Raw genomic sequence first — 72,089 nt, forward strand, 5'->3', positions numbered from 1 at the left:
GTTCGTCGACGTCCAGGGGGGGCGGAGTCGTCGGAGCGTCCGGCCAGCGTGCTCTGGGAGCACTAGGGAAAGGGGCGTGGTTACGCCGTTCTCGGCCGCGCTCGGCGAGACGTCGATCGATGGACGTGGCCAGCGTGATTATGCTGTCAAGCGTGGTTCCCCAATCGCGATTCACCATCTCGTCTTTCACCGCCTCGCGGAGGCCTTGGTAGAACGCGACGGGGAGCGCGCCGTCCGTCCACTCACTGTCGCTCGCCAGGGTTCGGAATTCAATCGCGTAATCACTCACGCTCCGATTTCCCTGGCGCAGCGACATGAGCCGCAGCGACGCAGCGCGCCGCCCGGTTTCGCCCTGGAACACAGTCTGGAGGCGGTCCAGGAAGGCGGGGACAGAGAGGCAGACCGGGTCACGTCGTTCTACCAGCGGCGTTACCCATTCCAGCGCGCGTCCTGTCAACCGGGTAATAATATACGCGACCGCCGTCTCGTCATCGGGAAGGTGTGCAGCTTGGAGCCGAAGTATCAGACGGCACTGGGTTATAAAACCGCGACATTTCTTGGGGTTACCGTCGTAAAGCGGTGGCGGTGCGAGGCCCGCCAGTACAGACGTAAGTGGGAGTGGCGGGGGAGCCGCGGCCGCGGAAACTAAATGACCGGGTCCACCAGGTTGAGACTGCAGCGCTTGGATCTGCGCCGACAGATCAGCGAGCGTGGAGCTAACCTGAATAAGCGCGCGCTGCCGCTGCATTTGCATGTTGCGTTGGTCCTGGATCGTGGCTTGCTGCAGCTGCAGGGACATGATCAGCTGGTCCAGTGTCTCCTGCATGGACCCTATGTCCGCTACGTCAGGAAATGGCCCGCTCTTACTGTCACAGGGGGAATTCGATGACGTAGTTGCAGACATACTTTCGGCGTGGGGATAAGCCATCGTACCGGTAGAGGACGCTGGGCGAGCGGGGCAGGAGGACCGGGGGTGCCTGGCCGGCGAGGAATGAGGAAGTAATAGACGCGCTGCAACGCAGCGGGGAGTCAGTTCGGGATCTTTGGGAAGGACTGGGGCAGAGGAGAACCGGAAGACGGCGGGTTTCAGGATGGTTCGGGATCTTGGACAGGACGGGAGTAGGTCTTGGGTGGCAGAAAGGTAGGGGAGCATGGAATCCCGTCTTAACCGAGGGGTCAGGTAGGTTCAAGGTCAGGGGCAGGAAGAGGTTGTAGTCAGGAAGTTCCGGTCGGGGTTCCTTTCGTGGTTTCCAGGGGATCAGGCAATTCTCGAAGTCGTGGGCAGGCGAAGGTCGTATTACGGGAATCTCAATTATCGTAGGTCGTGGGTGAGAGAGCTAGCGTCTCTGGCGAGTAAACTCATACAACTCATTTAACTCATTTAACTCATACAAAGAGCGGGCGTGTCTCCTTGGTGTTACCTCCCTTTTATACTTGCCACCGCCCGCTTCCATTTCCTCTTCCGGGTTGCCATCTCCCAGGCTGGTGAGGTGCCCTCTAGCGGGCTGGAAGCGCGTTGGCCATGACATCAAGTGAAATGAGGGTCTAGGACTTTAGCAAAAAGCCAGAGAAAACAGATAGGTTTTGAGATTGGATTTAAACACTGAGACTGTGTCTGAATCCCGGACACTGACAGGCAAGCTGTTCCACAACTGCGGAGCTCTATAGGAGAAGGATCTGCTCCCAGCTGTGACCTTCTGCACCTTTGGTACCAGTAGTGACCCCGCACCCATTGATCGAAGGGGGCGTGGCGGTTCGTAAGGAACCAAAAGTTCACTCAGGTACTGTGGGGCGAGACCATTTAGAGCTTTATAGGTTATAAGTAGGATTTTGTAGTCAATCCTAAATTTGATGGGTAACCAGTGCAGTGATTGTAAGACTGGGGTGATGTGGTCAAATTTCCTGGTTCTGGTTAGAACTCTGGCTGCAGCATTCTGTACTAGCTGGAGTTTACTCATGCACCTACTAGAGCATCCAGACAATAATGCATTGCAGTAATCTAACCTTGATGTAATAAATGCATGGACCAACTTTTCTGCATCATGCATTGAAATGATATTTCTTATTTTCGCAATATTTCTAAGGTGAAAGAATGCTATTCTAGTGACATTATCTACGTGCGAACTGAATGAGAGACCTGCATCAATGATGACACCTAGATCCTTCACTTCAATACTCGGTGAGATAGAAAGGCTATCCAGGGTTATGGTGTAGTCAGCCAGCTTATGCCTGGCTGCTTGAGACCCGATTACGAGCGCTTCTGTCTTGTCAGGGTTTAGCAGGAGAAAGTTGGTGAGCATCCACTGTCTAATGTCCTTCAGACAATTCTCTATTTTGTTCAGCTGCTGCCTCTGATCTGGCATTGCTGACAGATACAGCTGTGTGTCGTCAGCGTAGCAATGAAAGCTAATACCGTGTTTGCGGATGACGTTGCCTAAAGGTAACATGTATAGAGAAAAAAGTAACGGACCTAGGACAGAGCCTTGTTGAACACCAAACTCTACTTTACTATGTGAAGACAAAACACCATTGATGTCCACAAACTGATATCGGTTGGTCAAATATGATCTGAACCATTCAAGGGCTGTTCCCTTAATCCCGATAACATTCTCTAACCTGGCAAGGAGAATAGCGTGATCAATAGTGTCAAACGCTGCACTCAGATCAAGCAGGACAAGCAGCGAGATGCGTCCCGCGCATCCAACCATCATTCCCAGAGAACATCACATCACAAAACTGATAATTGTCCAATGCCACGAAAGGGTCAGTCATCAAGGAAAAGGCTTCACGATGAATGAGATATGATCCAGTGGGTATTGGATTCCAAGGTTAAGCCAAAAGGTTGCGTCCTATATTCGCCAGTGTGTTTTTTGTCGTAGACAAAGGAGACCTGTGGAAGGACAAAAAATGAGAGATCTACCCGCAGAGAGAATTGAACACTCTCCACCCTTCACATACTGTGGTATGGACGTTTTTGGGCCGTTCCTGACCAAACAAGCATGGAAAGAACACAAAAGGTTCGACCTCCTTTTCACATGCTTCTATTCACATGCAGTCCATGTTGAAAAGTTAGAGGATCTGTCAACAGACACTTTTATAAATGGACTCGTTCATTGCCATAAGAGGCTCAGTCATCCTAAACACACCTCATGCTAGTCACGCAGGTGGAGTATGGGAACGATGGTACCTTCAAAACATTATGATCAGACAAAAATGGAACACCCTTAAAGGGAACATGCAAATAGGCGACATAGTAATGGACAAAGATGAAATGCAACCCTGATCCCAGTGGAAGCTTGGCCGAATCTTGGACACTGTAGAAGATACAGATGGACAGAAGTTAGTTTGGCTGCTGGAAGATAGTGGAATGTAAATTCCTGATGCTTGAGTATATGGACATATCTCAAGTTACAGTGTTAGCATGTTTACTATGTTATTCTTGTTGTGACAAAGTTTTTTTAATTATTTGTGTTTCATATGTTCAACAGAAAATAATTTGATGGGAGTGTAAAGACCAAAAAAGTAAGATTTACATTAATGTAATGTTACCCGCTCATATTTTGATAACCCCTTTGTGAGCGGAAGTACGGTAACGGTACTGAGCTTGATGTAAGACAGAAGGCGTGAAGTAAAGCAGGAAAGGCTCAGTGGCAACGCAGAGAAAAGGACAACCGAAAGAGTTAAAAGCAACAAATCTAGCATCAGTTGATAAGGGAACAAGGTTTGTAACTATGACTAAAGTATATTTGAGCAACCTGTAATGTTTGTGAGAAAAGACTTTATTAGTTATGCTAAGGGAAAGAAATATACTAACTTAAGGTGCTATGCATGACGAGGGATGTGATCGTAATTATTGGTATCTGCTCTTGCTTAGCTCTTACGTTGGTTGATGACATGGACGGCTTCAATAAATCATCATTTGACCATCAGTTCTGGCCTTCTCAATATTGACTGAATGCTACAGTAAGAGCTTGACCGCCGCCTCCCGCTGCACTACGTGGTTTAAGGTAATACCCGCGACGTCCAGCAGTTGGTCAGAAGACAAAATGGATCAAAAGGGGCTCAAATGGAAGACATACAAGCTGCATCACTAAGTCAAATGGTCACAAATGAACAGATTGCAAGTTCACAACAAGACATTAAAGATCCAATCACATGCAAAGAACAAATGTGAAGTGAGCTTCAAGATAAAGCTTAAACCATGTCCGACTTACCAAGATGTTCTGAAAGAGTTAAAGTACAAACTGAAAGGATGATAACATACCGAAAGGAAGAATTAAGCCAAAAAGAAAGGAGACTAACAACAATGAACAATGGAAAATGCAAGTACGAGAAACAAGAGAAAAGCTAAAGACAGATATCACAGACAAAGAGATGTCAGAACTTGCAGACATAATAGAACAAAGGAGAGACAATATATTGATGTTCTTTTCAGAAATAAGAATCCAAACGGCACCACCATCTGACATAAGGAGAAAGATTGATGCATGTGAACAAGTAACTCATGAAGTTTTTAGAATAATTCTGGAGAGAATAAGTAGTGTTGATGGAGATTTTGATGCAGAGTGTGAAAGAACTCGTTTATGTGGACTTTTACAGCATGACTATGCCATGTCCATATATGGCTTGACCGCGGCATCAAACCACAGCCAATGATCCTCAGCTTCACAGCTGACCGCAAAGCGAGCCGAAGCAGCAGCAGAACTATCAGCAAAAGAGGCAGAATATGAGGTTGTATTAGAGGAACAAAGACAAAGAGAAAGGATAAAGGCTATAGAGGAGGAGCACAAAGTACAAATTGCGGCGCAAAATTCAGAGCTGGAACGCTTAAGAGCGCAGAAGGAAGTAAAAGCAGCTCGAGCCAGGTGGGAAGCATATGATAGAGAGTTATCACTAGTGGGGTATAAACAGTCAATAAAAGGTGAACCAGTTAGCCCAAACTTCACCCCCAAACAGCACACACCAGAACTCCCCTTCATTCCTGTGCAAACAGCTCACTCGGATGTCTCTGAGCTAGCACAAGCAGTGCAAGACAGCATAAAAATGAACAAGCTTCCCACACCAGAACCAACAGTGTTTAATGGTGATCCAATAAACTTCATAGAGTAGAAATCCACATTCATGTCCCTGATTGAACGAAAGGGTCTCTCAGTGGTAAAGATAAACTGTAGTATTTAAAAAGATATTTAACTGGGTCGACTCGCAAATGTCTTGAAAGAAGTTTCTTCAGAAACGATGCAGAGGCATACAAAGATGCTTGAGATAAACTAAACCAAAGATACGGTCAACCATTCATGATATAAAAGGCATTTAGAGAGAAGCTAGCGAATTGGCCAAACGGTGCAGTTCAGAGACGCTGATGGATTAAGGAACCTTGCAGATTTCATAAATGCATGCAAGCTTGCTATGCCGCACGTAAAGGGATTACAAATACTCAACGACTTGGAAGAAAATCAAAGATTTTTGCACAAACTACCGGACTGGATAAATGCAAGATGGAATAGACAGGTAACAAAAACTTTAATGGAGGGTGGTGAGTTTCCAAGTTTCTGTGATTTTGCCTCCTTCCTCTCATTAGAAGCGGAAGTTGCTTGCAACCCAGTCACCTCCATTCATGCACTTCGCCGCACTGAAACAAATATTGATATATACTGATAAATATTGAAATATTGAGTACAAGGGTAATCAGTGGGAAAAAAGCAGGTGTATTTAACACAAATGCAAGTGACAAACGGACAATAACAAAAACACCTAACAGTTCTCCATGCATGTTGTGCCAGGACGCACATCAGATTCACAAGTTTCCAGACTTCTTAAAGATGTCTCTAGAAAATAGAAAGAAATATGTGAGAGACAAAAAAACTTTGTTATGGCTGTCTGAAACAAGGACACAGTGGTAAGGACTGCAGATGCCGCCTCACTTGCGAAACCTGCACAAAGAGACATCCTGTGTGTCTTCATGATGAAAACTACAGTAATGCTTTGCAAAGACAAACACGTGTGAGTACGGAGAATGCAAATCAAGGTAACTCACCTGAAACTGCAACAGCCATGTCACTTAATGTTGCCAGATCAGAACAGACCGTCAGCACCTCAATGATAGTCTTTACTTTACTTTACTTTATGTAGCAGACGCTTTTATCCAAAGCGACTTACAAGAGGAAGACACCAGCAATTCTCGTTCGATTTCTATAGAATATTGAGTTTACAAACTAAGAGCCCTGATAAGGCTCAACTTGTCAGCGAAGAACATGCTCAGAGATTGATAAGTGCTAGGGTTATAACATTTTTGTATTGTTTTGTGCAATGTGTACGCATGTGTGTGTGTAAGTGTTAAATTTGACAGTATTACTTTTTGAACAAGAGGGTTTTCACCTGCTTCTTAAAAGTGGTGATAGTCTCGGCTAGTCTTGTGGAGGAGGGAAGGTTGTTCCACCAGCCAGGGACAACATAGTCCCAGTATGGCTGTCAACCACCTAAAATTGGTCTATGCATTATTAGACACTCAGAGCGATGCTGTCTTTGTGGATCAGGAAGTAGAAATTGACTACCATGATGGGTAAAAATGCTGTCGTAAGTAGTGGAAGGGTGTCTGATCTCTTGGTGAGAGGTTATAACTCAGCCACAGTCATAAAGCTCCCCACGGCATATTCCAAGGACGGCTTACCTGCTAACAGGGAACACATACCCACATGTGAAACAGCAAAACAGTGGAGTCATTTACTGCTTTTTGTAGATGAGATCCCTTCACTCCTCAGTTGTGAAGTGGGTCTCCTTATAGGTTATACCTGTCCCAGAGCTTTTGCACCTAAACAAATAATCTTAGGAAAAGATGGTGAGCCCTATGCTATTCGCACGGACTTAGGATGGAGCACAGTAGGCAACTCAGCACTGTGCAATGAAACGGATATAGACAGCATTCTCTGCCACAGAGTCACAGTTAAAGAAATCCCTCACTCCACTCCAACAGATGCAATACTTGCTCTGGAAAGAGATTTCAAAGAGACGGACAGGAACGAAAAGACTGTATCACAAGAGGATTTAATATTCCTCCAGAAGTTTGAGCAAGGCATAACACAGACGGAAAAGGGACATTTGGAGATGCCATTGCCATTTAGAGAAAAGCCACAAATGCCAGATAACAGACAACTTGCTGAAAACAGACTAAACCAGCTCAAACACAAACTCATGAAAGACGAAAAATACAAGGAGGATTACATGAAATATATGAATGACATCATCGAAAGAGGTGATGCAGATGAGACTGATGATATCGGACTCCCTGGCAAGACATGGTACATACCACACCATGGCATCTATCATCCAGAGAAACCTGACAGGGTACCTGTCTTAATGAACATTTACTGATTGGCCCCGACATGATCAACAGTCTTACGAGTGTTCTTGTGCGCTTCAGACAGCACCAAATAGCGCTGATGTGTGACTTCGAGAAAATGTTCCACCAATTTCAGGTCAAAGAAAGCGATCGCAACTACTTGCGCTTCTTATGGTGGAAAGATGGTGACATAAACAGCCAACCGCAAGCGTACAGGATGACAGTTCATCTCTTTGGCGCTGTTTCGTCACCCGGTTGTGCGAACTATGGACTGAAACATTTAGCCAAAGAGAACAGCCTTGCATATCCTGCGGGCTCACGGTTCATAGCCAGAGACTTCTACGTAGATGGCGCCGTCACCAGTGCAGAGACAGTCAAGGATGCTGTACAACTGGCAAAGGAAGCATGTGAATTGTGCGCAAAGGGTGGATTAAGGTTACACAAGTTTGTGTCCAACAACATCAATGTTCTGTATAGTATTCCGACCTCAGAGGTTAGGTCTCTGCTACAGATACAAAAACAAAGGACTTGACATTTAATGAAGCACAGACTGAAAGAGCACTTGGCATTTACTGGAACATGGAGGAAGATTGCTTCACATTCAACATCACACTAACGGACCAACCACCAACCCGGCGTGGCATCCTATCCACAGTTGCAGCAATATACGATCCCCTTGGATTCATAGCTCCTTACGTGCTCAACGACAAAGGAATCCTCCAAGAAATGTGCTGCCAAGGAACGAAGTGGGATGACCCGATACCAGAGCATCTCAGGCCACGGTGGGAGCGCTGGAACGGAGATCTTCACAATCTGAGAAAATTACAAATGTGGTGGAGATGTGGTGAAACGAGAATTACATCACTTTTCTGACGCAAGCACTACAGGATATGGACAATGTTCTTATCTCAGACTCTTAAACAAAAACAAGGAAGTTCATTGTACCTTCATTATGGGCAAAGCACCTGTCTCACCCACAAAAATCACCACAATCCCAAGGCTGGAACTTACCGCAGCCACAGTGTCAGTCACCGTGAGCAACATGCTGAGAGAGGAACTACTTTACGACAATGTCGAAGAGTTCTTTTGGACTGACTCTAAAGTCACTCTAGGATGCCTAAATAATGAGGCGAGGCGTTTTCATACATTTGTTGCTAATAGAGTACAGAAAATCCGCAACAATACCCCACCACAACAATGGTTTTATGTGCCTACTGCCAAAAACCCAGCAGACATGGCTTCCAGGGGCATGTCTGTAAATGAACTACTCTCATCCACTTGGCTTACTGGCCCTAAATTCCTATGGGAAAGAGAAATACAACACCCACCAAAGGAAACTATTGAACTCCTAGTAGGAGACCCAGAAGTGAAAAAGGTGCAGACACTAAGTACACAAACTGCTGAACATGCAAGCCTTAGTGACCACCTCAGAAAGTTCTCATCCTGGTCCCGCGCAGTCAGTGCAGTAGCACGTCTCAGACGATACCTGCTTAAAGACAAATCAAACACGATCACCACTGTGACAGAAAGACAAAATGCAGAAACTGTCATTATCAAAGATTTACAAAGACAAGTATATCAAAATGAAATAGATACACTAAACAAAGGCAAACAACTATCAAAGAACAACAAAATGCACAACTTGGATGTTTTCTTGGACAAAGATATTGTGCTTAAGGTGGGAGGAAGACTACGGCATTCATCCCTCCCAAATTCATTCGAACATCCAACCATCATTCCCAGAGAACATCACATCACAAAACTGATAATTGCCCAATGCCACGAAAGGGTCAGTCATCAAGGAAAAGGCTTCACGATGAATGAGATACGATCCAGTGGGTATTGGATTCCAAGGTTAAGCCAAAAGGTTGCATCCTATATTCGCCAGTGTGTTTTTTTGTCGTAGACAAAGGAGACCTGTGGAAGGACAAAAAATGAGAGATCTACCCGCAGAGAGAATTGAACACTCTCCACCCTTCACATACTGTGGTATGGACGTTTTCGGGCCGTTCCTGACCAAACAAGCATGGAAAGAACACAAAAGGTCCGACCTCCTTTTCACATGCTTCTATTCACATGAAAAGTTAGAGGATCTGTCAACAGACACTTTTATAAATGGACTCGTTCATTGCCATAAGAGGCTCAGTCAGACAAATAAAATGTGATCAGGGTACCAACTTCATGGGTTCCAAAAATGAGCTGAACACAGTACAAAGTGAAATGGACACTGACAGACTGACAACCTTCCTTGCAGAAAAACAATGTGACTTCATCCTAAACACACCTCATGCTAGTCACGCAGGTGGAGTATGGGAACGATGGTACCTTCAAAACATTATGATCAGACAAAAATGGAACACCCCTAAAGGGAACATGCAAATAGGCGACATAGTAATGGACAAATATGAAATGCAACCTTGATCCCAGTGGAAGCTTGGCCGAATCTTGGACACTGTAGAAGATACAGATGGACAGAAGTTAGTTCGGCTGCTGGAAGATAGTGGAATGTAAATTCCTGATGCTTGAGTATATGGACATATCTCAAGTTACAGTGTTAGCATGTTTACTATGTTATTCTTGTTGTGACAAAGTTTTTTTAATTATTTGTGTTTCATATGTTCAACAGAAAATAATTTGATGGGAGTGTAAAGACCAAAAAAGTAAGATTTACATTAATGCAATGTTACCCGCTCATATTGTGATAACCCCTTTGTGAGCGGAAGTACGGTAACGGTACTGAGCTTGATGTAAGACAGAAAGCGCGAAGTAAAGCAGGAAAGGCTCAGTGGCAACACAGAGAAAAGGACAACCGAAAGAGTTAAAAGCAACAAATCTAGCATCAGTTGATAAGGGAACAAGGTTTGTAACTATGACTAAAGTATATTTGAGCAATGTTTGTAAGAAAAGACTTGATTAGTTATGCTAAGGGAAAGAAATATACTAACGTAAGGTGCTGTGCATGACGGGGATGTGATCGTAATTATTGGTATCTGCTCTTGCTTAGCTCTTACATTGGTTGATGACACGGATGGCTTCAATAAATCATCATTTTGACCATCAGTTCTGGCCTTCTCAATATGGACTTATTTATTTATTTATTTATTTTAAACACCAAAAGTTTGCTCAAAACTAGGTGGCAATTTGATTATTGTACATGGCTCAGTCACTGCACTTTCTTACCTCAGAGACATCATAGAACCCATCATCATACATTATTAGTAATATCAAAGGGTAATATCAAACTTTTAATTATTTCATTAAAATTCAGAGCAAATAGGAAAAGCATTTATGTAAATAACAATGTCCCTAACTTATTGTGCGTAGTGTATATATTTCCGTCATGACCTCAGCGCCTGGTTTTTCTAATTTAAAAGTTCTACCTCCGGGAGGTGGAGGAGGTCGCGGGGCCGAGGAGGAGGAGGAGGACCTCGTTCCAGCTGCGCTTCAGGCTGCAGGACACGCTGGACGAGTGCAGCCTCTGGCTCCGCAGGCAGGGGAAGGCGGTGAAGAGCAGGGAGCGTCCGGTGGAGGGAACGCGGCTGTGCGCCATGGATGGAGAGCAGGAGTCGGTGTGCAGGCCGGTAAAGGCGCGTCTGGGCCCCAGAACAGCGCCACTCTGTGTTTAAACACTTTCAATTTATTATTTCCAATTGGCACTGACCAAAATTCTAGAAGAGAATTACATTAGTCTATTTATTTCAATCATTTAAATATTTGAAGTTTTTAAATAGGTAACTAGTAATTAACAGAGATGCGACGTGGCCAGTCGTAGAATAAAACAAGCCCAACACGCAGAGCTATAATTATACAAATTAGAATAGTATTAGTAGTAGTAATCCTATCGAATCCTATAGTTTTAGCAGTTAATAGTAATAGTATTGTAGAATACACTCGGAGGCAGGTTAACTGGGGAGAAAACTCCCCCAAAACCAAACACATCCGGTTCAACCTCGAAAGCAAACCTCTGGACAGACGGCAGAGTTCCTTTACCACGTTCCACTTCTCCCCCCTTTCTGCTCTCATCCATGGTGCACTCCCTACCTTATTTCCACCGAATGGAGGTGATCCACAGCAACAACATCATGGTTACCGGGCAGGGTGAAGTGAAAATCGGTGAGTATTGCCCTGGTCCTCCAACTCCAATAAATTGGAGTGTAATGTTCTCTCATTTCTTTCTACAGGTGACTTGGGAGCAGCAGTCAGCTTCAGCGACATACACAGAAGAAGCGAGCTCTCTGGTGTTCTCCACCGGTGAGTCCTTTTCCAGACCTCATGTGTATATATGTTTGTGATTTGTATAGGATGGCCCGGAGGTGATTCGTTTTCGGTTAAATCGTTTTCTGCCATCCTTTCTAAGAAAACCAGGCAGACGGTCATTCCCGCGGACCAGGAGGAGGAGGAGGAGAGGCAGATTGGGACTGAGAGCCACTCACCAGAACAACATGGGGTGGCATTTGGCCTGCTGACTTAAACGAACAGGTAATGCCCTGTCATGTCCTGCCCCAAACTCTTTCTGCTGTGATGTTTCTGATCAGGTCTGATTTTGTTTCTGGCTGTGTGTTGCAGGATGTTCACCTCTTCTGTCTACGGTCCTGTTTTCTTTTGCATCAGTTTGCTGAGCGCATACTCGGTGCGTCCCACCACTGGCACAAGAAGAAGAGCCGTAAACAAGGTGAGAGCTGAAACTGTTCTGGATTGTAATTAGCTTCATGTTGAAATATTTTGCCGAGGACATTGAAGCAATAGAAATATGTCGAGATGTTGATGTGAATTTGTCTGTGTTTAGACATCCTGGATAAGCTTTGCTGTCAACGTGGGTTTGCGGAAACAGATGACCTACAATGGGTAATTATATTAAATTTAACATGAATGGTATTTCCAGATATGTTGTTGCTTAAAACACATAATGAAAAAGGAACATGTAAACATTTAAAAAAATGAACATGTTTTTTTGCAAAAGTTGCAACAAGTGGTTCCATCAGGGATGCGTCAACTCTCCAGCAGTGGACAAAGAATAGCAATGTCTTGTGTGCATTGTCTAAAGTGTTTTCATTATTTTATTTTTATTTCATTCTGTTGAAACGCCCCTTTTTACTTTAATTTTTGTTGTATGTTCAATTGATCTTATTAAAACTGTACATAGTTCCATGTTGACGTTTTATTAAATTATTTGAATTAAAGTGCTTTTGCCTAATTAATTACTGTAGCATAAATTGTTTTACTTATTATATGTATGTGCGAATTATATTTGACCCATATTACATGTTTGATTTAAATATTAAAATGTAATAAATCTGACAATTATTTAGCATGTTTTTCATTGTAATAAAACACATAACTTTATCTGGCATAAAATATTTGTATGTGTTTTATTTGAAACTGAAATAAATTGTCCTTCCACTGTTACACACTGACTGGTTATTGTGTTTGAATGTGGCTCTGTTAAAGAGGAGGAGGGGAATTTATTGTTTATTCAGGGGAGTTTCTTCTGCAGTTTTTTTTCAAGTCACCTTGAAGTGATGTTCACAATTACAATTCACAACAGCATATGTGAAGACAATATAATTCATTTTTCATGCTCAAGAGAGTACAATTACACATGGAACGATGTAAACATTCAACTTTAAAAGACCAAGATGAAACAGGAGAATGATCTGTTCCCAGTGTTGATATATACACTACTCACAATAAGTTAGGGATATTGTGAGAGACTTTTATACGGATGTCATTTATACGATGTTTGTTTCACTTTTGGACATTTTTGGGATAGGGAGGCAATTATGTTGATAGACAAACACATTTTGTGTTTTCCATGTAATGGTCTCATTGTGTACAGGTGTGCCTGACAGACCCAGCAGTGGAGCCCCACAAGTGACAGACTGGAATGATGACCATTACCTAAGGACCTACATACTCAGACATCATTATGCAACTGCCACACAGCTGCAGGCCCGTTTATGAGATGCAGGGGTTACTAGGCTTTCCAGACAAACCATTCGCAACCCACTGCACCGCTTTGGCTTGAATGCCAGACGACCGTTGCAGGAGACTCCACTGACACCAAGACGCTGCAGTGAACATTTGCAGTGGACACAAGGCCATGTGGTCTGAACAATGCAGCAGTGGTCCACCGTCCTGTTCACTGATTAGTGTCGTGTCAGCGTTGCTGGAGAATGCGAGGTGAGCGATACACTGAGGTCAAGCGACGAGGAGCAACAATCTGGGCAGGCATCACTAGTCAGCGCAAAACCGATTTGGTTATTGTACATGGCTCAGTCACTGCACATTCTTACCTCAGACACATCATAGAACCCACCATCATCCCCCAATTCTGCCCAACTTTCTATTAATGGATGATAATGCTCCACCACATCGTGGCAGAATTCAGGCAGTTGGAGTACCTCATATGGTATGGCCATCAATGTCACCTGACCTGAACCCCATAGAGCACGTCTGGGACCAGTTGAAGCAGAGACTGAATGATCGTACCCCACCCCCACGTGACCCGGCAGAACTGCGTTTAGCTCTTGTGGAAGAGTGGAACGCATTGCCTCAGAAACACATCATGAGGCTAGTGAGGAGCATGAGACATCGTCATCAAGCTGTCATTGTCTATTTTTCACCAATGGAATCAATGTTGCGTGCAGGCCACTAGTTGTGCACCTTTGTGCATTCTTTGTTTTCTGTTTGTCTGGCAGTCCACTCTGTCCTATGAGGGATGATTTCAGCACTTTATCAGCCACATTGCCTAAAATACTGCAGATGCAAATCTAGCAGGTATGAATTTCTGCTTGTCGTTATATGCATACCCCAATAATTCTGTATTTTTATAATGAAACTGAGTTATAAACTTGTCAATTATTGTACTCTGAATAATAATTCAGGGGGGGATGCATATCTCAGATGGTACCAAATTTTACCCACAGACATTTTGGAGTGTTTGACAGAATGAACTGTGCAGTGTAACACATTCATAATTGTGCATAATACGGCTGGGACATCAGCATGGTTTATTAATAATTTTATTTTTAAATACCAAAAGTTTGTTCAAAACTAGGTGACAATTTGATTATTGTACATGGCTCAGCCACTGCACATTCTTACCTCAGAGAAATCATAGAACCCATCATAATTCATCTCATACATTATTAGTAATATCAAAGGGAACTTTTAATTCTTTCATTAAAATTCAGATCAAATAGGAAAAGCATTCATGTAAATAACAATGTCCCTAATTTATTGTGCGTAGTGTATATATGACCTCAGCGCCTGGTTTTATTAAACTGCTGTCATGACAAAACTGTGTCAGCAGAGGGCGCAAAAGCACAAGTTCTAATTTAAAAGTTGAGTAAAAAGTGGCCTGAGGATGCTAGATGGACAATCATTTGATTAAACGTGTTCAGACGTGTCGGGTTACCATGACAACTGTCAATAAAACACAGCGTCCTGATTGGCCGAGGAGCTCTTGTTTAAAATAGACGTGCTAGAAACAGTTAGTTACTTGCAAACTACTTGACTGCTTGCGGCTGCGTGCTTTCAAGACCCCAAAAGCGATTTTCAGCGATTATCACGACTTTTTCAACTCTACTGCTACTTTCTATATTTAATTGTTGATTTTATTGACCCCGTTAGATTCTCTGAATTTGTTGTTGAGAATTATTGTAGTGTTTTTGTGTATTAACGCTTGGACTTTTTCAGCACCATGAGCGCTCGGCCCCGAGACGAATTCGGGCTCCACCGGGCTGAAGAGCCCTGGAGGCCGAGAAGGATGATGGCGACGCGCGGCCTGGTTAGTGGAACGCGGCGGCTGCTGCTCCACCTCCGCACGGCGCTGAACAAGATCACCGAGCGCAGCTTCCACCGGCAGGTGGAGAAGGTGGCGGCGCTCAACATCTCCACCAAGGAGCACCAAGGTGCTCAACAAGGCCGTCACGGAGCCCGCCTTCTCCGGCCTCTACTGCAGCGGCTCCGCGTCCCTGGAGAGGTCTCGCGTGGAGCGCTACCTCCGGGACGTGGAGGAGGTCGCGGGGCCGAGGAGGAGGAGGAGGAGGAGGAGGAGGAGGACCTCCCGATAAGTTAAGTGTACTCATTGTGTAAAGTGCAACTGAGGTAGGTCTAACAACTTACCAAATGTTTAAACTACATGTTAAACAATAGACACTTGTAAACAACCTTTTAATTAATATTAATAGTAGTAATCCTATCGAATCCTATAGTTTTAGCAGTTAATAGTAATAGTATTGTAGAATACACTCGGAGGCAGGTTAACTGGGGAGAAAACGCCACCAAAGCCAAACACATCCGGTTCAACCTCGAAAGCAAACCTCTCGACAGACAGCAGAATTCCTTTACCACACTGTAAAACCCGATAAGTTAAGAGTACTCAAAACTTTTGTGAAAACTGATTACCTAAGATTTTTTTAAGTAAACATACTTTAAAATTACAATGACACTAAACTTAAATATTTTTCTTTCCTTTTTTATTTATTTTAAGTTCAGTGTACTTAAAACTGTACATATGATACACTAAAGTTATGTTTTCAATACTTATTGTTTTTAATTAATTACCACTTATATAAATAGTTTTATTCAAGAAATAAACTCATTTTGAATAACTCATAGCCTGACACATATTTGAGTTCAAAATACTAAAAAAAAGGTTGGAAAGTGTTAAAACAGTGATTACAATTTTTTGCAAGACGGCAAATCAAAATAAATAAAATAAAATAAATAAAGCTCCTTCAAAAAGAAATGTTAAAATTATAATTTATAGGAAATAAAAACAATAAATGAATAAGTCAAAACACGAAAAATAATACATACCTGATTTCAAAACCAAGTATTTGTTGCATGAAATATGCAACAGAGATAGATTGTAAAAAATGTAAATGTAAACATTTAAATGCTTTAAACTGTACAATGTTTCATTGTGTAAAGTGCAACTGAGGTAGGTCTAACAACTTACCAAATGTTTAAACTACATGTTAAACAATAGACACTTGTAAACAACCTTAAAATAAACTAAATCTGATTACAAATATCAAGTTTCTGTTGTAAGAGTGCAACTGGGGTAGATCTGGTGCAGAAGACAACCTACTAAATGTAAAACTGCTGTAAACTACATGTTTAGCTTATAAAACAAATTGAGATAAACAGAGGAAGTGACAATATTAAAGTAACAACCTACCAAATGTTTAAACCACATGTTTAACAACATACACTTGTAAAAAACCTTAGAATAAAAAAATACAATCTGATTGCAAAAAGTTTTTGTTGTAGAAGTGCAACTGAGGTAGATTTGGTGCAGAAGACAACATACCAAATATAAAAGCTACATTTTCTACAACATACGCTTACAAAACTACTTAGCAGGAACTAGGTGATGTCTGGCTCATCTGAATCCTCCACCTGGAATGCACAAAGAGTGTCCAACTGTAAACATGTCTAGTAATGAATTACATCATCAGAATTTTTTGGTTAACTATCACTTTAATATAGTATCATACTTAACCAGGTAGGCCTTTTCAGTTTACACTGAATTGGCCCAAATTTAAAAACTAGACAAGAACATGCATAGAGAATTTGCAACAGTAGAGAAAAAAAGTTGAATATATGTTGTTATGGTAATTTGATAATGAAGCTAAGATTAAAAAAAACCCTGATAAGCACTAAAACTGATCCTGTTTGGTGAGTGCACCGAGTACTTTACATCCATTGCCATTATTTTGCAAGACGGCAAATCAAAATAAATAAAATAAAATAAATAAAGCTCCTTCAAAAAGAAATGTTAAAATGATAATTTATAGGAAATAAAAACAATAAATGAATAAGTCAAAACACAAAAAATAATACATACCTGATTTCAAAACCAAGTATTTGTTGCATGAAATATGCAACAGAGATAGATTGTAAAAAATGTAAATGTAAAAATTTAAATGCTTTAAACTGTACAATGTTTCATTGTGTAAAGTGCAACTGAGGTAGGTCTAACAACTTACCAAATGTTTAAACTACATGTTAAACAATAGACACTTGTAAACAACCTTAAAATAAACTAAATCTGATTACAAATATCAAGTTTCTGTTGTAAGAGTGCAACTGGGGTAGATCTGGTGCAGAAGACAACCTACTAAATGTAAAACTGCTGTAAACTACATGTTTAGCTTATAAAACAAATTGAGATAAACAGAGGAAGTGACAATATTAAAGTAACAACCTACCAAATGTTTAAACTACATGTTTAACAACATACACTTGTAAAAAAACCTTAGAATAAAAAAATACAATCTGATTGCAAAAAGTTTTTGTTGTAGAAGTGCAACTGAGGTAGATTTGGTGCAGAAGACAACATACCAAATATAAAAGCTACATTTTCTACAACATACACTTACAAAACTACTTAGCAGGAAACTAGGTGATGTCTGGCTCATCTGAATCCTCCACCTGGAATGCACAAAGAGTGTCCAACTGTAAACATGTCTAGTAATGAATTACATCATCAGAATTTTTTGGTTAACTATCACTTTAATATAGTATCATACTTAACCAGGTAGGCCTTTTCAGTTTACACTGAATTGGCCCAAATTTAAAAACTAGACAAGAACATACATGGAGAATTTGCAACAGTAGAGAAAAAAAGTTGAATATATGTGGTTATGGTAATTTGTTAATGAAGCTAAGATTAAAAAAATCCTGATAAGCACAAAAACTGATCCTGTTTGGTGAGTGCACCGAGTACTTTACATCCATTGCCATTATTTTGCAAGACGGCAAATCAAAATAAATAAAATAAATAAAGCTCCTTCAAAAAGAAATGTTAAAATTATAATTTATAGGAAATAAAAACAATAAATGAATAAGTCAAAACACAAAAAATAATACATACCTGATTTCAAAACCAAGTATTTGTTGCATGAAATATGCAACAGAGATAGATTGTAAAAAATGTAAATGTAAACATTTAAATGCTTTAACTTCACAATGTTTCATTGTGTAAAGTGCAACTGAGGTAGGTCTAACAACTTACCAAATGTTTAAACTACATGTTAAACAATAGACACTTGTAAACAACCTTAAAATAAACTAAATCTGATTACAAATATCAAGTTTCTGTTGTAAGAGTGCAACTGGGGTAGATCTGGTGCAGAAGACAACCTACTAAATGTAAAACTGCTGTAAACTACATGTTTAGCTTATAAAACAAATTGAGATAAACAGAGGAAGTGACAATATTAAAGTAACAACCTACCAAATGTTTAAACCTACATGTTTAACAACATACACTTGTAAAAAACCTTAGAATAAAAAAATACAATCTGATTGCAAAAAGTTTTTGTTGTAGAAGTGCAACTGAGGTAGATTTGGTGCAGAAGACAACATACCAAATATAAAAACTACATTTTCTACAACATACGCTTACAAAACTACTTAGCAGGAACTAGGTGATGTCTGGCTCATCTGAATCCTCCACCTGGAATGCACAAAGAGTGTCCAACTGTAAACATGTCTAGTAATGAATTACATCATCAGATCATTTTTGGTTAACTATCACTTTAATATAGTATCATACTTAACCAGGTAGGCCTTTTCAGTTTACACTGAATTGGCCCAAATTTAAAAACTAGACAAGAACATACATGGAGAATTTGCAACAGTAGAGAAAAAAAGTTGAATATATGTGGTTATGGTAATTTGTTAATGAAGCTAAGATTAAAAAAAACCCTGATAATCACAAAAACTGATCCTGTTTGGTGAGTGCACCGAGTACTTACATTCCATGTCTTAAAAAACTGTGGGTCATCTTCACGTAAGTACACTGCTAGGGCACGAAGAACCAATTCAATGCAGGGAAGCTGTTAAAAATATCTAAAGTAAACGAAAAAAGGATACTTACCACATTCACAGACTCTGCATCCACTTTAGCCTACAAGGCCAAAAATATGTAAATGTTAATGCCAGCTTGCCGGTGTCTCGACCATCCCGAGTTTTCACAACTCTTATTATTAACTATTTTTCCAATGTATTGCTAACTTTGTGTCATTATCCTTAACGTAATGGATAAAAGTTAGTAGTACTGTTCGGGTTTACAGTGCACGTTCCACTTCTCCCCCCTTTCTCCTCTCATCCGTGGTGCACTCCCTACCTTATTTCCACCGAATGGAGGTGATCCACAGCAACAACATCATGGTTACCAGGCAGGGTGAAGTGAAAATCGGTGAGTATTGCCCTGGTCCTCCAACTCCAATAAATTGGAGTGTAATGTTCTCTCATTTCTTTCTACAGGTGACTTGGGAGCAGCAGTCAGCTTCAGCGACATACACAGATGAAGCGAGCTCTCTGGTGTTCTCCACCGGTGAGTCCTTTTCCAGACCTCATGTGTATATATGTTTGTGATTTGTATAGGATGGCCCGGAGGTGATTCGTTTTCGGTTAAATCGTTTTCTGCCATCCTTTCTAAGAAAACCAGGCAGACGGTCATTCCCGCGGACCAGGAGGAGGAGGAGGAGAGGCAGATTGGGACTGAGAGCCACTCACCAGAACAACATGGGGTGGCATTTGGCCTGCTGACTTAAACGAACAGGTAATGCCCTGTCATGTCCTGCCCCAAACTCTTTCTGCTGTGATGTTTCTGATCAGGTCTGATTTTGTTTCTGGCTGTGTTTTGCAGGATGTTCACCTCTTCTGTCTACGGTCCTGTTTTCTTTTGCATCAGTTTGCTGAGTGCATACTCGGTGCGTCCCACCACTGGCACAAGAAGAAGAGCCGTAAACAAGGTGAGAGCTGAAACTGTTCTGGATTGTAATTAGCTTCATGTTGAAATATTTTGCTGAGGACATTGAAGCAATAGAAATATGTCGAGATGTTGATGTGAATTTGTCTGTGTTTAGACATCCTGAATAAGCTTTGCTGTCAATGTGGGTTTGTGGAAACAGATGACCTACAATGGGTAATTATATTAAATTTAACATGAATGGTATTTCCAGATATGTTGTTGCTTAAAACACATAATGAAAAAGGAACATGTTTTTTTTCTTTTTTAATGTTCAGATTGCCTGCAATAGTTGCAACAAGTGGTTCCATCAGGGATGCGTCAACTCTCCAGCAGTGGACAAAGAATAGGAATGTGTTGTGTGCATTGTCTAAAGTGTTTTCATTATTTTATTTTTATTTCATTGTGTTGAAATGCCCTTTTTTATACTTTTATTTATATTTTTTGCTGTATGTTCAATTGATCTTTTTAAAACTGTACATAGTTCCATGTTGACTTTTTATTAAATTATTTGAATTAAATTGCTTTTGCCTAATTAATTACTGTAGCATAAATTGTTTTACTTATTATATGTATGTGCGAATTATATTTGACCCATATTACATGTTTGATTTAAATATTAAAATGTAATAGATCTGACAATTTTTTTCAAAACACATAACTTTATCTGGCATAAAATATTTGTATTTGTTTTATTTGAAACTGCAATAAATTGTCCTTCCACTGTTACACACTGACTGGTTATTGTGTTTGAATGTGTCTCTGTTAAAGAGGAGGAGGGGAATTTATTGTTTATTCAGGGGAGTTTCTTATGCAGTTTTTTTTTTCTGAAGCAAACTAAAAGTCATCTTGAAGTGATGTTCACAATTACAATTCACAACAGCATATGTGAAGACAATATAATTAATTTTTCATGCTCAAGAGACTAAAATTACGCATGGAACGATGCAAACATTCAACTTTATAAGACCAAGATGAAACAGGAGAATGATCTGTTCCCAGTGTTGATATATACACTACTCACAATAAGATAGGGATATTGTAAGAGACTTAGTGGATGTCATTTATACGATGTTTGTTTCACTTTTGGACATTTTTGGGATAGGGAGGCAATTATGTTGGGTTGATAGACAAACACATTTTGTGTTTTCCACGTAATGGTCTCATTGTGTACAGGTGTGCCTTATATTGGGGCCAATACCAAGAGACAACCTTTCTCAACGTGGCATCAAATTCAACATTCTGTGGTCATAAAAAGCTGGTATTGTCAGTAATTCATTCAAACAGCCATAAAACCACAACATCACTTAATGGATGAGAGGCATCACCAGGCAGTCAGATGTTGCTCGTGAACTTTATGTGTCTCAAAGTGTCATCAGCAGACTTGCATCAAGACACAGGACTACTGGCAGAGATCATGACAGACCCAGCAGCGGAGCCCCACAAGTGGCAGACTGGAATGATGACCATTACCTAAGGACCTACATACTCAGACATCATTATGCAACTGCCACACAGCTGCAGGCCCGTTTATGAGATGCAGGGTTACTAGGCTTTCCAGACAAACCATTCGCAACCCACTGCACCGCTTTGGCTTGAATGCCAGACGACCGTTGCAGGAGACTCCACTGACACCAAGACGCTGCAGTGAACATTTGCAGTGGACACAAGGCCATGTGGTCTGAACAATGCAGCAGTGGTCCACCGTCCTGTTCACTGATTAGTGTCGTGTCAGCGTTGCTGGAGAATGCGAGGTGAGCGATACACTGAGGTCAAGCGACGAGGAGCAACAATCTGGGCAGGCATCACCAGTCAGCGCAAAACCGATTTGGTTATTGTACATGGCTCAGTCACTGCACATTCTTACCTCAGACACATCATAGAACCCATCAACATCCCCCAATTCTGCCCAACTTTCTATTAATGGATGATAATGCTCCACCACATCGTGGCAGAATTCAGGCAGTTGGAGTGCCTCATATGGTATGGCCATCAATGTCACCTGACCTGAACCCCATAGAGCACGTCTGGGACCAGTTGAAGCAGAGACTGAATGATCGTACCCCACCCACACGTGACCCGGCAGAACTGCGTTTAGCTCTTGCGGAAGAGTGGAACGCATTGCCTCAGAAACACATCATGAGGCTAGTGAGGAGCATGAGACATCGTCATCAAGCTGTCATTGTCTATTTTTCACCAATGGAATCAATGTTGCGTGCAGGCCACTAGTTGTGCACCTTTGTGCATTCTTTGTTTTCTGTTTGTCTGGCAGTCCACTCTGTCCTATGAGGGATGATTTCAGCACTTTATCAGCCACATTGCCTAAAATACTGCAGATGCAAATTTAGCAGGTATGAATTTATATATGCATGCCCCAATAAATCTATAATTTTAAAATGAAACTGAGTTATAAACTTGTCTATTATTGTACTCTGAATAATAATTGAGATGCATATCTCAGATGGTACAAAATTTTACCAGCAGACATTTTGTACTGTTTGACAGAATGAACTGTGTAGTGTAACACATTCATTGTAAAGACCAAAAAAGTAAGATTTACATTAATGCAATGCACTCATACATTAATGCACTCATATTTTGATAACCCCTTTGTGAGCGGAAGTACGGTAACGGTACTGAGCTTGATGTAAGACAGACGGCGTGAAGTAAAGCAGGAAAGGCTCAGTGGCAACGCAGAGAAAAGGACAACCGAAAGAGTTAAAAGCAACAAATCTAGCATCAGTTGATAAGGGAACAAGGTTTGTAACTATGACTAAAGTATATTTGAGCAACCAGTAATGTTTGTGAGAAAAGACTTTATTAGTTATGCTAAGGGAAAGAAATATACTAACATAAGGTGCTATGCATGACGAGGGATGTGATCGTAATTATTGGTATCTGCTCTTGCTTAGCTCTTACGTTGGTTGATGACACGGACGGCTTCAATAAATCATAATTTGACCATCAGTTCTGGCCTTCTCAATATTGACTGAATGCTACAGTAAGAGCTTGACCGCCGCCTCCCGCTGCACTACGTGGTTTAAGGTAATACCCGCGACGTCCAGCAGTTGGTCAGAAGACAAAATGGATCAAAAGGGGCTCAAATGGAAGACGTACAAGCTGCATCACTAAGTCAAACGGTCACAAATGAACAGATTGCAAGTTCACAACAAGACATTAAAGATCCAATCACATGCAAAGAACAAATGTGAAGTGAGCTTCAAGATAAAGCTTAAACCATGTCCGACTTACCAAGATGTTCTGAAAGAGTTAAAGTACAAACTGAAAGGATGATAACATACCGAAAGGAAGAATTAAGCCAAAAAGAAAGGAGACTAACAACAATGAACAATGGAAAATGCAAGTACGAGAAACAAGAGAAAAGCTAAAGACAGATATCACAGACGAAGAGATGTCAGAACTTGCAGACATAATAGAACAAAGGAGAGACAATATATTGATGTTCTTTTCAGAAATAAGTATCCAAACGGCACCACCATCTGACATAAGGAGAAAGATTCATGCATGTGAACAAGTAACTCATGAAGTTTTTAGAATAATTCTGGAGAGAATAAGTAGAGTTGATAGAGATTTTGATGCAGAGTGTGAAAGAACTCGTTTATGTGGACTTTTACAGCATGACTATGCCATGTCCATATATGGCTCGACCGCGGCATCAAACCACAGCCAACGATCCTCAGCTTCACAGCTGACCGCAAAGCGAGCCGAAGCAGCAGCAGAACTATCAGCAAAAGAGGCAGAATATGAGGTTGTATTAGAGGAACAAAGACAAAGAGAAAGGATAAAGGCTATAGAGGAGGGGCACAAGGTACAAATGGCGGCGCAAAATTCAGAGCTGGAACGCTTAAGAGCGCAGAAGGAAGTAAAAGCAGCTCGAGCCAGGTGGGAAGCATATGATAGAGAGTTATCACTAGTGGGGGATGAACAGTCAATAAAAGGTGAACCAGTTAGCCCAAACTTCACCCCCAAACAGCCCAAACCAGAACTCCCCTTCATTCCTGTGCAAACAGCTCACTCGGATGTCTCTGAGCTAGCACAAGCAGTGCAAGACAGCATAAAAATGAACAAGCTTCCCACGCCAGAACCAACAGTGTTTAGTGGTGATTCAATAAACTTCATAGAGTAGAAATCCACATTCATTTCCCTGATTGAACGAAAGGGTCTCTCAGCGGTAAAGATAAACTGTAGTATTTAAAAAGATTTTTAACTGGGTCGGCTCGCAAATGTCTTGAAAGAAGTTTCTTCAGAAACGATGCAGAGGCATACAAAGATGCTTGAGATAAACTAAACCAAAGATACGGTCAACCATTCATGATATAAAAGGCATTTAGAGAGAAGCTAGCGAATTGGCCAAAGGTGCAGTCCAGAGACGCTGATGGATTAAGGAACCTTGCAGATTTCATAAATGCATGCAAGCTTGCTATGCCGCACGTAAAGGGATTACAAATACTCAACGACTGCGAAGAAAATCAAAGATTTTTGCACAAACTACCGGACTGGATAAATGCAAGATGGAATAGACGGGTAACAAAAACTTTAATGGAGGGTGGTGAGTTTCCAAGTTTCTGTGATTTTGCTTCCTTCCTCTCATTAGAAGCGGAAGTTGCTTGCAACCCAGTCACCTCCATTCATGCACTTCGCCGCACTGAAACAAATATTGATATATACTGATAAATATTGAAATATTGAGTACAAGGGTAATCAGTGGGAAAAAAGCAGGTGTATTTAACACAAATGCAACTGTACAAAGTGACAAACGGACAATAACAAAGACACCTAACAGTTCACCATGCATGTTGTGCCAGGACGCACATCAGATTCACAAGTGCCCAGACTTCTTAAAGATGTCTCTAGAAAATAGAAAGAAATATGTGAGAGACAAAAAACTTTGTTATGGCTGTCTGAAACAAGGACACAGTGGTAAGGACTGCAGATGCCGCCTCACTTGCGAAACCTGCACAAAGAGACATCCTGTGTGTCTTCATGATGAAAACTACAGTAACGGTTTGCAAAGACAAACACGTGTGAGTACGGAGAATGCAAATCAAGGTAACTCACCTGAAACTGCAACAGCCATGTCACTTAATGTTGCCAGATCAGAACAGACCGTCAGCACCTCAATGATAGTCTTTACTTTACTTTACTTTATTTAGCAGACGCTTTTATCCAAAGCGACTTACAAGAGGAAGACACCAGCAATTCTCGTTCGATTTCTATAGAATATTGAGTTTACAAACTAAGAGCCCTGATAAGGCTCAACTTGTCAGCGAAGAACATGCTCAGAGATTGATAAGTGCTAGGGTTATAACATTTTTGTATTGTTTTGTGCAATGTGTACGCATGTGTGTGTGTAAGTGTTAAATTTGACAGTATTACTTTTTGAACAAGAGGGTTTTCACCTGCTTCTTAAAAGTGGTGATAGTCTCGGCTAGTCTTGTGGAGGAGGGAAGGTTGTTCCACCAGCCAGGGACAACATAGTCCCAGTATGGCTGTCAACCACCTAAAATTGGTCTATGCATTATTAGACACTCAGAGCGATGCTGTCTTTGTGGATCAGGATGTAACGCAGGAGTCATTTACTGCCTATTGTAGATGAGATCCCTCCACTCCTCAGTTGTGAAGTAAGTCTCCTTATAGGTTATACCTGTCCCAGGGCTCTTGCACCTAAACAAATAATCTTAGGAAAAGATGGTGAGCCCTATGCTATTCGCACGGACTTAGGATGGAGCATAGTAGGCAACGCAGCACTGTGCAATGAAACGGATATAGACAGCAGCCTCTGCCACAGAGTCACAGTTAAAGAAATCCCTCACTCCACTCCAAAAGATGCAATACTTGCTCTGGAAAGAGATTTCAAAGAGACGGACAGGAACGAAAAGACTGTATCACAAGAGGATTTAATATTCCTCCAGAAGCTTGAGCAAGGCATAACACAGACGGAAAAGGGACATTTGGAGATGCCATCGCCATTTAGAGAAAAGCCACAAATGCCAGATAACAGACAACTTGCTGAAAACAGACTAAACCAGCTCAAACACAAACTCATGAAAGACGAAAAATACAAGGAGGATTACATGCAATACATGAATAACATCATCGAAAGAGGTGATGCAGAAGAGACTGATGATATCCGACTCCGTGGCAAGACATGGTACATACCACACCATGCCATCTATCATCCAAAGAAACCTGACAGGGCATCCTATCCACAGTTGCAGCAATATACGATCCCCTTGGATTCATAGCTCCTTACGTGCTCAACGACAAAGGAATCCTCCAAGAAATGTGCTGCCAAGGAACGAAGTGGGATGACCTGATACCAGAGCATCTCAGGCCACGGTGGGAGCGCTGGAACGGAGATCTTCACAATCTGAGAAAATTACAAATGTGGTGGAGATGTGGTGAAAAGAGAATTACATCACTTTTCGGACGCAAGCACTACAGGATATGGACAATGTTCTTATCTCAGACTCTTAAACAAAAACAAGGAAGTTCATTGTACCTTCATTATGGGCAAATCACGTGTCTCACCCACAAAAATCACCACAATCCCAAGGCTGGAACTTACCGCAGCCACAGTGTCAGTCACCGTGAGCAACATGCTGAGAGAGGAACTACTTTACGACAATGTCGAAGAGTTCTTTTGGACTGACTCTAAAGTCACTCTAGGATACCTAAATAATGAGGCGAGGCGTTTTCATACATTTGTTGCTAATAGAGTACAGAAAATCCGCAACAATACCCCACCACAACAATGGTTTTATGTGCCTACTGCCAAAAACCCAGCAGACATGGCTTCCAGGGGCATGTCTGTAAATGAACTACTCTCATCCAATTGGCTTACTGGCCCTAAATTCCTATGGGAAAGAGAAATACAACACCCACCAAAGGAAACTATTGAACTCCTAGTAGGAGACCCAGAAGTGAAAAAGGTGCAGACACTAAGTACACAAACTGCTGAACATGCAAGCCTTAGTGACCGCCTCAGAAAGTTCTCATCCTGGTCCCGCGCAGTCAGTGCAGTAGCACGTCTCAGACGATACCTGCTTAAAGACAAATCAAACACGATCACCACTGTGACAGAAAGACAAAATGCAGAAACTGTCATTATCAAAGATTTACAAAGACAAGTATATCAAAATGAAATAGATACACTAAACAAAGGCAAACAACTATCAAAGAACAACAAAATGCACAACTTGGATGTTTTCTTGGACAAAGATATTGTGCTTAAGGTGGGAGGAAGACTACGGCATTCATCCCTCCCAAATTCATTCGAACATCCAACCATCATTCCCAGAGAACATCACATCACAAAACTGATAATTGCCCAATGCCACGAAAGGGTCAGTCATCAAGGAAAAGGCTTCACGATGAATGAGATACGATCCAGTGGGTATTGGATTCCAAGGTTAAGCCAAAAGGTTGCATCCTATATTCGGCAGTGTGTTTTTTGGACAAAGGAGACCTGTGGAAGGACAAAAAATGAGAGATCTACCCGCAGAGAGAATTGAACACTCTCCACCCTTCACATACTGTGGTATGGACGTTTTTGGGCCGTTCCTGACCAAACAAGCATGGAAAGAACACAAAAGGTCCGACCTCCTTTTCACATGCTTCTATTCACATGCAGTCCATGTTGAAAAGTTAGAGGATCTGTCAACAGACACTTTTATAAATGGACTCGTTCATTGCCATAAGAGGCTCAGTCAGACAAATAAAATGTGATCAGGGTACCAACTTCATAGGTTCCAAAAATGAGCTGAACACAGTACGAAGTGAAATGGACACTGACAGACTGACAACAATGTGACTTCATCCTAAACACACCTCATGCTAGTCACGCAGGTGGAGTATGGGAACGATGGTACCTTCAAAACATTATAATCAGACAAAAATGGAACACCCCTAAAGGGAACATGCAAATAGGCGACATAGTAATGGACAAATATGAAATGCAACCTCGATCCCAGTGGAAGCTTGGCCGAATCTTGGACACTGTAGAAGATACAGATGGACAGAAGTTAGTTCGGCTGCTGGAAGATAGTGGAATGTAAATTCCTGATGCTTGAGTATATGGACATATCTCAAGTTACAGTGTTAGCATGTTTACTATGTTATTCTTGTTGTGACAAAGTTTTTTTTAATTATTTGTGTTTCATATGTTCAACAGAAAATAATTTGATGGGAGTGTAAAGACCAAAAAAGTAAGATTTACATTAATGTAATGTTACCCGCTAATATTTTGATAACCCCTTTGTGAGCGGAAGTACGGTAACGGTACTGAGCTTGATGTAAGACAGAAGGCGCAAAGTAAAGCAGGAAAGGCTCAGTGGCAACGCAGAGAAAAGGACAACCGAAAGAGTTAAAAGCAACAAATCTAGCATCAGTTGATAAGGGAACAAGGTTCGTAACTATGACTAAAGTATATTTGAGCAATGTTTGTAAGAAAAGACTTGATTAGTTATGCTAAGGGAAAGAAATATACTAACGTAAGGTGCTATGCATGACAAGGGATGTGATCGTAATTATTGGTATCTGCTCTTGCTTAGCTCTTACATTGGTTGATGACACGGACGGCTTCAATAAATCATCATTTTGACCATCAGTTCTGGCCTTCTCAATATGGACTTATTTATTTATTTATTTATTTTAAATACCAAAAATTTGCTCAAAACTAAGTGGCAATTTGGTTATTATACATGGCTCAGTCACTGCACTTTCTTACCTCAGAGACATCATAGAACCCATCATCATTCATCTCATACATTATTAGTAATATCAAAGGGAACTTTTAATTATTTCATTAAAATTCAGAGCAAATAGGAAAAGCATTTATGTAAATAACAATGTCCCTAACTTATTGTGCGTAGTGTATATATTTCCGTCATGACCTCAGCGCCTGTTTTTTCTAATTTAAAAGTTCTGATTTAAAAATCGGTGTGTATTGCCCTGGTGCCCTGGTGTAATGTTCTCTCAGTTCTTTCTACAGGTGACTTGGGAGCAGCAGTCAGCTTCAGCGACATACACAGAAGAAGCGAGCTCTCTGGTGTTCTCCACAGGTGAGTCCTTTTCCAGACCTCATGTGTATATATGTTTGTGATTTGTATAGGATGGCCCGGAGGTGATTCGTTTTCGGTTAAATCGTTTTCTGCCATCCTTTCTAAGAAAACCAGGCAGACGGTCATTCCCGCGGACCAGGAGGAGGAGGAGGAGAGGCAGATTGGGACTGAGAGCCACTCACCAGAACAACATGGGGTGGCATTTGGCCTGCTGACTAAAACGAACAGGTAATGCCCTGTCATGTCCTGCCCCAAACTCTTTCTGCTGTGATGTTTCTGATCAGGTCTGATTTTGTTTCTGGCTGTGTGTTGCAGGATGTTCACCTCTTCTGTCTACGGTCCAGTTTTCTTTTGCATCAGTTTGCTGAGCGCATACTCGGTGCGTCCCACCACTGGCACAAGAAGAAGAGCCGTAAACAAGGTGAGAGCTGAAACTGTTCTGGATTGTAATTAGCTTCATGTTGAAATATTTTGCTGAGGACATTGAAGCAATAGAAATATGTCGAGATGTTGATGTGAATTTGTCTGTGTTTAGACATCCTGGATAAGCTTTGCTGTCAACGTGGGTTTGCGGAAACAGATGACCTACAATGGGTAATTATATTAAATTTAACATGAATGGTATTTCCAGATATGTTGTTGCTTAAAACACATAATGAAAAAGGAACATGTAAACATTTAAAAAATGAACATGTTTTTTTGCAAAAGTTGCAACAAGTGGTTCCATCAGGGATGCGTCAACTCTCCAGCAGTGGACAAAGAATAGCAATGTCTTGTGTGCATTGTCTAAAGTGTTTTCATTATTTTATTTTTATTTCATTCTGTTGAAACGCCCCTTTTTACTTTAATTTTTGTTGTATGTTCAATTGATCTTATTAAAACTGTACATAGTTCCATGTTGACTTTTTATTAAATTATTTGAATTAAATTGCTTTTGCCTAATTAATTACTGTAGCATAAATTGTTTTACTTATTATATGTATGTGCGAATTATATTTGACCCATATTACATGTTTGATTTAAATATTAAAATGTAATAAATCTGACAATTATTTAGCATGTTTTTCATTGTAATAAAACACATAACTTTATCTGGCATAAAATATTTTTATGTGTTTTATTTGAAACTGCAATAAATTGTCCTTCCACTGTTACACACTGACTGGTTATTGTGTTTGAATGTGGCTCTGTTAAAGAGGAGGAGAGGGAATTTATTGTTTATTCAGGGGAGTTTCTTCTGCAGTTTTTTTTCAAGTCACCTTGAAGTGATGTTCACAATTACAATTCACAACAGCATATGTGAAGACAATATAATTCATTTTTCATGCTCAAGAGAGTACAATTACACATGGAACGATGTAAACATTCAACTTTAAAAGACCAAGATGAAACAGGAGAATGATCTGTTCCCAGTGTTGATATATACACTACTCACAATAAGTTAGGGATATTGTGAGAGACTTTTATACGGATGTCATTTATACGATGTTTGTTTCACTTTTGGACATTTTTGGGATAGGGAGGCAATTATGTTGATAGACAAACACATTTTGTGTTTTCCATGTAATGGTCTCATTGTGTACAGGTGTGCCTGACAGACCCAGCAGTGGAGCCCCACAAGTGACAGACTGGAATGATGACCATTACCTAAGGACCTACATACTCAGACATCATCATGCAACTGCCACACAGCTGCAGGCCCGTTTATGAGATGCGGGGTTACTAGGCTTTCCAGACAAACCATTCGCAACCCACTGCACCGCTTTGGCTTGAATGCCAGACGACCGTTGCAGGAGACTCCACTGACACCAAGACGCTGCAGTGAACATTTGCAGTGGACACAAGGCCATGTGGTCTGAACAATGCAGCAGTGGTCCACCGTCCTGTTCACTGATTAGTGTCGTGTCAGCGTTGCTGGAGAATGCGAGGTGAGCGATACACTGAGGTCAAGCGACGAGGAGCAACAATCTGGGCAGGCATCACCAGTCAGCGCAAAACCGATTTGGTTATTGTACATGGCTCAGTCACTGCACATTCTTACCTCAGACACATCATAGAACCCACCATCATCCCCCAATTCTGCCCAACTTTCTATTAATGGATGATAATGCTCCACCACATCGTGGCAGAATTCAGGCAGTTGGAGTACCTCATATGGTATGGCCATCAATGTCACCTGACCTGAACCCCATAGAGCACGTCTGGGACCAGTTGAAGCAGAGACTGAATGATCGTACCCCACCCCCACGTGACCCGGCAGAACTGCGTTTAGCTCTTGTGGAAGAGTGGAACGCATTGCCTCAGAAACACATCATGAGGCTAGTGAGGAGCATGAGACATCGTCATCAAGCTGTCATTGTCTATTTTTCACCAATGGAATCAATGTTGCGTGCAGGCCACTAGTTGTGCACCTTTGTGCATTCTTTGTTTTCTGTTTGTCTGGCAGTCCACTCTGTCCTATGAGGGATGATTTCAGCACTTTATCAGCCACATTGCCTAAAATACTGCAGATGCAAATCTAGCAGGTATGAATTTCTGCTTGTCGTTATATGCATACCCCAATAATTCTGTATTTTTATAATGAAACTGAGTTATAAACTTGTCAATTATTGTACTCTGAATAATAATTCAGGGGGGGATGCATATCTCAGATGGTACAAAATTTTACCCACAGACATTTTGGAGTGTTTGACAGAATGAACTGTGCAGTGTAACACATTCATAATTGTGCATAATACGGCTGGGACATCAGCATGGTTTATTAATAATTTTATTTTTAAATACCAAAAGTTTGTTCAAAACTAGGTGACAATTTGATTATTGTACATGGCTCAGCCACTGCACATTCTTACCTCAGAGAAATCATAGAACCCATCATAATTCATCTCATACATTATTAGTAATATCAAAGGGAACTTTTAATTCTTTCATTAAAATTCAGATCAAATAGGAAAAGCATTCATGTAAATAACAATGTCCCTAATTTATTGTGCGTAGTGTATATATGACCTCAGCGCCTGGTTTTATTAAACTGCTGTCATGACAAAACTGTGTCAGCAGAGGGCGCAAAAGCACAAGTTCTAATTTAAAAGTTGAGTAAAAAGTGGCCTGAGGATGCTAGATGGACAATCATTTGATTAAAAACAACACCGCCAACGTGTTCAGACGTGTCGGGTTACCATGACAACTGTCAATAAAACACAGCGTCCTGATTGGCCGAGGAGCTCTTGTTTAAAATAGACGTGCTAGAAACAGTTAGTTACTTGCAAACTACTTGACTGCTTGCGGCTGCGTGCTTTCAAGACCCCAAAAGCGATTTTCAGCGATTATCACGACTTTTTCAACTCTACTGCTACTTTCTATATTTAATTGTTGATTTTATTGACCCCGTTAGATTCTCTGAATTTGTTGTTGAGAATTATTGTAGTGTTTTTGTGTATTAACGCTTGGACTTTTTCAGCACCATGAGCGCTCGGCCCCGAGACGAATTCGGGCTCCACCGGGCTGAAGAGCCCTGGAGGCCGAGAAGGATGATGGCGACGCGCGGCCTGGTTAGTGGAACGCGGCGGCTGCTGCTCCACCTCCGCACGGCGCTGAACAAGATCACCGAGCGCAGCTTCCACCGGCAGGTGGAGAAGGTGGCGGCGCTCAACATCTCCACCAAGGAGCACCAAGGTGCTCAACAAGGCCGTCACGGAGCCCGCCTTCTCCGGCCTCTACTGCAGCGGCTCCGCGTCCCTGGAGAGGTCTCGCGTGGAGCGCTACCTCCGGGACGTGGAGGAGGTCGCGGGGCCGAGGAGGAGGAGGAGGAGGAGGACCTCCCGATAAGTTAAGTGTACTCATTGTGTAAAGTGCAACTGAGGTAGGTCTAACAACTTACCAAATGTTTAAACTACATGTTAAACAATAGACACTTGTAAACAACCTTTTAATTAATATTAATAGTAGTAATCCTATCGAATCCTATAGTTTTAGCAGTTAATAGTAATAGTATTGTAGAATACACTCGGAGGCAGGTTAACTGGGGAGAAAACGCCCCCAAAGCCAAACACATCCGGTTCAACCTCGAAAGCAAACCTCTCGACAGACAGCAGAATTCCTTTACCACACTGTAAAACCCGATAAGTTAAGAGTACTCAAAACTTTTGTGGAAACTGATTACCTAAGATTTTTTTAAGTAAACATACTTTAAAATTACAATGACACTAAACTTAAATATTTTTCTTTCCTTTTTTATTTATTTTAAGTTCAGTGTACTTAAAACTGTACATATGATACACTAAAGTTATGTTTTCAATACTTATTGTTTTTAATTAATTACCACTTATATAAATAGTTTTATTCAAGAAATAAACTCATTTTGAATAACTCATAGCCTGACACATATTTGAGTTCAAAATACTAAAAATAAAGGTTGGAAAGTGTTAAAACAGTGATTACAATTTTTTGCAAGACGGCAAATCAAAATAAATAAAATAAAATAAATAAAGCTCCTTCAAAAAGAAATGTTAAAATGATAATTTATAGGAAATAAAAACAATAAATGAATAAGTCAAACCACGAAAAATAATACATACCTGATTTCAAAACCAAGTATTTGTTGCATGAAATATGCAACAGAGATAGATTGTAAAAAATGTAAATGTAAACATTTAAATGCTTTAAACTGTACAATGTTTCATTGTGTAAAGTGCAACTGAGGTAGGTCTAACAACTTACCAAATGTTTAAACTACATGTTAAACAATAGACACTTGTAAACAACCTTTTAATTAATATTAATAGTAGTAATCCTATCGAATCCTATAGTTTTAGCAGTTAATAGTAATAGTATTGTAGAATACACTCGGAGGCAGGTTAACTGGGGAGAAAACGCCCCCAAAGCCAAACACATCCGGTTCAACCTCGAAAGCAAACCTCTGGACAGACAGCAGAATTCCTTTACCACACTGTAAAACCCGATAAGTTAAGAGTACTCAAAACTTTTGTGGAAACTGATTACCTAAGATTTTTTTAAGTAAACATACTTTAAAATTACAATGAAACTAAACTTAAATATTTTTCTTTCCTTTTTTATTTATTTTAAGTTCAGTGTACTTAAAACTGTACATATGATACACTAAAGTTATGTTTTCAATACTTATTGTTTTTAATTAATTACCACTTATATAAATAGTTTTATTCAAGAAATAAACTCATTTTGAATAACTCATAGCCTGACACATATTTGAGTTCAAAATACTAAAAATAAAGGTTGGAAAGTGTTAAAACAGTGATTACAATTTTTTGCAAGACGGCAAATCAAAATAAATAAAATAAAATAAATAAAGCTCCTTCAAAAAGAAATGTTAAAATGATAATTTATAGGAAATAAAAACAATAAATGAATAAGTCAAAACACAAAAAATAATACATACCTGATTTCAAAACCAAGTATTTGTTGCATGAAATATGCAACAGAGATAGATTGTAAAAAATGTAAATGTAAACATTTAAATGCTTTAAACTGTACAATGTTTCATTGTGTAAAGTGCAACTGAGGTAGGTCTAACAACTTACCAAATGTTTAAACTACATGTTAAACAATAGACACTTGTAAACAACCTTAAAATAAACTAAATCTGATTACAAATATCAAGTTTCTGTTGTAAGAGTGCAACTGGGGTAGATCTGGTGCAGAAGACAACCTACTAAATGTAAAACTGCTGTAAACTACATGTTTAGCTTATAAAACAAATTGAGATAAACAGAGGAAGTGACAATATTAAAGTAACAACCTACCAAATGTTTAAACCACATGTTTAACAACATACACTTGTAAAAAACCTTAGAATAAAAAAATACAATCTGATTGCAAAAAGTTTTTGTTGTAGAAGTGCAACTGAGGTAGATTTGGTGCAGAAGACAACATACCAAATATAAAAGCTACATTTTCTACAACATACGCTTACAAAACTACTTAGCAGGAACTAGGTGATGTCTGGCTCATCTGAATCCTCCACCTGGAATGCACAAAGAGTGTCCAACTGTAAACATGTCTAGTAATGAATTACATCATCAGAATTTTTTGGTTAACTATCACTTTAATATAGTATCATACTTAACCAGGTAGGCCTTTTCAGTTTACACTGAATTGGCCCAAATTTAAAAACTAGACAAGAACATGCATAGAGAATTTGCAACAGTAGAGAAAAAAAGTTGAATATATGTTGTTATGGTAATTTGATAATGAAGCTAAGATTAAAAAAAACCCTGATAAGCACTAAAACTGATCCTGTTTGGTGAGTGCACCGAGTACTTTACATCCATTGCCATTATTTTGCAAGACGGCAAATCAAAATAAATAAAATAAAATAAAATAAAATAAAATAAATAAAGCTCCTTCAAAAAGAAATGTTAAAATGATAATTTATAGGAAATAAAAACAATAAATGAATAAGTCAAAACACAAAAAATAATACATACCTGATTTCAAAACCAAGTATTTGTTGCATGAAATATGCAACAGAGATAGATTGTAAAAAATGTAAATGTAAACATTTAAATGCTTTAACTTCACAATGTTTCATTGTGTAAAGTGCAACTGAGGTAGGTCTAACAACTTACCAAATGTTTAAACTACATGTTAAACAATAGACACTTGTAAACAACCTTAAAATAAACTAAATCTGATTACAAATATCAAGTTTCTGTTGTAAGAGTGCAACTGGGGTAGATCTGGTGCAGAAGACAACCTACTAAATGTAAAACTGCTGTAAACTACATGTTTAGCTTATAAAACAAATTGAGATAAACAGAGGAAGTGACAATATTAAAGTAACAACCTACCAAATGTTTAAACTACATGTTTAACAACATACACTTGTAAAAAACCTTAGAATAAAAAAACACAATCTGATTGCAAAAAGTTTTTGTTGTAGAAGTGCAACTGAGGTAGATTTGGTGCAGAAGACAACATACCAAATATAAAAACTACATTTTCTACAACATACACTTACAAAACTACTTAGCAGAAACTAGGTGATGTCTGGCTCATCTGAATCCTCCACCTGGAATGCACAAAGAGTGTCCAACTGTAAACATGTCTAGTAATGAATTACATCATCAGAATTTTTTGGTTAACTATCACTTTAATATAGTATCATACTTAACCAGGTAGGCCTTTTCAGTTTACACTGAATTGGCCCAAATTTAAAAACTAGACAAGAACATACATGGAGAATTTGCAACAGTAGAGAAAAAAAGTTGAATATATGTGGTTATGGTAATTTGTTAATGAAGCTAAGATTAAAAAAATCCTGATAAGCACAAAAACTGATCCTGTTTGGTGAGTGCACCGAGTACTTTACATCCATTGCCATTATTTTGCAAGACGGCAAATCAAAATAAATAAAATAAATAAAGCTCCTTCAAAAAGAAATGTTAAAATTATAATTTATAGGAAATAAAAACAATAAATGAATAAGTCAAAACACAAAAAATAATACATACCTGATTTCAAAACCAAGTATTTGTTGCATGAAATATGCAACAGAGATAGATTGTAAAAAATGTAAATGTAAACATTTAAATGCTTTAACTTCACAATGTTTCATTGTGTAAAGTGCAACTGAGGTAGGTCTAACAACTTACCAAATGTTTAAACTACATGTTAAACAATAGACACTTGTAAACAACCTTAAAATAAACTAAATCTGATTACAAATATCAAGTTTCTGTTGTAAGAGTGCAACTGGGGAATTGGAGAATTACATGTAGTACATGGAGAATTTGCAACAGTAGAGAAAAAAAGTTGAATATATGTGGTTATGGTAATTTGTTAATGAAGCTAAGATTAAAAAAAACCCTGATAATCACAAAAACTGATCCTGTTTGGTGAGTGCACCGAGTACTTACATTCCATGTCTTAAAAAACTGTGGGTCATCTTCACGTAAGTACACTGCTAGGGCACGAAGAACCAATTCAATGCAGGGTTACGTGTGAAGCTGTTAAAAATATCTAAAGTAAACGAAAAAAGGATACTTACCACATTCACAGACTCTGCATCCACTTTAGCCTACAAGGCCAAAAATATGTAAATGTTAATGCCAGCTTGCCGGTGTCTCGACCATCCCGAGTTTTCACAACTCTTATTATTAACTATTTTTCCAATGTATTGCTAACTTTGTGTCATTATCCTTAACGTAATGGATAAAAGTTAGTAGTACTGTTCGGGTTTACAGTGCACGTTCCACTTCTCCCCCCTTTCTCCTCTCATCCGTGGTGCACTCCCTACCTTATTTCCACCGAATGGAGGTGATCCACAGCAACAACATCATGGTTACCGGGCAGGGTGAAGTGAAAATCGGTGAGTATTGCCCTGGTCCTCCAACTCCAATAAATTGGAGTGTAATGTTCTCTCATTTCTTTCTACAGGTGACTTGGGAGCAGCAGTCAGCTTCAGCGACATACACAGAAGAAGCGAGCTCTCTGGTGTTCTCCACCGGTAAGTCCTTTTCCAGACCTCATGTGTATATATGTTTGTGATTTGTATAGGATGGCCCGGAGGTGATTCGTTTTCGGTTAAATCGTTTTCTGCCATCCTTTCTAAGAAAACCAGGCAGACTGTCATTCCCGCGGACCAGGAGGAGGAGGAGGAGAGGCAGATTGGGACTGAGAGCCACTCACCAGAACAACATGGGGTGGCATTTGGCCTGCTGACTAAAACGAACAGGTAATGCCCTGTCATGTCCTGCCCCAAACTCTTTCTGCTGTGATGTTTCTGATCAGGTCTGATTTTGTTTCTGGCTGTGTGTTGCAGGATGTTCACCTCTTCTGTCTACGGTCCTGTTTTCTTTTGCATCAGTTTGCTGAGTGCATACTCGGTGCGTCCCACCACTGGCACAAGAAGAAGAGCCGTAAACAAGGTGAGAGCTGAAACTGTTCTGGATTGTAATTAGCTTCATGTTGAAATATTTTGCTGAGGACATTGAAGCAATAGAAATATGTCTAGATGTTGATGTGAATTTGTCTGTGTTTAGACATCCTGAATAAGCTTTGCTGTCAATGTGGGTTTGTGGAAACAGATGACCTACAATGGGTAATTATATTAAATTTAACATGAATGGTATTTCCAGATATGTTGTTGCTTAAAACACATAATGAAAAAGGAACATGTTTTTTTTATTTTTTAATGTTCAGATTGCCTGCAATAGTTGCAACAAGTGGTTCCATCAGGGATGCGTCAACTCTCCAGCAGTGGACAAAGAATAGCAATGTGTTGTGTGCATTGTCTAAAGTGTTTTCATTATTTTATTTTTATTTCATTGTGTTGAAATGCCCTTTTTTATACTTTTATTTATATTTTTTGCTGTATGTTCAATTGATCTTATTAAAACTGTACATAGTTCCATGTTGACTTTTTATTAAATTATTTGAATTAAATTGCTTTTGCCTAATTAATACTGTAGCATAAATTGTTATACTTATTATATGTATGTGCGAATTATATTTGACCCATATTACATGTTTGATTTAAATATTAAAATATAATAGATCTGACAATTATTTAGCATTTTTTTCATTGTTATAAAACACATAACTTTATCTGGCATAAAATATTTGTATGTGTTTTATTTGAAACTGCAATAAATTGTCCTTCCACTGTTACACACTGACTGGTTATTGTGTTTGAATGTGGCTCTGTTAAAGAGGAGGAGGGGAATTTATTGTTTATTCAGGGGAGTTTCTTCTGCAGTTTTTTTTTCTGAAGCAAACTAAAAGTCACCTTGAAGTGATGTTCACAATTACAATTCACAACAGCATATGTGAAGACAATATAATTAATTTTTCATGCTCAAGAGACTAAAATTACGCATGGAACGATGTAAACATTCAACTTTATAAGACCAAGATGAAACAGGAGAAGGATCTGTTCCCAGAGTTGATATATACACTACTCACAATAAGATAGGGATATTGTGAGAGACTTAGTGGATGTCATTTATACGATGTTTGTTTCACTTTTGGACATTTTTGGGATAGGGAGGCAATTATGTTGGGTTGATAGACAAACACATTTTGTGTTTTTCACGTAATGGTCTCATTGTGTACAGGTGTGCCTTATATTGGTGCCAATACCAAGAGACAACCTTTCTCAACGTGGCATCAAATTCAACATTCTGTGGTCATAAAAAGCTGGTATTGTCAGTAATTCATTCAAACAGCCATAAAACCACAACGTCACTTAATGGATGAGAGGCATCACCAGGCAGTCAGATGTTGCTCGTGAACTTTATGTGTCTCAAAGTGTCATCAGCAGACTTGCATCAAGACACAGAACTACTGGCAGAGATCATGACAGACCCAGCAGTGGAGCCCCACAAGTGACAGACTGGAATGATGACCATTACCTAAGGACCTACATACTCAGACATCATTATGCAACTGCCACACAGCTGCAGGCCCGTTTATGAGATGCGGGGTTACTAGGCTTTCCAGACAAACCATTCGCAACCCACTCCACCGCTTTGGCTTGAATGCCAGACGACCGTTGCAGGAGACTCCACTGACACCAAGACGCTGCAGTGAACATTTGCAGTGGACACAAGGCCATGTGGTCTGAACAATGCAGCAGTGGTCCACCGTCCTGTTCACTGATTAGTGTCGTGTCAGCGCTGCTGGAGAATGCGAGGTGAGCGATACACTGAGGTCAAGCGACGAGGAGCAACAATCTGGGCAGGCATCACCAGTCAGCGCAAAACCGATTTGGTTATTGTACATGGCTCAGTCCCTGCACATTCTTACCTCAGAGACATCATAGAACCCATCAACATCCCCCAATTCTGCCCAACTTTCTATTAATGGATGATAATGCTCCACCACATCGTGGCAGAATTCAGGCAGTTGGAGTGCCTCATATGGTATGGCAATCAATGTCACCTGACCTGAACCCCATAGAGCACGTCTGGGACCAGTTGAAGCAGAGACTGAATGATCGTACCCCACCCCCACGTGGCCCGGCAGAACTGCGTTTAGCTCTTGTGGAACAGTGGAACGCATTGCCTCAGAAACACATCATGAGGCTAGTGAGGAGCATGAGACATCGTCATCAAGCTGTCATTGTCTATTTTTCACCAATGGAATCAATGTTGCGTGCAGACCACTAGTTGTGCACCTTTGTGCATTCTTTGTTTTCTGTTTGTCTGGCAGTCCACTCTGTCCTATGAGGGATGATTTCAGCACTTTATCAGCCACATTGCCTAAAATACTGCAGATGCAAATCTAGCAGGTATGAATTTCTGCTTGTCGTTATATATGCATGCCCCAATAAATCTATAATTTTAAAATGAAACTGAGTTATAAACTTGTCTATTATTGTACTCTGAATAATAATTCAGGGGGGATGCATAGCTCAGATGGTACAAAATTTTACCCACAGACATTTTGGAGTGTTTGACAGAATGAACTGTGCAGTGTAACACATTCATTGTAAAGACCAAAAAAGTAAGATTTACATTAATGCAATGCACTCATACATTAATGCACTCATATTTTGATAACCCCTTTGTGAGCGGAAGTACGGTAACGGTACTGAGCTTGATGTAAGACAGAAGGCGTGAAGTAAAGCAGGAAAGGCTCAGTGGCAATGCAGAGAAAAGGACAACCAAAAGAGTTAAAAGCAACAAATCTAGCATCAGTTGATAAGGGAACAAGGTTTGTAACTATGACTAAAGTATATTTGAGCAACCTGTAATGTTTGTGAGAAAAGACTTTATTAGTTATGCTAAGGGAAAGAAATATACTAACGTAAGGTGCTATGCATGATGAGGGATGTGATCGTAATTATTGGTATCTGCTCTTGCTTAGCTCTTACGTTGGTTGATGACACGGACGGCTTCAATAAATCATCATTTGACCATCAGTTCTGGCCTTCTCAATATGGACTGAATGCTACAGTAAGAGCTTGACCGCCGCCTCCCGCTGCACTACGTGGTTTAAGGTAATACCCGCGACGTCCAGCAGTTGGTCAGAAGACAAAATGGATCAAAAGGGGCTCAAATGGAAGACGTACAAGCTGCATCACTAAGTCAAACGGTCACAAATGAACACATTGCAAGTTCACAACAAGACATTAAAGATCCAATCACATGCAAAGAACAAATGTGAAGTGAGCTTCAAGATAAAACTTAAACCATGTCCGACTTTCCAAGATGTTCTGAAAGAGTTAAAGTACAAACTGAAAGGATGATAACATACCGAAAGGAAGAATTAAGCCAAAAAGAAAGGAGACTAACAACAATGAACAATGGAAAATGCAAGTACGAGAAACAAGAGAAAAGCTAAAGACAGATATCACAGACGAAGAGATGTCAGAACTTGCAGACATAATAGAACAAAGGAGAGACAATATATTGATGTTCTTTTCAGAAATAAGAATCCAAACGGCACCATCATCTGACATAAGGAGAAAGATTGATGCATGTGAACAAGTAACTCATGAAGTTTTTAGAATAATTCTGGAGAGAATAAGTAGAGTTGATAGAGATTTTGATGCAGAGTGTGAAAGAACTCGTTTATGTCGACTTTTACAGCATGACTATGCCATGTCCATATATGGCTCGACCGCGGTATCAAACCACAGCCAATGATCCTCAGCTTCACAGCTGACCGCAAAGCGAGCCGAAGCAGCAGCAGAACTATCAGCAAAAGAGGCAGAATATGAGGTTGTATTAGAGGAACAAAGACAAAGAGAAAGGATAAAGGCTCTAGAGAAGGAGCACAAGGTACAAATGGCGGCGCAAAATTCAGAGCTGGAACGCTTAAGAGCGCAGAAGGAAGTAAAAGCAGCTCGAGCCAGGTGGGAAGCATATGATAGAGAGTTATCACTAGTGGGGGATGAACAGTCAATAAAAGGTGAACCAGTTAGCCCAAACTTCACCCCCAAACAGCCCACACCAGAACTCCCCTTCATTCCTGTGCAAACAGCTCACTCGGATGTCTCTGAGCTAGCACAAGCAGTGCAAGACAGCATAAAAATGAACAAGCTTCCCACACCAGAACCAACAGTGTTTAGTGGTGATCCAATAAACTTCATAGAGTAGAAATCCACATTCATGTCCCTGATTGAACGAAAGGGTCTCTCAGCGGTAAAGATAAACTGTAGTATTTAAAAAGATATTTAACTGGGTCGGCTCGCAAATGTCTTGAAAGAAGTTTCTTCAGAAACGATGAAGAGGCATACAAAGATGCTTGAGATAAACTAAACCAAAGATACGGTCAACCATTCATGATATAAAAGGCATTTAGAGAGAAGCTAGCGAATTGGCCAAAGGTGCAGTCCAGTGACGCTGATGGATTAAGGAACCTTGCAGATTTCATAAATGCATGCAAGCTTGCTATGCCGCACGTAAAGGGATTACAAATACTCAACAACTGCGAAGAAAATCAAAGATTTTTGCACAAACTACCGGACTGGATAAATGCAAGATGGAATAGACAGGTAACAAAAACTTTAATGGAGGGTGGTGAGTTTCCAAGTTTCTGTGATTTTGCCTCCTTCCTCTCATTAGAAGCAAAAGTTGCTTGCAACCCAGTCACCTCCATTCATGCACTTCGCTGCACTGAAACAAATATTGATATATACTGATAAATATTGAAATATTGAGTACAAGGGTAATCAGTGGGAAAAAAGCAGGTGCATTTAACACAAATGCAACTGTACAAAGTGACAAACGGACAATAACAAAGACACCTAACAGTTCTCCATGCATGTTGTGCCAGGACGCACATCAGATTCACAAGTGCCCAGACTTCTTAAAGATGTCTCTAGAAAATAGAAAGAAATATGTGAGAGACAAAAAACTTTGTTATGGCTGTCTGAAACAAGGACACAGTGGTAAGGACTGCAGATGCCGCCTCACTTGCGGAACCTGCACAAAGAGACATCCTGTGTGTCTTCATGATGAAAACTACAGTAACGGTTTGCAAAGACAAACACGTGTGAGTACGGAGAATGCAAATCAAGGTAACTCACCTGAAACTGCAACAGCCATGTCACTTAATGTTGCCAGATCAGAACAGACCGTCAGCACCTCAATGATAGTCTTTACTTTACTTTACTTTATTTAGCAGACGCATTTATCCAAAGCGACTTACAAGAGGAAGACACCAGCAATTCTCATTCGATTTCTATAGAATATTGAGTTTACAAACTAAGAGCCCTGATAAGGCTCAACTTGTCAGCGAAGAACATGCTCAGAGATTGATAAGTGCTAGGGTTATAACATTTTTGTATTGTTTTGTGCAATGTGTACGCATGTGTGTGTGTAAGTGTTAAATTTGACAGTATTACTTTTTGAACAAGAGGGTTTTCACCTGCTTCTTAAAAGTGGTGATAGTCTTGGCTAGTCTTGTGGAGGAGGGAAGGTTGTTCCACCAGCCAGGGACAACATAGTCCCAGTATGGCTGTCAACCACCTAAAATTGGTTTATGCATTATTAGACACTCAGAGCGATGCTGTCTTTGTGGATCAGGATGTAACGCAGGAGTCATTTACTGCCTATTGTAGATGAGATCCCTTCACTCCTCAGTTGTGAAGTGGGTCTCCTTATAGGTTATACCTGTCCCAGGGCTCTTGCACCTAAACAAATAATCTTAGGAAAAGATGGTGAGCCCTATGCTATTCGCACGGATTTAGGATGGAGCATAGTAGGCAACGCAGCACTGTGCAATGAAACGGATATAGACAGCAGCCTCTGCCACAGAGTCACAGTTAAAGAAGTCCCTCACTCCACTTCAACAGATGCAATACTTGCTCTGGAAAGAGATTTCAAAGAGACGGACAGGAACGAAAAGACTGTATCACAAGAGGATTTAATATTCCTCCAGAAGCTTGAGCAAGGCATAACACAGACGGAAAAGGGACATTTGGAGATGTCATTGCCATTTAGAGAAAAGCCACAAATGCCAGATAACAGACAACTTGCTGAAAACAGACTAAACCAGCTCAAACACAAACTCATGAAAGACGAAAAATACAAGGAGGATTACATGCAATACATGAATAACATCATCGAAAGAGGTGGTGCAGAAGAGACTGATGATATCGGACTCCCTGGCAAGACATGGTACATACCACACCATGCCATCTATCATCCAAAGAAACCTGACAGGGTACCTGTCTTAATGAACATTTACTGATTGGCCCCGACATTATCAACACGGGTGTTCTTGTGCGCTTCAGACAGCACCAAATAGCGCTGATGTGTGACTTCGAGAAAATGTTCCACCAATTTCAGGTCAAAGAAAGCGATCGCAACTACTTGCGCTTCTTATGGTGGAAAGATGGTGACATAAACAGCCAACCGCAACCGTACAGGATGACAGTTCATCTCCTTGGCGCTGTTTCGTCACCCGTTTGTGCGAACTATGGACTGAAACATTTAGCCAAAGAGAACAGCCTTGCATATCCTGCGGGCTCACGGTTCATAGCCAGAGACTTCTATGTAGATGGCGCCGTCACCAGTGCAGAGACAGTCAAGGATGCTGTACAACTGGCAAAGGAAGCATGTGAATTGTGCACAAAGGGTGGATTAAGGTTACACAAGTTTGTGTCCAACAACATCAACATTCTGTATAGTATTCCGACCTCAGAGGTTAGGTCTCTACTAGAGGACTTGACATATAATAAAGCACAGACTGAAAGAGCACTTGGCATTTACTGGAACATGGAGGAAGATTGCTTCACATTCAACATCACACTAACGGACCAACCACCAACCCGGCGTGGCATCCTATCCACAGTTGCAGCAATATACGATCCCCTTGGAATCATAGCTCCTTACGTGCTCAACGACAAAGGAATCCTCCAAGAAATGTGCTGCCAAGGAACGAAGTGGGATGACCCGATACCAGAGCATCTCAGGCCACGGTGGGAGCGCTGGAACGGAGATCTTCACAATCTGAGTAAATTACAAATGTAGTGGAGATGTGGTGAAAAGAGAATTACATCACTTTTCGGACGCAAGCACTACAGGATATGGACAATGTTCTTATCTCAGACTCTTAAACAAAAACAAGGAAGTTCATTGTACCTTCATTATGGGCAAAGCACGTGTCTCACCCACAAAAATCACCACAATCCCAAGACTGGAACTTACCGCAGCCACAGTGTCGGTCACCGTGAGCAACATGCTGAGAGAGGAACTACTTTACGACAATGTCGAAGAGTTCTTTTGGACTGACTCTAAAGTCACTCTAGGATACCTAAATAATGAGGCGAGGCGTTTTCATACATTTGTTGCTAATAGAGTACAGAAAATCCGCAACAATACCCCACCACAACAATGGTTTTATGTGCCTACTGCCAAAAACCCAGCAGACATGGCTTCCAGGGGCATGTCTGTAAATGAACTACTCTCATCCAATTGGATTACTGGCCCTAAATTCCTATGGGAAAGAGAAATACAACACCCACCAAAGGAAACTATTGAACTCCTAGTAGGAGACCCAGAAGTGAAAAAGGTGCAGACACTAAGTACACAAACTGCTGAACATGCAAGCCTTAGTGACCGCCTCAGAAAGTTCTCATCCTGGTCCCGAGCAGTCAGTGCAGTAGCACGTCTCAGACGATACCTGCTTAAAGACAAATCAAACACGATCACCACTGTGACAGAAAGACAAAATGCAGAAACTGTCATTATCAAAGATTTACAAAGACAAGTATATCAAAATGAAATAGATACACTAAACAAAGGCAAACAACTATCAAAGAACAACAAAATACACAACTTGGATGTTTTCTTGGACAAAGATATTGTGCTTAAGGTGGGAGGAAGACTACGGCATTCATCCCTCCCAAATTCATTCGAACATCCAACCATCATTCCCAGAGAACATCACATCACAAAACTGATAATTGCCCAATGCCACGAAAGGGTCAGTCATCAAGGAAAAGGCTTCACGATGAATGAGATATGATCCAGTGGGTATTGGATTCCAAGGTTAAGCCAAAAGGTTGCATCCTATATTCGCCAGTGTGTTTTTTGTCGTAGACAAAGGAGACCTGTGGAAGGACAAAAAATGAGAGATCTACCCGCAGAGAGAATTGAACACACTCCACCCTTCACATACTGTGGTATGGACGTTTTTGGGCCGTTCCTGACCAAACAAGCATGGAAAGAACACAAAAGGTCCGACCTCCTTTTCACATGCTTCTATTCACATGCAGTCCATGTTGAAAAGTTAGAGGATCTGTCAACAGACACTTTTATAAATGGACTCGTTCATTGCCATAAGAGGCTCAGTCAGACAAATAAAATGTGATCAGGGTACCAACTTCATAGGTTCCAAAAATGAGCTGAACACAGTACGAAGTGAAATGGACACTGACAGACTGACAACCTTCCTTGCAGAAAAACAATGTGACTTCATCCTAAACACACCTCATGCTAGTCACGCAGGTGGAGTATGGGAACGATGGTACCTTCAAAACATTATGATCAGACAACAATGGAACACCCCTAAAGGGAACATGCAAATAGGCGACATAGTAATGGACAAAGATGAAATGCAACCCTGATCCCAGTGGAAGCTTGGCCGAATCTTGGACACTGTAGAAGATACAGATGGACAGAAGTTAGTTCGGCTGCTGGAAGATAGTGGAATGTAAATTCCTGATGCTTGAGTATATGGACATATCTCAAGTTACAGTGTTAGCATGTTTACTATGTTATTCTTGTTGTGACAAAGTTTTTTTAATTATTTGTGTTTCATATGTTCAACAGAAAATAATTTGATGGGAGTGTAAAGACCAAAAAAGTAAGATTTACATTAATGCAATGTTACCCGCTCATATTTGGATAACCCCTTTGTGAGCGGAAGTACGGTAACGGTACTGAGCTTGATGTAAGACAGAAGGCGCAAAGTAAAGCAGGAAAGGCTCAGTGGCAACGCAGAGAAAAGGACAACCGAAAGAGTTAAAAGCAACAAATCTAGCATCAGTTGATAAGGGAACAAGGTTTGTAACTATGACTAAAGTATATTTGAGCAACCAGTAATGTTTGTGAGAAAAGACTTGATTAGTTATGCTAAGGGAAAGAAATATACTAACGTAAGGTGCTATGCATGATGAGGGATGTGATCGTAATTATTGGTATCTGCTCTTGCTTAGCTCTTACGTTGGTTGATGACACGGACGGCTTCAATAAATCATCATTTGACCATCAGTTCTGGCCTTCTCAATATTGACTGAATGTAAGAGCTTGACCACCGCCTCCCGCTGCACTACGTGGTTTAAGGTAATACCCGCGACGTCCAGCAGTTGGTCAGAAGACAAAATGGATCAAAAGGGGCTCAAATGGAAGACGTACAAGCTGCATCACTAAGTCAAACGGTCACAAATGAACAGATTGCAAGTTCACAACAAGACATTAAAGATCCAATCACATGCAAAGAACAAATGTGAAGTGAGCTTCAAGATAAAGCTTAAACCATGTCCGACTTACCAAGATGTTCTGAAAGAGTTAAAGTACAAACTGAAAGGATGATAACATACCAAAAGGAAGAATTAAGCCAAAAAGAAAGGAGACTAACAACAATGAACAATGGAAAATGCAAGTACGAGAAACAAGAGAAAAGCTAAAGACAGATATCACAGACGAAGAGATGTCAGAACTTGCAGACATAATAGAACAAAGGAGAGACAATATATTGATGTTCTTTTCAGAAATAAGAATCCAAACGGCACCACCATCTGACATAAGGAGAAAGATTGATGCATGTGAAAAAGTAACTCATGAAGTTTTTAGAATAATTCTGGAGAGAATAAGTAGAGTTGATAGAGATTTTGATGCAGAGTGTGAAAGAACTCGTTTATGTCGACTTTTACAGCATGACTATGCCATGTCCATATATGGCTCGACCGCGGCATCAAACCACAGCCAACGATCCTCAGCTTCACAGCTGACCGCAAAGCGAGCTGAAGCAGCAGCAGAACTATCAGCAAAAGAGGCAGAATATGAGGTTGTATTAGAAGAACAAAGACAAAGAGAAAGGATAAAGGCTCTAGAGAAGGAGCACAAAGTACAAATGGCGGCGCAAAATTCAGAGCTGGAACGCTTAAGAGCGCAGAAGGAAGTAAAAGCAGCTCGAGCCAGGTGGGAAGCATATGATAGAGAGTTATCACTAGTGGGGGATGAACAGTCAATAAAAGGTGAACCAGTTAGCCCAAACTTCACCCCCAAACAGCCCAAACCAGAACTCCCCTTCATTCCTGTGCAAACAGCTCACTCGGATGTCTCTGAGCTAGCACAAGCAGTGCAAGACAGCATAAAAATGAACAAACTTCCCACACCAGAACCAACAGTGTTTAGTGGTGATCCAATAAACTTCATAGAGTAGAAATCCACATTCATGTCCCTGATTGAACGAAAGGGTCTCTCAGCGGTAAAGATAAACTGTAGTATTTAAAAAGATATTTAACTGGGTCAGCTCGGAAATGTCTTGAAAGAAGTTTCTTCAGAAACGATGAAGAGGCATACAAAGATGCTTGAGATAAACTAAACCAAAGATACGGTCAACCATTCATGATATAAAAGGCATTTAGAGAGAAGCTAGCGAATTGGCCAAAGGTGCAGTTCAGAGACGCTGATGGATTAAGGAATCTGTCAGATTTCATAAATGCATGCAAGCTTGCTATGCCGCACGTAAAGGGATTACAAATACTCAACGACTGCGAAGAAAATCAAAGATTTTTGCACAAACTACCGGACTGGATAAATGCAAGATGGAATAGACGGGTAAGAAAAACTTTAATGGAGGGTGGTGAGTTTCCAAGTTTCTGTGATTTTGCTTCCTTCCTCTCATTAGAAGCGGAAGTTGCTTGCAACCCAGTCACCTCCATTCATGCACTTCGCCGCACTGAAACAAATATTGATATATACTGATAAATATTGAAATATTGAGTACAAGGGTAATCAGTGGGAAAAAAGCAGGTGTATTTAACACAAATGCAACTGTACAAAGTGACAAACGGACAATAACAAAAACACCTAACAGTTCTCCATGCATGTTGTGCCAGGACGCACATCAGATTCACAAGTGCCCAGACTTCTTAAAGATGTCTCTAGAAAATAGAAAGAAATATGTGAGAGACAAAAAACTTTGTTATGGCTGTCTGAAACAAGGACACAGTGGTAAGGACTGCAGATGCCGCCTCACTTGCGAAACCTGCACAAAGAGACATCCTGTGTGTCTTCATGATGAAAACTACAGTAACGGTTTGCAAAGACAAACACGTGTGAGTACGGAGAATGCAAATCAAGGTAACTCACCTGAAACTGCAACAGCCATGTCACTTAATGTTGCCAGATCAGAACAGACCGTCAGCACCTCAATGATAGTCTTTACTTTACTTTACTTTATTTAGCAGACGCATTTATCCAAAGCGACTTACAAGAGGAAGACACCAGCAATTCTCATTCGATTTCTATAGAATATTGAGTTTACAAACTAAGAGCCCTGATAAGGCTCAACTTGTCAGCGAAGAACATGCTCAGAGATTGATAAGTGCTAGGGTTATAACATTTTTGTATTGTTTTGTGCAATGTGTACGCATGTGTGTGTGTAAGTGTTAAATTTGACAGTATTACTTTTTGAACAAGAGGGTTTTCACCTGCTTCTTAAAAGTGGTGATAGTCTTGGCTAGTCTTGTGGAGGAGGGAAGGTTGTTCCACCAGCCAGGGACAACATAGTCCCAGTATGGCTGTCAACCACCTAAAATTGGTTTATGCATTATTAGACACTCAGAGCGATGCTGTCTTTGTGGATCAGGATGTAACGCAGGAGTCATTTACTGCCTATTGTAGATGAGATCCCTTCACTCCTCAGTTGTGAAGTGGGTCTCCTTATAGGTTATACCTGTCCCAGGGCTCTTGCACCTAAACAAATAATCTTAGGAAAAGATGGTGAGCCCTATGCTATTCGCACGGACTTAGGATGGAGCATAGTAGGCAACGCAGCACTTTGCAATGAAACGGATATAGACAGCAGCCTCTGCCACAGAGTCACAGTTAAAGAAATCCCTCACTCCACTCCAACCCTAACCCAATGTCATGACCAACTCAATACAGAAAATCATTCTTGAAATGACAAATTTAGAAGGCAGGCGTGTTTTGGGGGAGAAGTGCATACATGCATATTTGGGAGTCCTCATCCTGGCTGGGGTCTACAAATCAAAGGATGAATCAACAGCCAGTCTGTGGGATGCAGAGACAAGCAGGGCTATATTTCGTGCCACAATGTCTCTGGAGACTTTTTACATTTTCTCCAGAGTAATCCGATTCGATAATCGAGAGACAAGGACTGTCAGAGGGGAGAGAGACAAGCTGGCAGCTGTTAGGACAGTGTGGGACAAGTGGGTAGAGCAACTTCCTCTACTCTATAACCCAGGCCCTAATGTCACTGTGGATGAAAGGCTAGTGGCATTCAGAGGTCGCTGCTCTTTTAGGCAATATATGCCTTCCAAACCAGCCAAATATGGCATAAAAATCTGGGCAGCATGTGATGCAAACACCAGCTATGCATTAAACATGCATAAAAATATCAATGTCATGTAAAACTTTTGTTTTATATGTAGGTATTTCCAACATACATTTAAAAAGTTTAAAAATGCAGTTTTTATGAAAAACAAGTGAATTATCCTCAGTGAACCATGATCTGTGAGAGGTAAAAAAAACACGATTACACCAAATATTGATTGAAATGGTTAGTAATGGAGTTAATAATGAAATATAAACGATGTTTATAGGGATTTTTTGGTTTCTGACACTTTTGGATAAGTAAACATGTCCCGGGTCAAATTGACCCAGGAACATTATTGGTGTTCCTAAGAAACGAACATAACAGGAGGGTTAATGGAGGGTTAGTGCAACTGAGGTAGGTCTAACAACTTACCAAATGTTTAAACTACATGTTAAACAATAGACACTTGTAAACAACCTTAAAATAAACTAAATCTGATTACAAATATCAAGTTTCTGTTGTAAGAGTGCAACTGGGGTAGATCTGGTGCAGAAGACAACCTACTAAATGTAAAACTGCTGTAAACTACATGTTTAGCTTCTAAAACAAATTGAGATAAACAGAGGAAGTGACAATATTAAAGTAACAACCTACCAAATGTTTAAACCACATGTTTAACAACATACACTTGTAAAAAACCTTAGAATAAAAAAATACAATCTGATTGCAAAAAGTTTTTGTTGTAGAAGTGCAACTGAGGTAGATTTGGTGCAGAAGACAACATACCAAATATAAAAGCTACATTTTCTACAACATACGCTTACAAAACTACTTAGCAGGAACTAGGTGATGTCTGGCTCATCTGAATCCTCCACCTGGAATGCACAAAGAGTGTCCAACTGTAAACATGTCTAGTAATGAATTACATCATCAGAATTTTTTGGTTAACTATCACTTTAATATAGTATCATACTTAACCAGGTAGGCCTTTTCAGTTTACACTGAATTGGCCCAAATTTAAAAACTAGACAAGAACATGCATAGAGAATTTGCAACAGTAGAGAAAAAAAGTTGAATATATGTTGTTATGGTAATTTGATAATGAAGCTAAGATTAAAAAAAACCCTGATAAGCACTAAAGCTGATCCTGTTTGGTGAGTGCACCGAGTACTTTACATCCATTGCCATTATTTTGCAAGACGGCAAATCAAAATAAATAAAATAAAATAAAATAAAATAAAATAAAATAAATAAAGCTCCTTCAAAAAGAAATGTTAAAAATATAATTTATAGGAAATAAAAACAATAAAAAATAAGTCAAAACACAAAAAATAATACATACCTGATTTCAAAACCAAGTATTTGTTGCATGAAATATGCAACAGAGATAGATTGTAAAAAATGTAAATGTAAACATTTAAATGCTTTAAACTACACAATGTTTCATTGTGTAAAGTGCAACTGAGGTAGGTCTAACAACTTACCAAATGTTTAAACTACATGTTAAACAATAGACACTTGTAAACAACCTTAAAATAAACTAAATCTGATTACAAATATCAAGTTTCTGTTGTAAGAGTGCAACTGGGGTAGATCTGGTGCAGAAGACAACCTACTAAATGTAAAACTGCTGTAAACTACATGTTTAGCTTATAAAACAAATTGAGATAAACAGAGGAAGTGACAATATTAAAGTAACAACCTACCAAATGTTTAAGCTACATGTTTAACAACATACACTTGTAAAAAACCTTAGAATAAAAAAATACAATCTGATTGCAAAAAGTTTTTGTTGTAGAAGTGCAACTGAGGTAGATTTGGTGCAGAAGACAACATACCAAATATAAAAACTACATTTTCTACAACATACGCTTACAAAACTACTTAGCAGGAACTAGGTGATGTCTGGCTCATCTGAATCCTCCACCTGGAATGCACAAAGAGTGTCCAACTGTAAACATGTCTAGTAATGAATTACATCATCAGATCATTTTTGGTTAACTATCACTTTAATATAGTATCATACTTAACCAGGTAGGCCTTTTCAGTTTACACTGAATTGGCCCAAATTTAAAAACTAGACAAGAACATGCATAGAGAATTTGCAACAGTAGAGAAAAAAAGTTGAATATATGTTGTTATGGTAATTTGTTAATGAAGCTAAGATTAAAAAAACCCTGATAAGCACAAAAACTGATCCTGTTTGGTGAGTGCACCGAGTACTTACATTCCATGTCTTAAAAAACTGTGGGTCATCTTCACGTAAGTACACTGCTAGGGCACGAAGAACCACAGTGCGCTTTATGTTGATATCATGCATATCCTTGAAAGACAAGCAAAAATAACAATGAACAAACAAGCAAAGTTATTCTGGGTTCAATACTAGAGTTGTACAGTCTTTAACTCACCTCACGATCATAAATCCTGAGGATGTCATGCAGCAACTCCGAGACCTTGCCAGTATGTGACGCTTTTTGCCTGTACAAGGCAAATAGTCGTGGTGTATGCCTGTCCAATTCGGCATAGAAGTGGTTTCGAAGACTGGTGTTTGTGATGCGATGAAACTCTGCACAAACCTACAAAATCATAAATACACAAAATGTATAAATGACATCAAAACAGCCTCAGAGAAACATACAATGCAATCATCTTGATAGAAAGATTAATCTTTGAAAGATTAAGTAGTAGCCAATTCACACATTCAATAAATTTCAACAAATGCCAAATGCTAATAAACAGCAACAAACTCCAATAGTTCAAGTCTCACTGACAACTAGTTTGTTAGTGTTTGTTATACCTGCGACTCAATCTGAAGTGCTGGCCATTTCACCAGGAAGTCTTTCAACAATGGGTTTTCTTGTACGATCTCTTGGCGACGAAGGGAAAATGTCATCTGCATTAGATTATCTATCCACAACAGGTTTTTCTCACTCTTCTCAACTTCGTGTAGAATGTCTAATCTCATTTCTTCCAAACTGGCCTGGTTTTGTCCCTTTGGAAAGTTTGGAAGGGCCTGTGTTGACCGACACCTCCAGGCATCCAGATCCAGTTGCTAACTTGATCTGTACAAAATTAGATAAATATTCAATGCAGGGTTACGTGTGAAGCTGTTAAAAAAATCTAAAGTAAACGAAAAAAGGATACTTACCACATTCACAGACTCTGCATCCACTTTAGCCTACAAGGCCAAAAATATGTAAATGTTAATGCCAGCTTGCCGGTGTCTCGACCATCCCGAGTTTTCACAACTCTTATTATTAACTATTTTTCCAATGTATTGCTAACTTTGTGTCATTATCCTTAACGTAATGGATAAAAGTTAGTAGTACTGTTCGGGTTTACAGTGCACGTTCCACTTCTCCCCCCTTTCTCCTCTCATCCGTGGTGCACTCCCTACCTTATTTCCACCGAATGGAGGTGATCCACAGCAACAACATCATGTTTACTGGGCAGGGTGAAGTGAAAATCGGTGAGTATTGCCCTGGTCCTCCAACTCCAATAAATTGGAGTGTAATGTTCTCTCATTTCTTTCTACAGGTGACTTGGGAGCAGCAGTCAGCTTCAGCTGAAGCGAGCTCTCTGGTGTTCTCCACAGGTGAGTCCTTTTCCAGACCTCATGTGTATATATGTTTGTGATTTGTATAGGATGGCCCGGAGGTGATTCGTTTTCGGTTAAATCGTTTTCTGCCATCCTTTCTAAGAAAACCAGGCAGACGGTCATTCCCGCGGACCAGGAGGAGGAGGAGGAGAGGCAGATTGGGACTGAGAGCCACTCACCAGAACAACATGGGGTGGCATTTGGCCTGCTGACTAAAACGAACAGGTAATGCCCTGTCATGTCCTGCCCCAAACTCTTTCTGCTGAGATGTTTCTGATCAGGTCTGATTTTGTTTCTGGCTGTGTGTTGCAGGATGTTCACCTCTTCTGTCTACGGTCCTGTTTTCTTTTGCATCAGTTTGCTGAGTGCATACTCGGTGCGTCCCACCACTGGCACAAGAAGAAGAGCCGTAAACAAGGTGAGAGCTGAAACTGTTCTGGATTGTAATTAGCTTCATGTTGAAATATTTTGCCGAGGACATTGAAGCAATAGAAATATGTCGAGATGTTGATGTGAATTTGTCTGTGTTTAGACATCCTGAATAAGCTTTGCTGTCAACGTGGGTTTGCGGAAACAGATGACCTACAATGGGAAATTATATTAAATTTAACATGAATGGTATTTCCAGATATGTTGTTGCTTAAAACACATAATGAAAAAGGAACATGTAAACATTTAAAAAATGAACATGTTTTTTTGCAATAGTTGCAACAAGTGGTTCCATCAGGGATGCGTCAACTCTCCAGCAGTGGACAAAGAATAGCAATGTCTTGTGTGCATTGTCTAAAGTGTTTTCATTATTTTATTTTTATCTCATTCTGTTGAAACGCCCCGTTTTATTTATATTTTTGTTGTATGTTCAATTGATCTTATTAAAACTGTACATAGTTCCATGTTGACTTTTTATTAAATTATTTGAATTAAAGTGCTTTTGCCTAATTAATTACTGTAGCATAAATTGTTTTACTTATTATATGTATGTGCGAATTATATTTGACCCATATTACATGTTTGATTTAAATATTAAAATGTAATAAATCTGACAATTATTTAGCATGTTTTTCATTGTAATAAAACACATAACTTTATCTGGCATAAAATATTTTTATGTGTTTTATTTGAAACTGCAATAAATTGTCCTTCCACTGTTACACACTGACTGGTTATTGTGTTTGAATGTGGCTCTGTTAAAGAGGAGGAGGGGAATTTATTGTTTATTCAGGGGAGTTTCTTCTGCAGTTTTTTTTCAAGTCACCTTGAAGTGATGTTCACAATTACAATTCACAACAGCATATGTGAAGACAATATAATTAATTTTTCATGCTCAATAGAGTACAATTACACATGGAACGATGTAAACATTCAACTTTATAAGACCAAGATGAAACAGGAGAATGATCTGTTCCCAGTGTTGATATATACACTACTCACAATAATATAGGGATATTGTGAGAGACTTAGTGGATGTCATTTATACGATGTTTGTTTCACTTTTGGACATTTTTGGGATAGGGAGGCAATTATGTTGGGTTGATAGACAAACACATTTTGTGTTTTCCACGTAATGGTCTCATTGTGTACAGGTGTGCCTTATATTGGGGCCAATACCAAGAGACAACCTTTCTCAACGTGGCATCAAATTCAACATTCTGTGGTCATAAAAAGCTGGTATTGTCAGTAATTCATTGAAACAGCCATAAAACCACAACGTCACTTAATGGATGAGAGGCATCACCAGGCAGTCAGATGTTGCTCGTGAACTTTATGTGTCTCAAAGTGTCATCAGCAGACTTGCATCAAGACACAGGACTACTGGCAGAGATCATGACAGACCCAGCAGCGGAGCCCCACAAGTGACAGACTGGAATGATGACCATTACCTAAGGACCTACATACTCAGACATCATTATGCAACTGCCACACAGCTGCAGGCCCGTTTATGAGATGCAGGGTTACTAGGCTTTCCAGACAAACCATTCGCAACCCACTGCACCGCTTTGGCTTGAATGCCAGACGACCGTTGCAGGAGACTCCACTGACACCAAGACGCTGCAGTGAACATTTGCAGTGGACACAAGGCCATGTGGTCTGAACAATGCAGCAGTGGTCCACCGTCCTGTTCACTGATTAGTGTCGTGTCAGCGTTGCTGGAGAATGCGAGGTGAGCGATACACTGAGGTCAAGCGACGAGGAGCATCACCAGTCAGCGCAAAACCGATTTGGTTATTGTACATGGCTCAGTCCCTAGACGTTCTTACCTCAGAGAATCATAGAACCCATCAACATCCCCCAATTCTGCCCAACTTTCTATTAATGGATGATAATGCTCCACCACATCGTGGCAGAATTCAGGCAGTTGGAGTGCCTCATATGGTATGGCCATCAATGTCACCTGACCTGAACCCCATAGAGCACGTCTGGGACCAGTTGAAGCAGAGACTGAATGATCGTACCCCACCCACACGTGACCCGGCAGAACTGCGTTTAGCTCTTGCGGAAGAGTGGAACGCATTGCCTCAGAAACACATCATGAGGCTAGTGAGGAGCATGAGACATCGTCATCAAGCTGTCATTGTCTATTTTTCACCAATGGAATCAATGTTGCGTGCAGGCCACTAGTTGTGCACCTTTGTGCATTCTTTGTTTTCTGTTTGTCTGGCAGTCCACTCTGTCCTATGAGGGATGATTTCAGCACTTTATCAGCCACATTGCCTAAAATACTGCAGATGCAAATTTAGCAGGTATGAATTTATATATGCATGCCCCAATAAATCTATAATTTTAAAATGAAACTGAGTTATAAACTTGTCTATTATTGTACTCTGAATAATAATTGAGATGCATATCTCAGATGGTACAAAATTTTACCAGCAGACATTTTGTACTGTTTGACAGAATGAACTGTGTAGTGTAACACATTCATTGTAAAGACCAAAAAAGTAAGATTTACATTAATGCAATGCACTCATACATTAATGCACTCATATTTTGATAACCCCTTTGTGAGCGGAAGTACGGTAACGGTACTGAGCTTGATGTAAGACAGAAGGCGTGAAGTAAAGCAGGAAAGGCTCAGTGGCAACGCAGAGAAAAGGACAACCGAAAGAGTTAAAAGCAACAAATCTAGCATCAGTTGATAAGGGAACAAGGTTTGTAACTATGACTAAAGTATATTTGAGCAACCAGTAATGTTTGTGAGAAAAGACTTTATTAGTTATGCTAAGGGAAAGAAATATACTAACGTAAGGTGATATGCATGACGAGGGATGTGATCGTAATTATTGGTATCTGCTCTTGCTTAGCTCTTACGTTGGTTGATGACACGGACGGCTTCAATAAATCATAATTTGACCATCAGTTCTGGCCTTCTCAATATTGACTGAATGCTACAGTAAGAGCTTGACCGCCGCCTCCTGCTGCACTACGTGGTTTAAGGTAATACCCGCGACGTCCAGCAGTTGGTCAGAAGACAAAATGGATCAAAAGGGGCTCAAATGGAAGACGTACAAGCTGCATCACTAAGTCAAACGGTCACAAATGAACAGATTGCAAGTTCACAACAAGACATTAAAGATCCAATCACATGCAAAGAACAAATGTGAAGTGAGCTTCAAGATAAAGCTTAAACCATGTCCGACTTACCAAGATGTTCTGAAAGAGTTAAAGTACAAACTGAAAGGATGATAACATACCGAAAGGAAGAATTAAGCCAAAAAGAAAGGAGACTAACAACAATGAACAATGGAAAATGCAAGTACGAGAAACAAGAGAAAAGCTAAAGACAGATATCACAGACGAAGAGATGTCAGAACTTGCAGACATAATAGAACAAAGGAGAGACAATATATTGATGTTCTTTTCAGAAATAAGAATCCAAACGGCACCACCATCTGACATAAGGAGAAAGATTCATGCATGTGAACAAGTAACTCATGAAGTTTTTAGAATAATTCTGGAGAGAATAAGTAGAGTTGATAGAAATTTTGATGCAGAGTGTGAAAGAACTCGTTTATGTGGACTTTTACAGCATGACTATGCCATGTCCATATATGGCTCGACCGCGGCATCAAACCACAGCCAACGATCCTCAGCTTCACAGCTGACCGCAAAGCGAGCCGAAGCAGCAGCAGAACTATCAGCAAAAGAGGCAGAATATGAGGTTGTATTAGAGGAACAAAGACAAAGAGAAAGGATAAAGGCTATAGAGGAGGAGCACAAGGTACAAATGGCGGCGCAAAATTCAGAGCTGGAACGCTTAAGAGCGCAGAAGGAAGTAAAAGCAGCTCGAGCCAGGTGGGAAGCATATGATAGAGAGTTATCACTAGTGGGGGATGAACAGTCAATAAAAGGTGAACCAGTTAGCCCAAACTTCACCCCCAAACAGCCCAAACCAGAACTCCCCTTCATTCCTGTGCAAACAGCTCACTCGGATGTCTCTGAGCTAGCACAAGCAGTGCAAGACAGCATAAAAATGAACAAGCTTCCCACGCCAGAACCAACAGTGTTTAGTGGTGATTCAATAAACTTCATAGAGTAGAAATCCACATTCATGTCCCTGATTGAACGAAAGGGTCTCTCAGCGGTAAAGATAAACTGTAGTATTTAAAAAGACTTTTAACTGGGTCGGCTCGCAAATGTCTTGAAAGAAGTTTCTTCAGAAACGATGCAGAGGCATACAAAGATGCTTGAGATAAACTAAACCAAAGATACGGTCAACCATTCATGATATAAAAGGCATTTAGAGAGAAGCTAGCGAATTGGCCAAAGGTGCAGTCCAGAGACGCTGATGGATTAAGGAACCTTGCAGATTTCATAAATGCATGCAAGCTTGCTATGCCGCACGTAAAGGGATTACAAATACTCAACGACTGCGAAGAAAATCAAAGATTTTTGCACAAACTACCGGACTGGATAAATGCAAGATGGAATAGACGGGTAACAAAAACTTTAATGGAGGGTGGTGAGTTTCCAAGTTTCTGTGATTTTGCTTCCTTCCTCTCATTAGAAGCGGAAGTTGCTTGCAACCCAGTCACCTCCATTCATGCACTTCGCCGCACTGAAACAAATATTGATATATACTGATAAATATTGAAATATTGAGTACAAGGGTAATCAGTGGGAAAAAAGCAGGTGTATTTAACACAAATGCAACTGTACAAAGTGACAAACGGACAATAACAAAGACACCTAACAGTTCACCATGCATGTTGTGCCAGGACGCACATCAGATTCACAAGTGCCCAGACTTCTTAAAGATGTCTCTAGAAAATAGAAATAAATATGTGAGAGACAAAAAACTTTGTTATGGCTGTCTGAAACAAGGACACAGTGGTAAGGACTGCAGATGCCGCCTCACTTGCGAAACCTGCACAAAGAGACATCCTGTGTGTCTTCATGATGAAAACTACAGTAACGGTTTGCAAAGACAAACACGTGTGAGTACGGAGAATGCAAATCAAGGTAACTCACCTGAAACTGCAACAGCCATGTCACTTAATGTTGCCAGATCAGAACAGACCGTCAGCACCTCAATGATAGTCTTTACTTTACTTTACTTTATTTAGCAGACGCATTTATCCAAAGCGACTTACAAGAGGAAGACACCAGCAATTCTCGTTCGATTTCTATAGAATATTGAGTTTACAAACTAAGAGCCCTGATAAGGCTCAACTTGTCAGCGAAGAACATGCTCAGAGATTGATAAGTGCTAGGGTTATAACATTTTTGTATTGTTTTGTGCAATGTGTACGCATGTGTGTGTGTAAGTGTTAAATTTGACAGTATTACTTTTTGAACAAGAGGGTTTTCACCTGCTTCTTAAAAGTGGTGATAGTCTCGGCTAGTCTTGTGGAGGAGGGAAGGTTGTTCCACCAGCCAGGGACAACATAGTCCCAGTATGGCTGTAAACCACCTAAAATTGGACTATGCATTATTAGACACTCAGAGCGATGCTGTCTTTGTGGATCAGGATGTAACGCAGGAGTCATTTACTGCCTATTGTAGATGAGATCCCTCCACTCCTCAGTTGTGAAGTAAGTCTCCTTATAGGTTATACCTGTCCCAGGGCTCTTGCACCTAAACAAATAATCTTAGGAAAAGATGGTGAGCCCTATGCTATTCGCACGGACTTAGGATGGAGCATAGTAGGCAACGCAGCACTGTGCAATGAAACGGATATAGACAGCAGCCTCTGCCACAGAGTCACAGTTAAAGAAATCCCTCACTCCACTCCAACAGATGCAATACTTGCTCTGGAAAGAGATTTCAAAGAGACGGACAGGAACGAAAAGACTGTATCACAAGAGGATTTAATATTCCTCCAGAAGCTTGAGCAAGGCATAACACAGACGGAAAAGGGACATTTGGAGATGCCATCGCCATTTAGAGAAAAGCCACAAATGCCAGATAACAGACAACTTGCTGAAAACAGACTAAACCAGCTCAAACACAAACTCATGAAAGACGAAAAATACAAGGAGGATTACATGAAATACATGAAAGACATCATCGAAAGAGGTGATGCAGAAGAGACTGATGATATCCGACTCCGTGGCAAGACATGGTACATACCACACCATGCCATCTATCATCCAAAGAAACCTGACAGTGCATCCTATCCACAGTTGCAGCAATATACGATCCCCTTGGATTCATAGCTCCTTACGTGCTCAACGACAAAGGAATCCTCCAAGAAATGTGCTGCCAAGGAACGAAGTGGGATGACCTGATACCAGAGCATCTCAGGCCACGGTGGGAGCGCTGGAACGGAGATCTTCACAATCTGAGAAAATTACAAATGTGGTGGAGATGTGGTGAAAAGAGAATTACATCACTTTTCGGACGCAAGCACTACAGGATATGGACAATGTTCTTATCTCAGACTCTTAAACAAAAACAAGGAAGTTCATTGTACCTTCATTATGGGCAAATCACGTGTCTCACCCACAAAAATCACCACAATCCCAAGGCTGGAACTTACCGCAGCCACAGTGTCAGTCACCGTGAGCAACATGCTGAGAGAGGAACTACTTTACGACAATGTCGAAGAGTTCTTTTGGACTGACTCTAAAGTCACTCTAGGATACCTAAATAATGAGGCGAGGCGTTTTCATACATTTGTTGCTAATAGAGTACAGAAAATCCGCAACAATACCCCACCACAACAATGGTTCTCTTTCAAACATTCGCTCGGTATCTCACTATGGGAAACGCCCTCAGCGTGACCGATCGCGGAAGCACCAATGACACCACGTCCGTCGCAGACGGACCAATGGCCCACCGGAACGGCCTTCTCGCACTCTTCCCCGTGAAGATCTGCGGTCTTTCCTCAGTGCCCGGATTGTGGCTGCCCCCTGCTTACAGTTCACAGGCGAACCGTCAAGGACCTCGCCGCAGAACGCAGGTCTGCGGTCACCCTCCACGTGGTACCGAGAGGTCTTCCTTTGTCTTAGTTTCTGTGGAGGAACAGTGGGCTCACCCCCCGCTGCCCTCCGAATACCGCCTAACGCGTCAAGGCGAGGGGTAGGAAAGCAGAAATAAAGCGAAAGGACTCAATTCGACGCTAACGCGTTGTGGCGAGTGTCCCCGGCCATTTGGAGCTCTCACCAGGTTCTAATGGCCAGCCCCTCTCCCGCCGGGTCCTCCGGGACAAAGGGCGTCGTGTCCCGCTATTGCCCCGCTGCCTGTGGTTTCAGTATCTCAGGCAAGGACCCGCACCCCATGTGCATCACGTGCATGGGGGTGAAGCACGCTCGGGCGTCGCTTGCGGACCCGGATGGCTGCGCTCACTGCAAAGCCATGTCGGTGAAAACTCTGGAGAGGAGGCTACGTATCGCCGCGTCCACAGGCGCCGACACGTGTCTGCTGCCTAAAACCGCGGCGGAGGGCGCCTCAAAACCCCCTCCACCCCGCGCCTCCACGAGTTGGGCGGACATAATGGACGTTGAGTCCCCTATGCTGCCCCCGCTGTTCGACGAGCACGTGTTCGCGGACAGGGAGGAGGCGGACGTCGAGGAGGAGGATGACGATCAGCTCCTCCGAGACGAGCCAGAGGAGGACGACGAGGATGCCATTCTCCCGGATGCGCAGCCCTCTAGACCTCCCAGCGCTCAGGGCAGCGAGCCCTCCACGGGGGACTTCGGTTTGGTCGAGGTGTGTAAAAGAGCCGCGGCCAAGCTGGGCATTGCATGGCCAGCCCCCCGTGGTGACCTCGGGGTTGAGAGGGACTTTTTCGACGGGAAAAGACTCCCTTCTCGTCCGCCCGCATTCAGCCAAGCGCTTCCCGCGGTGCCTGCGTGTGTGACCGAGGTCAGACGGTCCTGGGATAAACCCTTTTCTAACCGCGTTCCCGTCAAGGGCTACTCGGTTTTGGATATTGGCGACATGGAGGAGCTGGGGCTCTCCAGCCCCCCCACGGTCGAGGCTTCGGTGGCTCATCACCTCCACCCGACCAGGAGGGCTTCATTTTCGTCAACAGGACCGTCGCTCCCAGGTAAAATGGATCGCTTTACCGCGTCCATTTATCAGAAGATTTTTAAATCTTCCGCGCTTTCCGCCAGGGCGCTTAACGTGACCTCGCTCCTGACGGCGTACCAAGCCGAACTGCTCGAGGAGCTGGGGAAGCAGCTGGACTCTGGCAACCCCGATCCAGCGACCTGGGTGGAGATCTGCATGATCTCAGACCTGAATCTGCGCACTTCACGCGGCGCGATTCAGAGTTGTGGCCGTACAATGGGTCTCGCCGTCGCGGGTGAGCGCTCGTTGTGGTTAAACTTATCCAGTCTCACCGACCGGGAGAAGGTTGAATTTCTCGACGCGCCGGTGGACTGTAAGAACCTTTTCGGCCCAACAGTCGAGGCAATGCGGCAGAGATGCGATCTCCAGAAGAAAGAAGGAGAAGCCTTCGACTTCTGTCTGCCTCGCAAGCCGGCGCCGCGCGCCCCTCCCCCGCCCCCCCGCCCGGGACCCCCGCCTCAACACCGGGGTTTCCGATCTGACTTCAGGTCACCTGGCCCGCGGGCCACGGGGAGGGCAGCTGAACCCCGAGCTCAACACCGGGCTACCAGCTCCAGACAGGGGACAAAGCCGTCATACGCGGCGGTCGCTGCACAGCACCGCCCGGCTCCTCCCCCCAGCGGTAAGAAGCGCCGGCAGACCTAGGGATTCGTTTCCCTCACACCAGGGGCGTCGCCAGCACCACGTGGTCTCTGGCCTCCCCCCTCCCTTGACCGACGTCACGCTCGCCCCTCCCCCAGCAAAACGGGCGACGGTGTGCACGTCGGCAGTACGTTCTGTTCAATGTTCAGCGGCCACTTTTGTTCCCCCGCTTCATTGCAGGACCAAAGCACCAGTTCACATCGTGCTGCCACTTACGCCCTCCCCTCAGCTCGTTCGGTCGAGCTTGAGAGTGGAGCGGGTAAGGCGGGTTTGTCCCTGTTCATTTTCCCCTTGCCGTTCTCAGGGTTCATTAAAAATGGCGCTGCCGCATCCACGCCTAGGGCTGAGGGCGCAGCCGCACAAACAAAAACGAAACTTAAGCGGAGAGTGTCATGCCTCTGCGCCTCCACCAGATGGTGCTCACGTGCCGCTGGTGGGGCAGATGAACCCCCTTGCGCGCCGTTTCGACAGCTGGCGCGCATGCGCAGTTCACCCCTGGGTCCTGGCGACGGTAGGGAAAGGTTACAGGCTGCAGTTTGCGGCACGTCCCCCCGCGTTCATCGGGGTGGTTTCGTCGCTGGCAACTGGGGATGCCGCTCAGGTTTTGGAGGCAGAAATAACCTCCCTTCTGAGCAAACGGGCAATAAGGCCCGTCCCCATGGAGGAAATGCAGCGGGGTTTTTATTCTCTCTATTTCCTGGTTCCAAAGCGGGACGGAGGGCTCCGTCCTATTCTGGACCTGCGTGTTCTCAACAAACACCTCAGGCGGTTCAGATTCAGAATGCTCACTCACAAGGGCCTGTTTCGCTCGGTTCGTCCCGGCGACTGGTTCACTACAGTGGACCTGCAGGACGCGTATTTTCACATCGGAATCTATCCTGCCCACAGGCGGTATCTCCGGTTCTGTTTCCACGGTGTGGCTTACGAGTTTCTCACGGTTCCGTTCGGCCTGAGCCTCGCGCCCCGTGTGTTCAGCAAATGTATAGAAGCAGCTCTGACCCCGCTCAGATCCTCGGGCGTCAGGGTTCTGGCTTATCTGGACGATTATCTGCTCTGCGCCCGATCGCGCGAGCAGGCAGTGCACGAAACGAAAGTACTGGTGACCCACCTCACCAGCCTGGGTTTCAGTATAAACTACGCCAAGAGCGCACTGGTTCCGTCCCAGACCGTAGAATATCTGGGCCTCCAGATAAATTCTGTGTCTTTTCGCGCTTCACTGTCCGAGAGACGCGTACTGTCGTTAAAACAGTGCGTTGGTCTGTTCAGCAGCGGCAGAGCGGTCCAGTTCAGGACCTGCCTGCGCCTGCTGGGGCTCATGGCTTCTACTGTGGCAGTGGTCCCGCTGGGACTGTTGAACATGAGGGAATTTCAGCGCTGGGTGTCAGCGCTGCGTCTCTGTCCCCGTCGGCACCTCGGCCGTTCTGTCACGGTCTCGGAGGACTGCCTCACGGCTCTCCACTGGTGGCAGAGGGCGGGCAATTATTTGTCCGGCGCGCCACTGGGTGTCGTGTCCGTAAGGAAGACGGTGACCACGGACGCCTCCCTCACGGGCTGGGGCGCCGTGTTCGAAGGCAGGACGGTCAACGGGCTCTGGCCATCACGGCTTCGGGACGCCCATATAAACTACCTGGAGCTGTTGGGGGTTTTTCACGCTGTGGTGCATTTTCTCCCCCACCTGCGGGGCTGTCATGTTCTTATCAGGACGGACAATACAACCGCGGTGGCATATGTCAACCGGCAGGGCGGGACGCGCTCACGCCGTCTGCACGGTCTGGCGCGGAGATTAATTCTTTGGAGTTACGCGCACCTCGCGTCACTGCGTGCGACGCATGTGCCGGGTTTGGTGAATTCGGGGGCGGACCTCCTCTCCAGGGGGAACCCCCTGTACGGCGAGTGGAGGCTCCACCCTCAGGTGGTTACTCAGATCTGGGAGAGGTTCGGCAGGGCTGCCGTAGATCTCTTCGCCTCGCGCGGAGACGCGCAGTGTCCCCTGTTCTTCTCTCTGAAAGACAGCGACGCGCCGTTGGGGGTGGACGCGCTGGCGCACCCGTGGCCGGACGCGCTGATGTACGCATTCCCACCCCTGAGCCTGATTTGCCCCACACTCTCGCGAGTGAGAGAGGGCGGTCTGACTCTCCTGCTGGTGGCCCCCCGCTGGCCTGGGAGGCCGTGGCTGGCGGAGATATTTCAGCTTCTGTGGGACGAGCCCTGGCAGCTCCCGCCGCGCAGGGACCTTCTGTCACAAGCGCGCGGGGAGATTTTCCACCCCTCTCCAGGTCTGCTGAATTTGTGGGTCTGGCCCGTGAGAGGCTGAATTTGGACGCGGCTGGTCTCCCTGCCAGGGTGATCACCACCATCCAGAGTGCCAGGGCTCCATCCACGCGCACACTGTATGACAGCAAGTGGCGTGTTTTTGAACAGTGGTGCGAACAGAGGCGGGTTGTGCCCTTTGTGTGTTCGGTTACTGTGGTGTTATGTTTCCTGCAGGACATGTTGGACAAGGGCAGGGCATTTTCCACTGTTAAAGTGTATCTAGCTGCTATAGCAGCATGCCACGTGGGGTTTGACAACACGTCTGTTGGTCAGCATCCTCTCGTGCGCCGTTTTATGAAAGGTGCCCGCCGGCTCCGGCCGGCTAGTCAGCTTTTCGTCCCTTCATGGGACTTGCCCCTGGTCCTGCAGATGTTCTCAGAACCTCCTTTTGAGCCTCTGGAACAAGTGAGTGTGAAACTCCTGACCCTCAAGACAGCTTTGCTTCTCGCGCTGTCCTCAGCGAAGCGGGTGAGTGAGATTCATGCGTTCTCTGTTCATCCTTCTTGTATGAACTTCGGCCTGGGCGATGCTAGAGTTGTGCTGTTACCTAACCCTGCATTTGTTCCCAAGGTTGTTAACTCTGCTTATAATTGTAGCGCCGTGGAGCTGAGCGCTTTTCACCCCCCTCCATTTACTTCAGAAGAAGATCGGAGGCTGCATTGTTTGTGTCCGGTACGTGCTTTGCGGGTTTACACGGACAGAACCAGGGCTTTCAGGAGGAGTGACCAGCTGTTTGTGTCCTGGGCTCCTCCATACAGAGGTAAGCCGATTTCATCTCAGCGGTTATCGCGCTGGCTGGTGGAGGCTATCGGCATGGCCTACCATGCACGGGGTCTCCCACCCCCGCAGGGGCTTAGGGCTCATTCCACTAGAGCCACGGCTACCTCTTGGGCTTTATTCAGGGGTGTTTCTGTACGTGATATTTGTGCTGCTGCTAGCTGGGCTACGCCACACACATTTATTAGGTTTTACCGACTCGACGTCACAGCCCCGCCGCTTGCGCACGCTGTGCTTAGTGTCGGTGCCGCTGATTAGTGTTGTTTCGGCTCCGTGTGCGTCCGGACGGAGGTACTTCGGAAAGCATGCAATACGGGAGTTGGCCATATCTTTCCCATAGTGAGATACCGAGCGAATGTTTGAAAGAGAACGTGAGGTTACTTGACGTAACCCCGGTTCTCTGATAACATGAGTGAGGTATCTCACTGCTTTCCCCTCCTTGCATTTTGGCACGGGGAAGAGCATGCTAGAGAAGGCCGTTCCGGTGGGCGGCGGCACCTGATATAGGGAGGCGGGGCTCCCGGGGTGCAGCTGCCATTGGTCCGTCTGCGACGGACGTGGTGTCATTGGTGCTTCCGCGATCGGTCACGCTGAGGGCGTTTCCCATAGTGAGATACCTCACTCATGTTATCAGAGAACCGGGGTTACGTCAAGTAACCTCACGTTTTATGTGCCTACTGCCAAAAACCCAGCAGACATGGCTTCCAGGGGCATGTCTGTAAATGAACTACTCTCATCCAATTGGCTTACTGGCCCTAAATTCCTATGGGAAAGAGAAATACAACACCCACCAAAGGAAACTATTGAACTCCTAGTAGGAGACCCAGAAGTGAAAAAGGTGCAGACACTAAGTACACAAACTGCTGAACATGCAAGCCTTAGTGACCGCCTCAGAAAGTTCTCATCCTGGTCCCGCGCAGTCAGTGCAGTAGCACGTCTCAGACGATACCTGCTTAAAGACAAATCAAACACGATCACCACTGTGACAGAAAGACAAAATGCAGAAACTGTCATTATCAAAGATTTACAAAGACAAGTATATCAAAATGAAATAGATACACTAAACAAAGGCAAACAACTATCAAAGAACAACAAAATGCACAACTTGGATGTTTTCTTGGACAAAGATATTGTGCTTAAGGTGGGAGGAAGACTACGGCATTCATCCCTCCCAAATTCATTCGAACATCCAACCATCATTCCCAGAGAACATCACATCACAAAACTGATAATTGCCCAATGCCACGAAAGGGTCAGTCATCAAGGAAAAGGCTTCACGATGAATGAGATACGATCCAGTGGGTATTGGATTCCAAGGTTAAGCCAAAAGGTTGCATCCTATATTCGGCAGTGTGTTTTTTGGACAAAGGAGACCTGTGGAAGGACAAAAAATGAGAGATCTACCCGCAGAGAGAATTGAACACTCTCCACCCTTCACATACTGTGGTATGGACGTTTTTGGGCCGTTCCTGACCAAACAAGCATGGAAAGAACACAAAAGGTCCGACCTCCTTTTCACATGCTTCTATTCACATGCAGTCCATGTTGAAAAGTTAGAGGATCTGTCAACAGACACTTTTATAAATGGACTCGTTCATTGCCATAAGAGGCTCAGTCAGACAAATAAAATGTGATCAGGGTACCAACTTCATAGGTTCCAAAAATGAGCTGAACACAGTACGAAGTGAAATGGACACTGACAGACTGACAACAATGTGACTTCATCCTAAACACACCTCATGCTAGTCACGCAGGTGGAGTATGGGAACGATGGTACCTTCAAAACATTATAATCAGACAAAAATGGAACACCCCTAAAGGGAACATGCAAATAGACGACATAGTAATGGACAAATATGAAATGCAACCTCGATCCCAGTGGAAGCTTGGCCGAATCTTGGACACTGTAGAAGATACAGATGGACAGAAGTTAGTTCGGCTGCTGGAAGATAGTGGAATGTAAATTCCTGATGCTTGAGTATATGGACATATCTCAAGTTACAGTGTTAGCATGTTTACTATGTTATTCTTGTTGTGACAAAGTTTTTTTTAATTATTTGTGTTTCATATGTTCAACAGAAAATAATTTGATGGGAGTGTAAAGACCAAAAAAGTAAGATTTACATTAATGTAATGTTACCCGCTCATATTTTGATAACCCCTTTGTGAGCGGAAGTACGGTAACGGTACTGAGCTTGATGTAAGACAGAAGGCGCAAAGTAAAGCAGGAAAGGCTCAGTGGCAACGCAGAGAAAAGGACAACCGAAAGAGTTAAAAGCAACAAATCTAGCATCAGTTGATAAGGGAACAAGGTTCGTAACTATGACTAAAGTATATTTGAGCAATGTTTGTAAGAAAAGACTTGATTAGTTATGCTAAGGGAAAGAAATATACTAACGTAAGGTGCTATGCATGACAAGGGATGTGATCGTAATTATTGGTATCTGCTCTTGCTTAGCTCTTACATTGGTTGATGACACGGACGGCTTCAATAAATCATCATTTTGACCATCAGTTCTGGCCTTCTCAATATGGACTTATTTATTTATTTATTTATTTTAAATACCAAAAATTTGCTCAAAACTAAGTGGCAATTTGGTTATTATACATGGCTCAGTCACTGCACTTTCTTACCTCAGAGACATCATAGAACCCATCATCATTCATCTCATACATTATTAGTAATATCAAAGGGAACTTTTAATTATTTCATTAAAATTCAGAGCAAATAGGAAAAGCATTTATGTAAATAACAATGTCCCTAACTTATTGTGCGTAGTGTATATATTTCCGTCATGACCTCAGCGCCTGTTTTTTCTAATTTAAAAGTTCTGATTTAAAAATCGGTGAGTATTGCCCTGGTGCCCTGGTGTAATGTTCTCTCATTTCTTTCTACAGGTGACTTGGGAGCAGCAGTCAGCTTCAGCGACATACACAGAAGAAGCGAGCTCTCTGGTGTTCTCCACAGGTGAGTCCTTTTCCAGACCTCATGTGTATATATGTTTGTGATTTGTATAGGATGGCCCGGAGGTGATTCGTTTTCGGTTAAATCGTTTTCTGCCATCCTTTCTAAGAAAACCAGGCAGACGGTCATTCCCGCGGACCAGGAGGAGGAGGAGGAGAGGCAGATTGGGACTGAGAGCCACTCACCAGAACAACATGGGGTGGCATTTGGCCTGCTGACTAAAACGAACAGGTAATGCCCTGTCATGTCCTGCCCCAAACTCTTTCTGCTGTGATGTTTCTGATCAGGTCTGATTTTGTTTCTGGCTGTGTGTTGCAGGATGTTCACCTCTTCTGTCTACGGTCCTGTTTTCTTTTGCATCAGTTTGCTGAGTGCATACTCGGTGCATCCCACCACTGGCACAAGAAGAAGAGCCGTAAACAAGGTGAGAGCTGAAACTGTTCTGGATTGTAATTAGCTTCATGTTGAAATATTTTGCTGAGGACATTGAAGCAATAGAAATATGTCGAGATGTTGATGTGAATTTGTCTGTGTTTAGACATCCTGGATAAGCTTTGCTGTCAACGTGGGTTTGCGGAAACAGATGACCTACAATGGGTAATTATATTAAATTTAACATGAATGGTATTTCCAGATATGTTGTTGCTTAAAACACATAATGAAAAAGGAACATGTAAATATTTAAAAAATGAACATGTTTTTTTGCAAAAGTTGCAACAAGTGGTTCCATCAGGGATGCGTCAACTCTCCAGCAGTGGACAAAGAATAGCAATGTCTTGTGTGCATTGTCTAAAGTGTTTTCATTATTTTATTTTTATTTCATTCTGTTGAAACGCCCCTTTTTACTTTAATTTTTGTTGTATGTTCAATTGATCTTATTAAAACTGTACATAGTTCCATGTTGACTTTTTATTAAATTATTTGAATTAAAGTGCTTTTGCCTAATTAATTACTGTAGCATAAATTGTTTTACTTATTATATGTATGTGCGAATTATATTTGACCCATATTACATGTTTGATTTAAATATTAAAATGTAATAAATCTGACAATTATTTAGCATGTTTTTCATTGTAATAAAACACATAACTTTATCTGGCATAAAATATTTTTATGTGTTTTATTTGAAACTGCAATAAATTGTCCTTCCACTGTTACACACTGACTGGTTATTGTGTTTGAATGTGGCTCTGTTAAAGAGGAGGAGGGGAATTTATTGTTTATTCAGGGGAGTTTCTTCTGCAGTTTTTTTTCAAGTCACCTTGAAGTGATGTTCACAATTACAATTCACAACAGCATATGTGAAGACAATATAATTAATTTTTCATGCTCAATAGAGTACAATTACACATGGAACGATGTAAACATTCAACTTTATAAGACCAAGATGAAACAGGAGAATGATCTGTTCCCAGTGTTGATATATACACTACTCACAATAATATAGGGATATTGTGAGAGACTTAGTGGATGTCATTTATACGATGTTTGTTTCACTTTTGGACATTTTTGGGATAGGGAGGCAATTATGTTGGGTTGATAGACAAACACATTTTGTGTTTTCCACGTAATGGTCTCATTGTGTACAGGTGTGCCTTATATTGGGGCCAATACCAAGAGACAACCTTTCTCAACGTGGCATCAAATTCAACATTCTGTGGTCATAAAAAGCTGGTATTGTCAGTAATTCATTCAAACAGCCATAAAACCACAACATCACTTAATGGATGAGAGGCATCACCAGGCAGTCAGATGTTGCTCGTGAACTTTATGTGTCTCAAAGTGTCATCAGCAGACTTGCATCAAGACACAGGACTACTGGCAGAGATCATGACAGACCCAGCAGTGGAGCCCCACAAGTGACAGACTGGAATGATGACCATTACCTAAGGACCTACATACTCAGACATCATTATGCAACTGCCACACAGCTGCAGGCCCGTTTATGAGATGCGGGGTTACTAGGCTTTCCAGACAAACCATTCGCAACCCACTGCACCGCTTTGGCTTGAATGCCAGACGACCGTTGCAGGAGACTCCACTGACACCAAGATGCTGCAGTGAACATTTGCAGTGGACACAAGGCCATGTGGTCTGAACAATGCAGCAGTGGTCCACCGTCCTGTTCACTGATTAGTGTCGTGTCAGCGTTGCTGGAGAATGCGAGGTGAGCGATACACTGAGGTCAAGCGACGAGGAGCATCACCAGTCAGCGCAAAACCGATTTGGTTATTGTACATGGCTCAGTCCCTAGACGTTCTTACCTCAGAGAATCATAGAACCCATCAACATCCCCCAATTCTGCCCAACTTTCTATTAATGGATGATAATGCTCCACCACATCGTGGCAGAATTCAGGCAGTTGGAGTGCCTCATATGGTATGGCCATCAATGTCACCTGACCTGAACCCCATAGAGCACGTCTGGGACCAGTTGAAGCAGAGACTGAATGATCGTACCCCACCCACACGTGACCCGGCAGAACTGCGTTTAGCTCTTGCGGAAGAGTGGAACGCATTGCCTCAGAAACACATCATGAGGCTAGTGAGGAGCATGAGACATCGTCATCAAGCTGTCATTGTCTATTTTTC

The 72,089-nt window shown here is 41.8% G+C and overlaps 5 long non-coding RNA genes across 5 annotated transcripts; all 5 read left to right on the forward strand.

The window, feature by feature from the left end:
* Nucleotides 1-11,369: 11,369 nt before the first annotated feature.
* Nucleotides 11,370-11,937, forward strand: LOC114791240 (uncharacterized). Its single transcript, XR_003749947.1, has 3 exons — nucleotides 11,370-11,587; nucleotides 11,694-11,815; nucleotides 11,903-11,937. It is a non-coding gene; the product is annotated as an uncharacterized LOC114791240 (long non-coding RNA).
* A 7,020-nt stretch (nucleotides 11,938-18,957) lies between these two features.
* On the forward strand, nucleotides 18,958-20,038 carry LOC114791267 (uncharacterized). The gene is made up of 3 exons (XR_003749956.1): nucleotides 18,958-19,688; nucleotides 19,795-19,916; nucleotides 20,004-20,038. It is a non-coding gene; the product is annotated as an uncharacterized LOC114791267 (long non-coding RNA).
* A 9-nt stretch (nucleotides 20,039-20,047) lies between these two features.
* LOC114791268 (uncharacterized) lies at nucleotides 20,048-20,557 on the forward strand. Its single transcript, XR_003749957.1, has 3 exons — nucleotides 20,048-20,109; nucleotides 20,224-20,282; nucleotides 20,384-20,557. It is a non-coding gene; the product is annotated as an uncharacterized LOC114791268 (long non-coding RNA).
* A 16,209-nt stretch (nucleotides 20,558-36,766) lies between these two features.
* On the forward strand, nucleotides 36,767-38,019 carry LOC114791270 (uncharacterized). Its single transcript, XR_003749959.1, has 3 exons — nucleotides 36,767-37,673; nucleotides 37,780-37,901; nucleotides 37,989-38,019. It is a non-coding gene; the product is annotated as an uncharacterized LOC114791270 (long non-coding RNA).
* A 13-nt stretch (nucleotides 38,020-38,032) lies between these two features.
* Nucleotides 38,033-38,773, forward strand: LOC114791269 (uncharacterized). The gene is made up of 3 exons (XR_003749958.1): nucleotides 38,033-38,094; nucleotides 38,209-38,267; nucleotides 38,369-38,773. It is a non-coding gene; the product is annotated as an uncharacterized LOC114791269 (long non-coding RNA).
* The last annotated feature ends 33,316 nt before the right edge of the window (nucleotides 38,774-72,089 follow it).

This window comes from Denticeps clupeoides, chromosome 5 (genome assembly GCF_900700375.1).
Source record: "Denticeps clupeoides chromosome 5, fDenClu1.1, whole genome shotgun sequence".
Taxonomy (NCBI): Eukaryota; Metazoa; Chordata; class Actinopteri; order Clupeiformes; family Denticipitidae; genus Denticeps; species Denticeps clupeoides.